We start from the raw sequence: 60,948 nt of genomic DNA, 5'->3' as shown, positions 1-60,948 counted from the left end.
TGCATATGTAGTCAGCAACATTCACTTGTTGTGAATTGAGCATAACTCGGTAAGATTCATTGTAAAGGAACCTGACATCGAGACGCCTATGGTGCTCATAGGGTAGGATTGTGTGCGTGTGTCCATACGGATAACTTTTTTTTAGATTACACGGTACAACTCAGATACTCACAACGCACGCACACTCACACCCCTATGAACACATATACGCAAACCCTACCCCTATGAGCATCTTAGAAGACCGAGCCAGTAAATCCTCGAGATTGACGAAGTCACAACTGGCGCCTCGCTGTCGATAGGAACACCACCTAGCACTGAATGCACAACACCATTAAATCCCAGAATATTCGCTCCCAAGTGGAGTCGAACCCAGGACCTCAGGTGCTACCGGGGCTCTTATAACCACTAGGCTACAGACCCTTTCGCCGGATAACTATGCGTGCGTGTATATGATGAGCATCTGTGCCTGTACTATGGTTTCGGAAAAAAAAATCAATAACATTCGCCGAGAATTTTAAATCATATATGGAATCTCTCCTAGCTAGCATCTAAGGGTCTGTTTGGATTTATGGGCTCATTGTTAGTTAGCTAAAATTTAGCTCTAGATAATACAAACAAGAAGACTAAACATGGGCTAAAATTAGCCAACTCCCCCACTAAAGTTTAGTCCATTAGCTCTCCAAATTTAGCTAATGACGGCTAATTTTTGATAGCGGATAGCAGCATACCAAAATACCCCGCCAAATTCTATCCTCTCGCGGCACGTGCTTAGTATAGTGTGGTCAGGTATAAATGACTTTTCACAATACAACCGGTAAAGTTTAGCCAAAATATCGAAATAGGACAGGATTAATTTTAACTAACTAAAGTTTAGACATCTAAATTTTATCTATGGAGTTTAGTTTTAGCCCATCCAAACAAGCCCTAACTCCATTTGAATACCGTACATAGAAAAAAAACAATCATGTCAACTACTCTCGTGGCTCAATAGGGTTAAGAAAATATGATCCCAATCCTAGCACGATGGAAGTCCTCCTTCCCTCCTCTTCCCCCCTGGACACTCAAAGAAGCATGTCACCACAAACAGCGACTTTGCACTGCTAGAAAACTTTACATTCGCCCAAGACTATTAGTACTGAGCTATCTTACAGCCAGTACTAACGCGCACATTTAGTATCGGGCGGTAGCAGTGCTCCGGTGATCCATTTAATAGCGGCTGGAACCACCGGTCAGCACTAAGGGGTTGTTTGTTTTCCCCAATTTTTTTAGCCCCTATCACATCAAAAAGAATCTTACCATTTAGGAGTATCTAATAAAATCTATTTATAAAATCTTTCTGACAATGGGTGCTAATTTGCGAGACGAATCTAATGAGCCTAATTAATTAATAATTTGATACAGTGATGCTACAGTAACCGTCCGCTAATTATGGATTAGTATACCTCATTAGGTTCGTCTCGCAATTTAGCCCCAAGGTTCTGCAGTTAGTTTTGTAATCAGACTTTATTTAATACTTTTAAATACTAAAATTCTTTTTAATGGGATATAGTCTAAAGTTTAGCCCCTGAAACCGAACAACCCCTAAAGTGCGCCACAATTAATTGGTACTAAATGGCTCAAGGATATTTAGTACCGGCTGGTGGATAGCCGGTACTAAGTGGAGAGATCTAGTTACCGGCTGGAGCCACTAGGCGGCACTCATGTGCCTTCTACATATCAGCACCTTCTTCCTCCCTGAGCTCGAGCCAACCATTTGACCGAGCTTGAGCTTCGTCTTCTCCAAGACATGTTAGAGAGGAGGTGCTTCCCATTTTTGTCACGATTTGCAGGGATTTCACACATCCAAGTGCTCCAAAGGTTAGCAACTTCATCCTCTCTTCTTTGATGGTCTTTATGCTTCATTTCATGCTTCATAGTTCGAGAAATTTGTGATCTTTACAAAGAGTGATTTTTTATTTATACATTAATTTGATAAATATAGAATCGATGACTTGAACTTGAGATAATGTCTATATTGGACAGTAAGAATATGGCTAATTTGTAGTGATTTTTAATTATTTTCATGTGATATGGTTAGTTTGGTAGTTGGTATGCTTTGTAGCTTGAGAAATTTACAACTTTTGGACTGAGGGAAAATGAATTTATTTTATATTTTGAATGGATTATTCAGACTAATATTGAAACCATTGAGTAGTTGAAAAAATCTTTGTTTCAGAATATGTATATATCATTAACCTTGAACCTACAGTGATGATACTGTCATTCGGTGCCAAACATTGATATCCATGGCATGGTATGGTATAAGAACGTGATGAAGGAGTACATCCTTGGTCCCAATGAGAAGAAATCTTCACCTTTGAGCGAGGTGAGAATGGCACCATTTGGGGTCTTGGATAAGCAGCATGTACATTCAATTTGATAATAAGTATTCAATTTGAAATCTTCACCTTTTGCCTTACAACTTCAAGTGAGTCCTTCTACTTGGCATGTCATTTTTCCTGTCATTAACTCATCTAATCTTGTCTAGGAAATGAAATAAAACAAAGCTAGAAGACCACATTATTAACATTATACCACATGAGAACAGCATATAGGAAAAAAAAAGTCATGACACATTGCAATCACCAAATAAAACGAGATTGTATTGAAGCTTCATAAGCATTCAGTAATTGTCATACAGAATTAATATCTCTCATCCATGCATGCATGGGAGCCTGAAAACATTCAAAGAAAGTTAAAAGAACAAAAAAAAATCAGCCGACCTCATAATGATACCACCCCACGCGAAGGGGAAAATGGCCTAGTGCATGGAAGGTGACATGCATATCGAGGAATTCAGGTAAATTCTAGTGTCTTGGTAGTAATAATTATGTTGTTGAGGCTTCTTGGCAGATGATCCCTGGGCCGATCGTTCTTCTTTTCTGAAGAACAATAATAGTGGATGGATGAATCAATCATAAGCAAGCCAGCTCCTTGAGGCAGCCCGTGGAGCTGCCCTTTGCATTGTTGCAGACCGCCATGGTCTTGTTGTTGGTGCCCTTGAACTCAACCTTGACGTTATCCAAGGTGACGCCGGTGCATGGCAGCTTGTCCGAGCAGAGGAGGCTGACAGCCTCCGGGGTCGACGAGGTGCCAGTGATGTTCTTGAAGGTAACGTCCTTGATGGTGACCTTGGAGGCGCCGTTTTTGGTACAGATCTTGTTGGGGCAGTACTTCATGTCGATGATGATAGGGTTGGCCACGTCCTCCATGGCGATGTTCTCGTAGTGGAGCTTGGAGGCGGTGAGCGTGGACGCGGCATCCTCGTAGGACTTGATGCGGACACCGTTGGTGGACTTCTTGCACGTGCAGTCCTTGACGTTGATGTCGGTCACATCCTTCTCGTCCTTGTACCTGCCCAGGCTGCCGACGCTGATGCCATGGCCGGGGCCGCAGGTGACGCCGGTGATGTTGATCTCGGTGCTTCCGGGGCCGATGGAGATGCAGTCGTCACCGACGCCGATGGTGGTTCCGGTGATGGTGACCTTGGACGAGTCTCCCATGTGGATGCCGTCAGTGTTGGGGCTGTCTCCCGGAGCGGTGACGGTCACGTCCTTGACCGTGATGCCCTTGCACTGGAAAATGTTCATGTGGAAGAACTTGGAGTTGAGCAGGGTGATCCCGGAGACGGTGCCGTTGTTTACGTAGTCCAGCACCAACGACTGCAATGCAGCATTCAGCGATCGAACACGTCATTTTAATACTTTACATAAATTCATTTGTTGGGCAGGATCTTGCAGTTGATCGAACGACGAGATTACTCACGTTGGGCAGGATCTTGCAGTCGTATTTCTGGGCACATTTGTTGTTGTCCCAGACTTGCTTGCCCTGGCCGTCGATGGTGCCCTTGCCATTGATGACGAGGTTGTCGACATGCTGGATCTCGATCCAGTTGGTCTTGTACGCTTTGAGATCGGTGGTGCCGAGCAGGTTGCCGTCGAGCTGGATGGTGACGCTGCCCTTGCACGGCCCGCTGAAGTTGAGGGGGCCCGTCAGGTAGTCACCCTTAGGGATCGTGAGCGTCTGCGCCCCCTCCTTGCCGCACGCCGCCGTCCACGCATCGTTCAGCGCCTTGGTGCAGTCCGTCTTGCCGTCACCCTTGGCTCCCAGCTCGGATATGTCGGAGGATCCGCCGCCACCGGAGGGTCCCGGCGCCGCAGCGGAATCGCCTTTCTTCGCATCCTTCCCCTTAGGGGCTTCCTTCGCCGCGTGCGCGGCGCACACCACCATCGCGAGGAAGAAGAATACCCTCATTGTATCTCCGCTCAAAGCCATTTTCGCTAGCTTCGTGTGTGGGCTAATAAGCTCCTTTATTTGAATCTGCCACTGTGATCTTGCTATGAGCTTGCGACGGGGATCGGAACTTATATATACCCGGGACAACGGGGAAAGGAGCTCCGATCCGTTTGCTATATTGAGACAGGTCGATTTTAGCGTTTGCTGTGTTTAAGCCATGGCTGATGACAACCCCTCGCAGGTCCTCATGTCCCGTTGTTGAACTAACGCAAATGCCGTTGACCACTAGGAAAATTTCTTCCCGGGTTTGCGCATGCATTCATTTCGAACCAACAATCCAAATGTGCCATTGCTAAATAGAGCAAGTACGGTTTGTTGTAACACTTGGCCACGGTAACAAGCACTACTTCGAGTATAGGACAATCCAAGGGTGGTTTTGTATATTTCCCAGTGACTTGTTTCAGATTTGTAGAATAAGTCCAGTCTCAATACATAGTTTTATTAAACTATTATCAAGACTGCAAACTTAGTAACACAGCCGGATCAGTGTCATCGGGTGAAACTTCTCTCACATCCCACATGAAACTCCCCCTCCTCTCTCCTTATAATGATCCTATCATATTAGCATTTTTAATGCTAATGTGACATAACATTTAATGTCTATGAAGACAACAAAAACCATACATATCTTGTCAAATTTATATTTTAAGAAAGAGGCAATCTCCATGTCAGTTTTGTTCATTCATAAATCATAAGGGCAGTCCCAACCCAGTGTTCATAAGTACGGTCTATGATGTCATATCAGCAAGAAACTATCACAAGAATGCTTCATACAACACAAGTATCTACCTATAGGCCCATAGTAAATGCTGTCCACGGCCACATACTTGTGTGGGTGGCGAGCTCTCCGGCGCAGGAAGCTGCTGGACCACCTTTCTAGGCAATGGGGTCCACAAAACCTGTAGGGAGGAAACTCCCGTCGCCTCCAACGCAGGATCTCCGGTTTCATGGTTCATTGATGCACGTGAAGAAACCGTTTTGTTCATGAGAAACCAGGTCTTCCTATTTTCTTCTCTCTCCTTATTAATTCATTTGCCATATTAGATTTTTTTCTTATATTGCAGTGCAATTAATTCTATGGACACCAGCTGAGGTGGAGGGTTGGGAGTGCCCTAAGTCAAGTCTCTGTTTTATGCACCACTCTCTACAGATCATGTCCGGATAATCATGTGAATCATGTTAGTCAGTTACTCAAAGGCTAAAACACCACAAAATGGTAGAAACTAGAAAGCATTCAATATGTTTTCATGCTCATATGTTTATACACCCTGTTTGGGCACTTGCGTTGCTTATTAATTTGTATAAGATAGGCAACATCTCAAGAAAAAAATCTCTAAATGTGTCAACATACGTTTTACGACTTCACACTTTGCTTCAAGGTCATAGAATTTGTGTCATCTAAGGAGTACATTTCATCTTCTAGAATGAAATGCTTATGATATGTGGCATGGTTAAGCATGTTGTGGAGCAGGCGCAAAGCCCAAAGTCGGTAAGCATTCCATGAGCGACACTCTTCTGCAGCTGCCATTGCATGTCACCCCACAACTGTGGCATATGCGCTTCCGGTTATTGACCACAAAACTGTGGCATGGCGTTTGGTCGATGCAAAAGAAAAATGGAGGTAAATGCCACCAATTCTTCTTTCTTTCTTTTTTCCAACTTACTTTTGTACAACTCTTTTGTATCAAGAAGATGTGTTACATTACATATTGTAGGACTAAAAAATTTATCACCTTTTCCTGCCTGTATCGCATCCTGCTGGCTGCTAACAAAGTTAAGAAATACGGCTATGCACAAACTACAAAAGAATCAATGACCGACCCTGCAAGCTGTGGGGGGCGCATCAGAACTCAGAAGTCGACGCTGCCGTCGCCGGCGGCCCTGCACATGCACCCCGGCGTCCTCGGCTGGCGGTAGACGCTCCGGCCCCTCGGCCGCGGGCTCACCCGCTTGTACTCCTCCACCATCTGCCTCACCCTCCTCTGGAACCCGCCCCACGCGATGCTCCCTTCCTCCGCCAGCACCTGCGCGTAGCGCTTCCGGTTCGGGTGCAGCGTCGGCGCGCGGCCCCTCCCGTGGTAGATGCGGAACCCGGACACCAGCGACGACAGCTGGCTGCCGGAGTCCGTCACCGCGAACACGTCCGCCGAGGCGCACGCGATGAAGTCCAGCGCCGCGAGCTGCCATGATCCACGGAATCACGACAATGGCATGGCACGGTTAACTTCTCGATCGGCGCCGGGAGCACATGAACAGTACTGTCTAATAATAGTTCAAATGAAGAATCGATGCTGTCTAATAACAGTTACCCGTGAGGAGAAATTATTGAAGGGAGCGAGCTCGTCGGCGGTGAGGATGTCCTCCTTGGTGACCAGGTTCGGGTACAGCCGCGTCAGGGGCCGCAGCCGTGGCGCGCCGCCGTATATCTGCGACCCGGCGACGTAGATGAACGTGCGGCGGTCGTAGCCGAGCGCGGAGAGGATGAGGCCCGACTCCTCCGGCGTCAGCGGGCACCTCCCCAGGCTGCGCTGCTCCTCCGGCGACACCGTGCTGCGGCACGCAACGCGACGACGACGGCGGTGTCAGACTCGAGCACGAACGTTCGAGACAATGCGGCAGGGACGAGAAGCTCCCGGCAAGAGGTTGCAGGCCAGCAATGGACGTACGCGTTCAGCAGGCGCGTCGCGAGCGCCGGGAAGTGGGTCTCCCGGTACGCCTGGAGCTCCCTCCTCTCCTCCTCGCCGCCACCGAACTCGCAGAGGGAGTAGGCCACCATGTCCTCCTCGAACCTCATGTGCAGGGCGAGGTACCTGCTCGGCCCGCCGGCGGCGTGGTCCTCGGCGAAGGCCGGGTCGACCATGTTGCTCCCGAACAGCTGCTTGTCCATCTCGGTCTGCATCGCGCTCGCCTTGCGCAGCCGCTGGACCAGCAGGGAGCCTGCTCGCTGGAGCTCGGGGACGAACTTGAGAGCGTGGAAGTTGCATCTGCACCTCAGCCTCTGCAGCAAACGTTCGTACGTCGTGATGACGAAACAGAGCGCCGTGATGATCATGTGGAATAGAGAGAGGCACGTTGTTACCTGCAGATGGACAGGTACTGAATCGAAGCCAAGACGGTTTCCGAACCCGAGGAAATGAACGACGCCATTTTGCTGAAGAATTGGAAGCACAGATTTGACGAGTTCAGATGGTTCAGCCTCTTTCGAGATGTCCATGTCAGTGACCTGAGACAAGGGCAAGACTGAAGTCTGAGCGAAGTGTATCTGATGACTGATATACTGGTATTTCTGAGGGTTGAAAAATAAGTGTCTGAAGTTTCTGAATATGGCTAAGACTCCCCAACCTGGCTTCCAATTGCTTCGAGATCTAGGGACTGAAGGTGTGGTGGCAATTCTTTCACAATGCGCACATCATTCTTCATGTAGTTCACGAAGTAGTCTTCCTGATAGATGTCACCGAATTGACTGGTTGAAAGAGAAGGCAAGTCAAGCGCAGGAAACAGAAGTTACGAGATATCAGAACCAGATCAATTGAAATCTGCAATCTACATTGTTTTCATGCCAAGGACTATTATTGCCAGCGAAAGAAAACTTCAGGTTAGTGTGACAATGCAATCTACATTCTTCCTCTTTCTGCAATGCAATCTGAACAGGTATGACAGCGTTGGCAGTCAAAGAAACAAAAAGTCGTCCACTTCAGATTCCAGAACGCGTATAAGCTTTGAACATTTTCATATCATTAAAGAATTTAGAAGAAAAATCTGATGCAATGCGGTACAAGAAGAAGAAACAAAAAGGTTGAGCGCATTCAGTACCTTGTGTCCCTCCAGACGCTGCTGTACAGGAATCGGGGGAGGACTAGTGTAGCATTGAGCAGAGCAGCAACGACAACAGCATTACATACCTGCAAGATGAAGACTCATTTAGGTACTGATGAATTTGAAAAATGAAGCATTCAGCTTGTGGGCTCTTTTAGCACTAAATCCTTACAGCAACACGCTGTTGGTTCAGACCACCGTTTGCGCTGATCAGTATGAAACCGTTGTTGATCTCGTCAGGCTCTGTGAGGACAGGTCTAGTGTCAAAACCCAAAGGCAATGTGAAAAGTTATGAAACCAGGACGACCCCACCACATCGATTAAACATTCAACCAGCAGAATGGTTCTTACGAATGTCTCATCTTGCTTGGCTGGCTATGAATTCAAAATACATCATGCAATCAACTAGCAGGGGACGAAGGCTCACCAGGATTACATGTATTAGTGTTTAAATATGAGTAGCTTATGTTGTTTGAACACAGTACATTACCTTCATCAGCCAAACTGTGCTTTGCAGCACAGGGCTTCCATTTCCGCGCTTGCTTGTAGGGCTCTTCCCATAGCGCGAAATCTTCAGATTCAGAGCCGTTCTGCCCTGGCGGCAAGGGGAACTTGCAGTATGAGTAAAAAGGTAAAGATGGCCCTTTTTTTTAGTGTTTGAGTTGTTGTAGAAAGTGGTTTGTGTGGTCATCACACCTTGCTGACAGCTGAAGTTGCCATTTGCAGAAGCCGCCCATGCATTATCTGCTCTGCTTGCTCCCTCCTCACAACGTTTTGCTTGAGCTCCTTCATTACCAAAGCCAATTCGTCATCGTCAATCGGAGTGACCAGACCGCAAACTCAGAACTGGGAATGGTAGGAAAGAACTCGAGAACTACGGACTTGTTTGATACGGTCGTCGTGGAATGGAAGAACGGAATCAGACGGGAAAGAACGAAAGGTACAGCCGCGGCGCAAGAGCAGGGACAGGAACCAACAACCAGGGCGATGAGGTGCATAGCCAAAGTAAGAAACCACCATGGCCACTCGAAATCCAAAGAACGGATCCGAAGCAAACGGAGGAGAGCTAGCGTGCGTACCTGGAGCCCCCGGACGTTCCTGGAGATGGCGGCGTTCCTGAACTGCACCTGGTGCAGCGCGGACATGGCGAGGGAGGCGGCGAGCAGGACGCAGCCCATGACCCCGACGGCGGCCGCGAACGCCCTGAGGTGCCACGACGTGACGCCGCCGCCCCTGGCGCCGTGCTGCGGCTGCTTCCCCTGCTGCTGCTGGTGCCGCCCCGGCGCCGCTGGCGCGCCGCGCAGCCGGCCGATATTGGTGGCGCCGACTCGGATCCCCACCTCCCCGCCCCGGCCCCCCTGCGCCGCCGCCGCCGACGAAGAAGACGAACAAGAAGAAGCTCCCTCCATTTCCGTTGCTCGATCGGTCAAGGCCGCATGGCCACGACGACCGGCCCCGCAGATGCTGCCGGCCGCCTGGCCCCGGGGCTAGCTTGGCGTCGGGGGATGCCTCAGCTCACCCAACACGGCACGAGGACCCCCATTTGGTACCGGTACGCGCGGCGCCTAGCTGTGGCAGGGCCGTCCTTGACGAGTTCGTGGCAGGGCCGGCGACGTGGCCGGCGGGCGCGTGGGGATCGGCTCGACTGACAGCTTGGGCTTCGACTATAGAAGGATGCGGGGGCAGGGGCAGGTCAAACGAGGCGGATCGCGACGATCTGCAGGCCTGGCGCAGCGGCAGCAGCTTCCATCCCCATCCCGTGGCGTCTCGATCGGTGCAACCAACCACCGTGGCGCCCGCGGGCGGTGGCGGCCTCGGCGCGATAAAGAAACCGGAAATGCTTGGGGGGTCAGGAGCAGGTGCGGGGGAGGGATCACCTAACGTGAGAGGGATGGATCATTCGTTACTTGTCACCACCTCGTCGCTCGCGGCGCGGAGTTGGATTGCGGCGGGGCTTTAGGTGATTATTAGGTGGGAGCGACGGAGGTGTTTCGGAGAAGCGAACGGGAGGGGAGGTGTCGTGCGGCGGCAGGGAGGAATGGTTCCGTTCGGGCGGGCGGGCGGGCGGTTTCCTTGGTTTGATTGATTGGTTGGGTGATGGACGGCGGAGGCGGCAGACCGGTTGGTTGGGTGAGGTGGGTAGGCTTGCCGGCTGGGCAGTTGGTGGCGAGGGTCTCCTGTGGCAGTGCAGCGCACGTACAAGTTTTCTTTTTTTTTTTTGGATCTGTCTCCTTGTCAGTTGATTGATATTTAAATATCTATCAATCACTTGTTTTGTTGGCTGTGGGCCTTGTGTTTTGTGCCTGTTGGCTGTGGATAGCAAAACAGGCTCGCAAGTGTTTCGTTGTACCCGTTATCAGTATAGGCCTTTTGTGCCTGTTTGTTGTGGGCCCAATTTTTTGTACCAGTTGGTTGTGGGCCGAATTTTTTGTACCTATTGGCTGTGGGCCTTGCGTTTTGTGCCTGTTGGCTGTGGGCCTTGTGTTTTTTGCCTGTTGGCTGTGGGCCCAGCTAAATAAAGCGCATAATTGACACCTGAAAAAACACAAGAAAAAGAAGATGGGTGGCGGGAAATATTTTCATGAAAGCCCGCCCAAAAAAAGGGCTTCTATGCTTGCTCCCCCATGACTGTCCATATAAGTCTCAAGTCAGATCGTTATCCTACATAAAACAAACAGAAAATAGGAGGAAAAAAAGAAAAAACAAGAAAGAGGGAACAGATCTGTTCGTCACCGCCCCTCCTCCCATCCCCAAACTCTTTCTTCCAAAACTCACGTGTGGGACATGGAGGACGAGGATCCCTTCCCTAAAAGCAAAAGAAGGCAAAGGATGGAGCGTATCTGGGCACAAGACAACAACATGAACCCTCACGCTGCAGGGGTGGAGGTAAAAAATGTTCTCCCTTAAGATCCACTTGTTTTTTGTTGCTTCTGGCTTCCAGATCCATTCCTAGATTGCACATGGAACAAGAAAAAAGAGATCCAATCAGAATCATGGAGAAAGGAATTTTTTAGATCTAAGAAAAAAGTTGTAGACAGGATAGCTCTTGAAAACAAGAAACATCTTATTAAAACACAGTGTAATTTCAAAAAAAAATATCTGAATTGACTAACCAGACACACAAAGAACGAGTAGATATATTTTGCAGAAATAGGCATATCAACAAAATAACTGAATTGCTATGTACGTGCTCATAAGTTTAGATGCTAACTGAAATAAGAAAAAACATGGAGAAGCAAATTTCTAGATTCTAAAAAAAACTTGACATGGTAACTCTTGAAACAAACTTCTAGTTTCAAAAGCACAGTGTAGTTGAAAAAACTCTTGACAAACTGGCTTGTTACAACTCTTGACAAATAGGCATATGCAAAAAATTCCAAAATTGTTATGTATGTATTGTTAAAGTTTTGTTCCTAACTAAATAAGAAATAATTTGTTTGCATGCAGGCCGGTGATGGGGCATTCAAACAAATTGAGCAGATAAAGGCGACAGAAATGTCAAGCAACTCTATGGACAACTCAAACAAGGTTATGATGGGTGGGTATACAGAACTAATGATGGAACATATTAGAAGTTCACAAGAATCGCCATGTCATCTATTTGGGCCTGAGGTATGCATTTGATTATAATAAAAATACAATGAAAAAACAAATACAAACAAGTCTAATTGTAAGTGTTTTGCATGAAGCTTGTATACCTCAGTAAATGATTGAAAAAATGCACTTGCAGGTATTGCTGAAGAGCATGGCCTGTGTGGATAAGAGGTTGACTTCTATACCTGCAGCAATAGTACAACTTCATGATCCTAGCTATAAACACGTCTATTCACCTCAGGTATGAAATCAAAATACCTTACATAACACATTAGTGCTAATTTTATAAAAGTCAACATTTAGTGGTGTGTGAAAAAAAGATTGGAAAATAGAAATGAAAGAAAACTTGTAAATGTTCATAGGTAGCACTAGGGGAAGGGGCACAGTCATTGACTGCTGAAGCTTATGATGAGAGTTTGATGGATATGGATAGATGGAATTCGATCCAATGCACACAGGTTTGCCATGTGTAAAAGAAATACAAGAAAAAGTGTATTGATGAAAAACTATAAAGCTATTAACACATAAATTTTTGTGGTTTTATTTTAGCTTATGCATAATGGTGGATGTTCAGAACAGGGTGTGCCTTTTGCTCAGAACGCTGATGCTATGTGTGGTGCAGATGTACATGGATTGTATGAGGTTAGGAAAACACATATTTTTTATTTTTCTGAAATTGTGATATAAAACTAGCATACTTACATATTTCTCTTGTTGATCATGAAGGCTCCTGTTGGTTCCCTTACGCATCTTCTAACAGCACAAGATGATTTTGATCCTCGATTTGATTACTCATTTGAGGTAAAAAAAATAGTATGAAAAATAAACAAAGCCAAAGAAAGTTAAAAGGGAAAAAATCACTGACCTTTTGTGTTCATGCAGAGTGGCTTGTATATAACAAGCAGGTGTGATGGTGCTACAACAATAACAAGCAATGATGGGGCATATCTGGAAAACAATTTATCTGCAAATACAGAAGGTTGTGATGTTGGTGTGAGGATTGGTACATCTAACAATGAAATAAACTCAAGCAATGATGGTTTGGAGTACCTCAGTATGTTGAATGAACAACTTGGGATCAATCAAGTGAAAGCTGCTGGTGGTGTAGCTGATAAAGCATCAGTTGAATCTTGCGGTGCTAATGGCCAACAACTTGACGATCTGCAAGCAAATGAAGAAACAGAAAATGCACAACAAATTAGTGGTGATGAGCAACCATACATATCAATCAATGATGTTGTTATTGCAGATGTTGAGCATAATACTGAAACAGCCACAATAGCAATGGAAGATGACATTACAGAAGAAGACATAGAGATTTTTAAACACAATGAGACTGTAGAAGCAGCAGCTATATCACTCAGCCAGGAAGGAGGTGAAGGTCTCCATGTGCCGAGGATTGATATGCAGTTTGAAACTGATGAGGAAGCACATGCCTTCTACAACAACTATGCCTTGATAGTGGGATTTTCAACAATAAAGTCAAGTACATACAACTCAAGGGAAAAGGGGGCAACAAGAGAAGTGACAAGAAGAATTTACAAGTGCAACCGCAGAGGGAATCTCAGTCTTGAGGATGTTGGAAAGAAAAACCAACATGAATCAGGTGTCCAGATAAGCAGTGATATAAAGAAAAGAAAGGTACTTCACATGAACAATGATGAAGCTGAGCCTGTACCAGCAGCAAGAAAGAGGCGGTGCAAAGTAATTGACAAGACAAAATGCCAAGTAGGCATGACAATAACAAAGAAGAATTGTGTTTGGACAGTTACTAGACTGAATCTTGAACACAACCACAACCTACTTGCTCCAGCACTAGCTAAGTTGCTGAGATCTCATAGATTCTTCACAGAGCAAGAGAAAGCTATGATCAGATCTTTCATAGATGTTAACGTGCCCAACAGGAAAATACTAGCATTCCTATCATTTCTAAGAGGAGGAATGAAAAACACAAATTTGGTGAAGACTGATATTAGCAACTATAGAACAAGAGTGATGAAGGAATGTGGTGAAAATGACATCTCATAGGTAGTAAATTTTTTGAAGCAGAAACAAGCGGAAGATCCTATGCCCTTTTTCACATTTGACACGGGAGAAGACTCAAAAGTGAGAAATATATTTTGGGCTTATGGAACAAGTAGAATATGCTATGAACATTATGGTGATGTCATAAGTTTCGATACAACATATGAAACAAACAGATATAACTTGAAATTCGCACCGTTTGTTGGTATAAATGGACATGGAGATAACCTTTTGCTTGCTGGTGCAATCTTGAGCGATGAAACAATTCCAACTTTTAGATGGTTGTTCAGCACCTTTCTTTCCTGCATGGGGGGTAAAGCACCAAAATCTATCATTACAGATCAAGATGCAGTGATGAATGCAGCTATTGCATTGGAATTCCCAGATACAATACACAGAAACTACTTATTTCATATCATGTCTAAGGCAGAAATCCTATTGGAGCAGTTTTAACAAAGAATCCAGAATTTGCAAGGGACTTGTACGATATCATATTTAATAGTTTGACGGAAGAAGAATTCGAAAGGTTGTGGGCATACATGCTAAATGAACACAAGGTGCATCACTTGAAGTATTTGAGAGTGATGTATGAAAATAGGAAAAAAATTGTGCCAGTTTACTTCAAGAACAACTTCTTCCCATTCATTTGTTCAACATCTCGCAGTGAAGGTATGTATGCTCGGTTCAAAGAGAATGTGGGGCCAACTAGTAGTTTGATTTTATTTGTGAAAGAATATGATAGAATTATAGCAAATATGGATGAAAAAGGAAACCTAAGAGACAAGAACAAGGCACAAGAAGTAGCATTGCTGCACTCAACATATACATTTGAAAAACAGGCCAGAGACTTCTACAATACAGAAATATTCTACAGGTTCCAACAATTAGTGAAGGCTATTGGAAGGTATGTAGCAGATGAGGTGGAAAAAGGCAAGGTGTATGTGATATATAAATCTGAGGAACACACAAAGGATGAGGTGAGGCCAAGAAAGTACCTGGTTCTGGTCGATATGGCACAAGAGAATTATGTATGTATCTGTGCACGATTTCAGAAAGATGGGTTGTTGTGTGTCCACGTGCTGAGAACTCTAATTCAGTTGAACAAGCACACATTGCCTGAAAAGTACTTCATAGATAGGTGGCGACCAGTTGAGAGGAAACAAGTTAGAAATGCAACAACATTTATACCAACAGAGCTGACAGGGAGAAACTGCACTCTCAGATATAACTTACTTTCAAAATGTTTTGTTGATGTTGCCTCAGAAGGTTGCCTGAATCTTGAAAGGACAAATTACATGGTGGCTGAACTTCGAAGAATCAAATCTGAATTGAGAAAGATTCCGGTCACAGAAGAAAATGAGAATATCATAAATGACTCGCGGTAGGAAATGAATACAAATCTCACAAGTGAGATTGACAGTTACACAAACAATGAAGATCCACGTCAAATAACTGACAGGCACACATCAACATCATTGATCTGTAATGGAACTAGAAGTACAGCAGACTATGAAGTGCCAACACTTATAGTGCAACAAAAGGATTTCCCAGACTCAGGCAAAGACACAGATTTATTTAAGAATCCAGATGTTGTACCTAGAAAAGGCAGACCAAAAACCATGCAGAAAAGTAGAAGGCTTGTTCCATATGGGGAGATTGTACGGACTAAAAAGCAAATAACATGTAGCACTTGTGGTTCTCATGAACATAATAGAGCAACATGCACTAAGGTACCAGGAGAAGGAGGAGCTGTGAAGAAGAAAGCATCAACAACAAAAAAAAACAGCCAATCCAACACAAACTACAAACAACACAGGTGATTACTATATAATCCATCAGTTTTTTATTTTGCGGAGTAGAAAAAATAATTTTTAATTTTTAAAAAACATGCTATGTTTTGTTTTGTGTAGATGGCAGGCAGCATGGAGAATCATAATTACTCGTGCTAGAAGACAGTACAGGAGGCAAAAGAAATGTGGTTACTCGTGCTGGATGGCAGTCGAGGAGGCAAGAGAGTGTGGAAAATAAGAAAAAAATTCTATTATTATCTATTGTATCATGGTAGTATGTTAATATGTATTAAAGACTGTCTGAAGAATATTATTGTATTTTATTTCTTGTGATTCCATGTAATGAAGAAACAATTAAAACTACAATTTTGTGTGCTATAGAACCAGTTGGGGATGTTTGTGTTTGGGAGGCATAATCAGATAACTCTGAGAAAAAAAAGTGATAGCAAACTTGATGAAAAAATGATGTGAAAAACTGAGTTGTATGGATAGCTGATGAAGAACCTGAGTTCTATGGATGACAAATGTTCCAGAAGTTACAATCACAAAATATTCCCAGCTTGTTTATCATATACTGAAGTATGGAAGATGGCCAAAAAGAAATATATATTGCGAGCAAAGAAATGACACATACCTGAACTTTACTGTATGAGAAATATATACTGAGTTGTCTTGAAACTTTTATGCCACTGAAACATATATTTTTCATGAAAAACTTGTATCGAGAACCACAGAAAACATTAGCACATAAAAAAGGGGGGATTAAGGACACAGTGTATACAGATAATGAGATTAAGATCCGTATCACAATATTCAGTACCAAAGACACGTGAAATGAAAAAAAATCAGTAGCAAAAGGAGAAAGGAAAAGGTTATACATTCGAACATAACAAAACAGTTCTGCATTTAGAAAACAAAATCAACGGTTGGGTACACTAGTCTTGACAGCCAGCAGGCCAAGCACCACTACACTAATCCACCAGCCCCCCCCCCACACACACATTGTACCCCAAAACATCATCCGCATTCTTAGAACTGCAAAGAACTAGATGGTTGGAATCCAGGTCTTCGCTTCAGCTCCAGCTGTATATGTTCAAAAGAATAAAAAAATACTGTTACAATAAAATAAATTTCAAAATAGAAAAGCAAACAAAAATTTTGAAAAGTGAGCTGACCATTGCTTTATGATTGCTGACCATATCCTTCGCATGACTATTGCTGTTGTGGTGGCTAAATACCATACTATTCATGTATTGCACCTGATATCTGGGATATTACTTGATGAAAATTTTTGTAACATGTCGACGTGTGGGTCCCACAACTCCAGAAACTTCATCACAAAAACTCCATCATCATACTTTGAAAAAAACTTCATATCATACTTCGGAACAGGTGCGTAGTGGATGACAAACTCATGAAAATTCCAATCTACACCAATGAATTCATCTCAGGCTCTCACAAAATTTGGTATCTAGATGGATATGAAAATCAATAAAGAGAAGAAAATCAGATGAGAATTAATAAAAGGGAGCACGAAACTTGCATGCAAATTTTTTTTAAAAAAAGACTCACAATAGTGCTTCTAACATTCTGTTGGTACAGTTCATCTTCACGGAAGAATGAGTCGAGGAAGATAAAGTAACCATCATGTAGAGCGACAATGAACAAGAACCAGTGGTCGTCATGTAGAATTGGGAAGAAAAGCTACATGCAGGATAGGAAAAAAGGAGATTGTTAAGAAAATTCCAAAAGGAAAATATCATATTCAAGAGAGATGTACAGATGTGCTGCTTACGTAATCTGATGCTATGAACTTGAAACATCCATTTGCAAGTGTGAAGCATCTCCGACAAGTGTCATGTAAGAAAGTCTGGTTCCATTCATGGTTCATAAGATAATCCTGGCCAAAATGCCGCATAAAACAAAACCAAAAAAAAAACAGAATGAAAAAAGGAAAATAAGAATTATAGTAGAATTAAATAGAAAATATTGGGAATTACAAGGATATGCACTTACACCAACTGTGGAGAAGAAGAAATGACAGCGAGAATCTTTAGGGTGCTTATCCTTGAACATCTTCCGGCAAAACGCATTGATGACAAACTTATCAACATATACTTTTTCAGAATGCCTCAATGTTGCTAGCTGCTGATAACTAACATGAACATTGTCATAATTGATTACTTCAGTGCTGCAAAAGATAGAAAGAAAATTAGAGACAACACTATTCAAACAAGACAGAGATAGAAAGAAAATTAGAGACACTACTATTCAAACAAGATAGAGAAAAAGAAATCAACAACATAAAGAATTTTGTGATGGAGTAACAATATAGTCTTGAGGTGAAACAATGAATCTTGTATTGCACTTATTGGTTTGAAAGTTTCTGTAATAAGAATTGGGTTGTATTATATGTCGGGGGCGCCTTGGCTGCTTTCCTGCTGAAGAACTACCAAGATTGAATCCAATCATTTCACATTTTTTGAAACATGAGATCCCTGGATCATTGTTTATATCATCAACCTCTTTGGTAACTTTGCTGCAAGAAGCATTGTAGATATCGTCAACTTCTTTGGCCATTGTGCTGCAGGAAGCATTGAAATTCTTGAATCCAGTAATTTGAACTTCAGGGTTGCAGGTGATTCTTGGGGGCTCTGCACAAGCAGAAAAATTTAAGAAAAAAATAAATAGAAACAATAAATTTCAATGTAGGGTAGCATCTGGTACTTGGGGGATGGGGTTCCATACAAACATTTAATTTTTTATGAAAATCAAATGTCAACACATGAACATCTAAAAAATTGACATATTTAAAAGAGCTGAAAATCTATCAATTTTAGTTAAAAAAGGTTATACATCACTTGTGTAGAAAAAATAAACCCAAAAATCCACTAAGATAAGTTTTACCGCCAACAAAAATCCACTAAGATAAGTTTTACCACCAGCAAAACCTGCAACTACTATGTGTTGCATAGAGTGATAGAGAGAGACACACACAAGCATTGAGAAAAAATGGATAACATTGTTACAAAAATAGTCAGCAGATCCTAACTTGTACTACACAAATTCAGGTACACAACTTCAACTAAGGGCGAAATGTATATTCTAGGCAGAGCTAATATCAAAAAATCAACTAGTGAAACTATGAAAAATATGGGGGTTATGAGATATGATATGACCACAACCATTTAGAAGTATAACAAGATATATTTTAAGTAGCATTAAAATAAAAAGGAACAAACATACTAGTAATATGAGACGGCCTTGAATGTCAACAGCTGCTAGTGGAATTGCTTCGCGTGACGAGTCATAATTTGCATCTGGTGTTCTATCGAAAACAGGGCTATCCTGATGATGATCAGCATTGATGCCGTCACCTGGTGGCTCATCGGCAATACTTGGGTTGTGTGCGGGCTTACAATGGCTTGTGCTGTGGGTGGGAGCTGGAATTTCAGAGTTTGGCACAATGTGCTCCTGCATAACAAAAAATATAAAAAATTAGAAAGAATACGTAAACTTGAAAAAGAAAAGAGTGAAAAAAAGGAAAAGGAAAAAATCTAAACCTCATCATGATATGGCACACATGTGGGATAATCATAGATTGTATTCCCATCGCAAGGTAAGCCAGCAGCTCTACGTTTGCGTGGATCGTCAATGAAATTATCATTGTCATCAAATTCTTCAAGCAGACGGAAGGATGGAGCAGGAGCGTCCATCATACTGATAGTTTTTGAAGATCTAATACCCGAGCTAACCTGTATGCAAAAAAGATAACTTACTGATTTCTTTAGCATATTAAAAAGTGCATCATCATCAAGTGAACTCAAATGGACAAAACCAGAACTATGACTGTGTGCATTGTCATTTGGAGCTCCCTCATAATTTTCATCATCAGTATCTCTCTCAGATGAGTCTAAATACTCATGATCATCTTGGACATCATCATAGAAATTACCACGTGCAAGTTGACTCATCTAGCAAAAGAAGCAGCAAGAAAAGGTAGTACAAACATACACCAATCTATATTAGTTTGGGGACACAAACATCAACATACTGTGATTCAAACCATTATGATGCAGAATGCATGCATAATCATAAAAAAAATAATTTGCTACAACAAACATGATATTGAAAAATAATTTGCTTGAATGTCAGAACATAAATATGACACATCCTGGAATAGTATAAATTTAGTTCTTCTAACTGACTAATTCTATGCACCTAACTGTGTGAAATTATGATTAAGCTCTAGGTGATCCACAAAGACACATACACAAAACTAGGGAGGGAGGGAGAGTTCAGTAATCTAGCAAAAAAATAGCACTACTCCCTAACCAGCCAAAAACTGCTACAAGTTTTAATTTTTTAATCATATACAAAAGCGTCTTGGCAAATCAAATCAAATATAAAGATATTATTTTCAAGAATCAACAGTTCAACACCCCTTAGAACAAACATATTAACTCTAGGATGATCACGCTAGTTCATGATATGCTCATACACCAGCAACACTAGGTCATAGTGCACAAAATAAAAAACTTATTCAATCATGGCTTACCTGTACAAGAAAAGGAATATAAACAGTTCTACAAAAAGTATTACATTACCGTTGTAAAGCAAATCAAAATATTACTGTCTCAAATATGGAGCTTTCAAAGCTGAAAAAGAAGCAAAAGAAGAACTTCCCCCCTGATCAAAACAAAAAGAGTCATACAGTTAGCATGTATAACAGTAAAAAAAGAACTGACAAGAATGGTAACCCACTAAAAAAAATTGACAAATGGTTTAATATGATAAGGCAAAAAACAAGGTCTACTAAAACACTAGACGATGGTAACCCACCAAACCAATGGGCTGAAATCAAAATAACCCAACTTTAGTAACCCCCTACTGGATATCAATCACAACCTACCTAAAAACAATCGCGTTTATTAGTACCAATAAAAATGTGTACACAGACATAAACATATAATAGACAATAAAAATCATGTGTGATTACGAAAGTCAGAACCACCAAGCAAACCGTATCAAAGTGAGTGGGTTGGAGGAAAATGGTGAGCCAACACAGATAGAACCTGACATCAACAATAAAATGAGCCATAATATTTTATTCTTTTAGTACCTATAAGCACCTAGATTACCATTTATCTATGACTTCAAATACTCTGAGTTCATGATCTGTAGCCTGTATTCCATACGAACAACCAAAAGATGGGAAAAGGTAGTTTTTCGGTGCTAGAAATGTATATGACTTCTGCAAAAAATGGAGCAAGCAAAAATGAACCAAAAACCCTAACACCTATATAGTAGATCCGCACACAACAGCCAACTTAAAAACTGTAATTGTGTGCCAAAACAAAGGGATCGACCACACCTGGTCTCACCACCAAAAAGTAAACAATCCCAACCCCCTCCCTTATACACGTTCACAAAACAACATCCCCTACCAAGCATGCTGGTGTCTCAATCCGTGGCTAACAGTTCCTGCATCTTGCCTGGCTAACGCCAGCTCCAAACACCCCCATCCGCGGGGGACCCGCGGCAGCGTGCTCGCCTGAGCTCTCACCGCCCGACACACCAGGCTCCGGGTCGGCACTTGCCCTCAGTGCGTGCAGCTACAATCCCTTCCCCCAATCTCGGAACAGAAACATGAAAATCCATCTCAAAGAGGTGGTCGTGTGAAGAAATCTAGACAAGCATGTGCTGATCCCCTCACCCCAGCCCTCTCACGCACACTGAGTTCCTTGTGCCCCCTCCAAATCCCTCCCCCTCCATCCATGAAATGGAATATAAATCAAACACACGCACAAATCATGGGGGATCTAGGTGGAAACCCTAACAAAATCGCAGAGGGCACACTCGCGGATGAGAAACTTACAGTCGAGGACGCCGCTGCCTCCTCCTCGCACTAGTTGCTGTCGCCGATGGGGGCTCCGGCGATCTGGGCACAGAATCACACAGGCGCCCAGGAACCATGGCCACCCCTTGGCTTCCTTCTATCAGACGCAAGAGTGGGTGGGGGTCTGAGCCTCTGACTGAGAAGTCGAAAGGGTAGGGTGGGTGGGGGAAATGATGAGAACATTGTAGCCCGGATAATTAATGCGGCATCCTTCACGGGTCTCACCTAGCACAAATTTGAACCCGCTAACAAAGTAACAGACACGAGGTAGCCTTTGGTGCGGGCCCGGAAAAGAAATAACACAGGATCCAGGATCAACGTCCACTTCATATCGTACGAGCCGCGTCGTCGATTGACGAATAACAAAATTTCAATCGGCTGACGCCGAGTAAATCTATTTTTTTTACGATGGGCACGGACTGTTGCCTCTTCCCGAACGATAGTTAAAAAAGAACGGAGAGAGTAGTTATTAATTAATGATTGTTCCAACACTTTCCAGATCGGACGTTGCTGTTATCGTGCTCCTAAAAATTTTGGAGGTGGCGAGTTACATTTCAAATTTTTCAGGACCAACAAAATAAATCTACGAAGAAATGGTCCCGGAAATTCAGCAGCTAGCGATGCATTGTACACACCGACGCGTTGAGAAAGGGTGCTTCTTCCATCGAGTCCACCCCGGACATCATCTGTGACCCCCCCCCACCCCATGTCACAATGTAACATTTGTTAGATCTCAGCCCTTCAAATCCAATCCAACTAGCAAGGTGGGCCACGCTAATAGTGCGGGTAGGTAGTTTTTTATTTAATTCTTTAAAAAATTTATATTGATAGTAGAGATGTATTTCATAATTTATTTATCTCTCGTTTGCTCTTTTTCAATACTACCTGTAGCATTCTATGCATAGTAGTTCATATCAATCATCAAATTTTATGTTGCTTTGTTCTATATTATAGTTGCATATTTTAGTACTTTAACCTGGAAAGTCTAAATTTGAGGATTCAATTTAATTTTGGGTTACCTTGAATACGGATGCCTACTGTACATATTTGTATTTCTCTAAAGTTTTTATAAATAGTTATGAAATATATTTATATGTATGTGTTAGTTATGTTTGCCAACAATCTGTATCTTAGATGTTAGAGTTCGATTTGTATCTTGCAATATTTTGATTATTATTTAGCGAAAATATATCTAGTGTAGTTTTTAGAGCACTTAAATAGCATCTAGCAGATCTAGATCTGACTCATCATGGGAGCAAAATAAAAATGTAAGTTGGGGCCTCCTGCTAACTTTGGTAAATAAATGTTATGCAAAACTTATATATATGTGAGCTATATTAATGCATATATATTGTAATTTTTTTATTTAATCAAACCTATTATTATTTTTCACACTTTGGTTACTGCACAATTTATTAGTTTTTAGCCCATATGACTGCACAAATTGGCCTACTTTAGAGTTTTGTCATCTCGGTGATAGATAGTTCCATATATATTTTTGTTATTGTTTCTAACTCTTTTCTTTATCTTCCATTTTCTCTAGCTATTTCTATTGATTTCTCTGTCTTCCATTTTGTTCCTCCGTATATTTGAAATTGATTAGTGTGTATCACGTCTGATGCATCTAATGGAGAAGTTCCCTATTTAGTATTGTGTCTCAGGGCTTTTGTTTTTTTCTGAGCGAAGAGGAGCAGCCGCAACAACGTACATTTGTTTGAATCATTTGTTTTGTACTGTAGGCAATTAACTTTGGTTTAGCGGGGCTCCAGACCTGTAGCTGTGGCTAAAATAACTCCGGTGGTGGTTTTTTGGATGGAGTAGCTTCTTTTATGGATATAGAACCGTTTTGAAAACCACTTGGTAGAAGCGCTTCTCCTATTTTTTTCATGAATATATGGAAGATGTCAAATGTCCAACATGCCATTGCTATAATTTAATATTTTTCTCATAATTTATATATGATTTCATAATAACATAACTTCATATGAAATAACATAGTAGTGACTAATGATATTATTTATAGACTAAATCAATAAATTCAGTTTTGTTCTTTTCTTTTGCCCTCATTTTATCATTTTTTCTGCCTTCTTTTTCTATTCTCCTTTTTCTACTATTCTTACCCATTCAACCTTGCTGCTTCTTTATCCTTTTCTCTTCTCTTTCTCTATACTTCTTTAGAGGTATAGATCACATTTGTGTTCCGTGCCTAGTATTTTTTCATGTACTTATAGAAGATTAGATGAGAATAATAATGTTAAGAATTATTTATGCTATTTGATTCCTCACACAACTAAGTCCTTGATTTTTCTCATACGTCTATTTAGATTGAGCTAATAAATAGTCACATTTATTTGTAGATTTCGGTGGTTTACTCTTTATCTCAGTGATTATTACTTGTTTGGAACTATTTGTATGCGCACAGAATCGTGAGTCTTTGTTGACCACCATCAGATTAGTTTGTATAAGTGAAGTTGTTCAGGAATATACAACATTTATGTCTGCCTTCCTTTTCTATTCTCATTTTTCTACTTTCCTTACCTATTCAACCTTGCTGGTTCTTTATCCTTTTCTATTCTCTTTCTCTATACTTCTTTAGAGGTATAGATCATATTTGTGTTCCGTGCCTAGTGTTTTTCATGTACTTATAGAAGATTAGACAGGAATAATAATATTAAGAATTATTTATGCTATTTGATTCCTCACACGACTAAATTCCTGATTTTCACATGCATCTATTTAGATTGAGCTAATAATAGTCATTATTTGTAGCTTTCAGTGCTTTACTCTTTATCCCCGCGATTATTACTTATATGGAACTATTTGTATACCCACAGAATCATGAATCTTTATTGACCACCATCAGATTAGTTTGTATAACTGAAGTTGTTCAGGAATATGCAATATTTATGACGATAATCCTTGGCATGGACTCTTTGTCATGTCCTAATTTTTCTTAATTTGTTAAATTCGAAATTATATATTTATTAATTGTATTTGATATGGATTCTTGAATAGTTTGAATCGTTAGATCTTGATAAAATCCAACAGTGCAAATTCTTCTCTTTTTTAGATTAACATAGGAATTTCTAGACCCTCTCGACGAATGTGATGACTTCTTTTAACACTCTCTTAATAATATAATATAATATAATATAATATAATATAATTTTGTACTTTTAATTTTAATTTAGCTATTCGGCTAATATTATTTTTTTGTCAAGTGCTAATGCAATTTTCTTAATTTTATAATTTCAAATTTGCCTATTTAGTAATTGTATTCAACATGATCTCTTTGGTTAAACCCTAATTTCTTTATTTTTTAATTCCGAATTAAGCTATGTACTAATCATATTCGGCGTGGACTCTTTATCATGTCCTAATTTTCCTTAATTTTTTTAATCCGAAATTAAGTATTTATTAATCGTATTTGATATGACCTCCTGAGTTAGTTTGAACCGTTAGATCTTCATAAAATCCAACGGTGCAAATTCTTCTATTTTTTAGATTAACGTGGGAATTTCTAAACCCTCTCGGCGAACGTGGTGGCTTTTTTTAACACTCCCTTAATAATATAATAAATAGATGGCTCTCGGCATTGGGCCCGCATGCAGGCAAAAACTAATCCCGTTTCAAAGCTACCATGCAACAGACGGAGTGGACCGAGCGGACGGCGCCCGGAATCTGCACAGCCCCGGCCGGCGTCCTCCTATGCTCGCCGGCGAGGGGCACGGCTGCCTATGCCCAGCCCGCCGAAGGAACGCCCGTCCGACCGCCTCGAGCACCTCCTCGCCGCGCTCCGCCCCTCCCCGTCCAAACCGGCTTCCCCACCTCCCTCGCCGACCTTATCGTCAAGAACCATGGCCGCCTCAAGAAGCAGCCTTCCCTATCCTCCAAGCGCGGGAAGCGCGGCGCTGCCGCTTCGCCATCGCCATCCCCTTCCGTTTCCCCCTCTCCGGCGCCATCCCCGCCGCCTACGTACCTCTCCGCCTCCCTCGCCGGACGCTGTCGACGTCTTGCCGTCGGATCAGCCGCCCCGGCCCGCTCGCCGTGGCAAAGGCAGCAGCTTTGGCCTCGGGCAGGGCTTCCTCGCCTTCAGCGGCATGGTGTCCCTCGCGCCCCTCATGATCTAGAGATAGAAGGTAGCCGCGGTCGTCATCGTGGCCTCCTTCTCGCTCTTCCTACTCGAGTACGTGAGGTCTTCCTTGCGTCCCCGGCATCGCACAAGGCAGGACTACCACGGCAGGGGCGGCGTCCCCACTCCTAGCGGCTTCACAGCGGCGGCGCGAGGGAAGCCCGGCGGTCTCCCGCAGCGGCGGCCCGGCGGCCCGGCGGCCAGGCGCCGCGTCTTCCCAGCCGGTGCGGGATTGGGGCGTGCTGTCCGTTCCGTCCCCGACTCCCGTCTCCCGTCTGTTAGCCGCTTTGGGGTATTTTTTTGCCTGCATGCGGGCCCAATGCCAAGAGTCATTGGATTGGATTTGGAGGGCTGAGCTCTAACAAATGTTACATTGTGACATTGCTACCCAATGTCACTGAAGCTAAGAACCACCCCCCCCCCCCGCCCCCCCCCCCCCCCCCCCCCGGCCGTATCTGCGACGTCGTTTCCTGCGTTCCACTACTTTGAACCCATAACTGTTTGTTCTCTTTACATACATGCATCACTACCAGTGCACGTGTCAGGTTTAAGCCTTTTTTTCTAGCGGCCGCCTTCTCCCGTACTAGAAGTTCTACACAACAAACATCGACAGCTCGTAAAGCGACGGGGCGACAAGTTTATTGCCTGAACAAAAAAAGAAAAAGTCGTCCTCGTCACGAGCCGTTCGTAGTTCGTGGCCGTGCGCCGCTCGGAAAGGTCTCGTGCCATGATAGCGAGCGCGGCCGCGGCAGCGACACGCGAACAAACCGCACGACCTGCTTGCTAGCTGCTCCTTGCCTAGCAATTTAGCATGAGCGAGCGAGCTGCCGACTGGCTAGTGGCTACTAGAAAAATGGCTAACGTCAGCAGCACCGGAAAAAAAAAGATCTTGGGCCCAATCAACTCACGATTCAGCCCAGCCTCTTCTTCAGTGCGCGATCGCAAAGCAGCGTGTCATTGGGCCGAGAAGATGGCCCACGTTTTCAGTAGGAGGCCGTTTCTCCATTTGCTTTCCCTGTAATGTTCCTTTTATGTCTTTAGGTTGAGCTCGCATGGTGTTGGAAAAAATTCTTAATTCTTCTTTAGTGAAATATGCTCTTTTGTGAAAAAGTCATCGCCAACCAATCCGGGTCAGTCGCCTCCGGCCAACAAGGCAGCACATCCGCATGTGGAGGGCGAGGGAACAAAGAAAAAAAACGCTCAGAGAGTTGACGTACTTCCAACGACTTTTCAATTATCAAAGTACTATATCCGTTTCAGAATATAACTATTTTCAATTTTTTTAAAGAAACTTTTTAAATTTTGATTGTGTAAACAAAACTATAAAATTAACAACATAAAAGTGATGCCAGTTAATTCATAATGAAACCAAGTATCAAATTCGTAATGAAACCAAGTATCATAGTATGTAATATTTTATATTTAAAAGTAATTAATTTTGAAGATATTATTAGTCAAAGTTGAAATAATTGATTTTGATCAAATCAAAAAATTATTATATTCTAGGATAGAGGTAGTATACGCGAAGGACTAGGATATAGCGCGACTAGTCACGCGGATGCAAAGTGCGCGACCCCCATCTCTTTTCCATTTTGCTTCCTACCTCACGTACAGCTGGTACGTGCAAGTCTTTTTAGTATAAACCTTCATCTAAAAAATATTTTATCTCCTTTGTATTGTCTCCATTTTGAATATTGATTGTACTGTTGTGTTCTACTCAATAAGACGAACAAAACTATATCGCACTTGCATATTTTTTTGAAGATATTCTGCATGGTAGCAAGTTGCTATTTGTTATATATTTTTGTTAATTTTTTTAATATATTATCATAAAAATAAAGTTCCCACAAAAATTACTCTGGTGAACATAAGTTTTCACAAACAAAATCTATCATATACATAAGTTTCCAAAAAAAACAAATATCACACATAAGTAGTAAAAAGGAATAAGTTATCATGCACATAAGTTTTTTTACAGTTTGTTATAAAAATAAAAGTTATCATATATGTAAAACAAATACACATGAGTTGCTATACATATAAGATATAAGATACTATAAATAAAATCTATCATACACTCATACATATAAGTTGATACAAAAGAAAAATTTGCTATTCACATAAGTACTCAGCACAATATGCCGATATACGCATAAAGAAGTACATAAAGAGAGCAAGTGTGGTCTAGTTTTGTCCATATCACATCAGACACAATGGTGTCATCGATTTTTGAAACGGAGATAATATAGGAGAGATAAAATATTTTTTGGATTAAAAAATATTAGAAAAGCATGCAAGGGAAGGAGAGGGCCGTTAGAAGATAGAAGGCATGGCGTGGACTTCCTTTCGATGCTGCTATAAAAAGGTTGGATGGACAGTAATAAAGACCATGGGTAACAAATCCGTAGGCCAACCCGACGTCGCGTGGGTCGCGTGTTACGGGGCCAACCCGACTCATTTGTTAGTTTTTTCATTGGGAACAACTTTTTGCTCTGTATATGGAATATTTCGCTACTGCAGTGCGATTTTTTGGGCCGACGTGGGATGCGGATAGTTTTGGGCCGGACCATGCGTGTTTTTGTCCACACTAAAAAGGGCCTCGAAAGGTACAGAGCAGCTAAGAGAATGGGCCGACCAATCAGGACACAATGAAACCGAGGAGGCCCAGCCCATCTGCAAATCCTATATGTCTTCCGAAAGATTTTTTCTTCCCCACATTCCAATGTTTGAGATTCGTGCAGATCACCTCAACCGTTAGATTTCCTCAACCCTAGCTTTCTCCTTCCTGCTGCTCCCTTTCTCAGGATGTGCCGCCGCCTCGCCGCGGGTTGCGAGCGCCGCGCTCGCCCGTCGTCTGCCGCCGCGCGCCTGCCCGTCGTGTGCAGCAGCGCGTTTCTATGCTACTGCTATGTGCTGGCGCTGCTGTGCTGCCCGCCGCCTCGCTGCTGCACTGCTGGCGCTGCTGTGCTGCTGTGTTGCGCGGCTGCCACCGCTACTGTGCTGCCCGCTGGGATGCTGCTGGCGGCACTGCGCGCTGCTGCAGCCGCTGCTGTGTCGCACGCTGCGCCCGCGCACTCCGCCGTCGAAGAAGCTCACCAGAAAAGAAACCTCCAACATTTTTGTTTTAGCATTTACAATATTTCGTGTTTCAATTTCAACATTTTGTCTTTACAGTTTCAATATTTTAAAAATTAAATATTGAATATGTTTAACGAAATATTAAGTTAATTTTATTAAAATATTTCAACATTTTGTCTTTACAGTTTTAATATTTTAAAAATTAAATGTTGAATATGTTTAACGAAATATTAAGTTAATTTTATTAAAATATTGAATATATTTACAGTAGATAAATAGACCAAAGTAGATTTTAAAAATAGATGTTTAGATAGGACCCCCTCGCCAGCCCATCTGCCTCTGTCCCCGTTTCCTTCCTTCTCCTCCCCCGACTAAAACCCGGAAACCCCAAGGCCTCGCCACTCGCCGCCGGCCGTCGCAACCACTCGCCTCCTGCGATGGCTCACCTCCGGCTCCTCCTCTCCCACTCGCGGCGCCACCCACAGCCCCACCGCCTGCTCCCTCTCTTCCACTTCTCCTCCGATGCCGACTCCGGCTCAGCCCCGCGGCGGCCGCCGCCGCCGTCCATCAAGCCCGTCTCCTACGTCCCGAAGCCGCGGCAGGAGGCCCCGCCGGAGGAGCCCGCCGCCCCGCCGCCGGCCCCGGAAGCTGCCCGGGGCCCCCAGTCCCCGCTGCCGCGGCGGCCGCAGCAGCAGATGCCGCCGCGGGAGTGGACGCGGCAGGACATGCGGTTCGTGAAGGACGCGGCGCCGGTGATCTCGCCCGTCTCGTACCCTTCCAAGGTCGCGCCGCTGCCGGAGGACCTCCCGGCCGGCGGGCAGGCGGAGGGGGCGCCGGAGGAGGGGCTGCGGGGGGAGGGGGAGCGGATCCGGATGGACGCGGCGCGGCCCACGAGGAGCATCTTCGGGGTGCCGGTCGAGGAGGAACAGGTGCCGTACCCGACGATCATACCCGTCGTCAAGCGGCCGCAGAAGGTCGCCATTGATCTCGTTGACGCCATCCGCTTACTCAAGGTCTGTTATGCTCCTGATTTTTTGAATCCATAATCCACATAGTCTCCGCAGTGTTCGCAATGAGACGAGTATATATCCTGTAAGGTTTTTTCATATTAGCGAGTTTTGAGCTGGAACTGGATAATGATTGATTGGGCGAGTTCTATAATGGAAGAAATCATCGCTATGCATGCACATGCTAGCTTTTATGTGCACACATTTTGTTTGATTCGCAGTCAAGTAGAAATGGTGTAGTGGTTTGCCATTACAGTAAAATTGTGAAACCTCAACTGTAATGTGTAGAGTCCTATGATAATGCTACAGAACTTATGTTAAAAAAAAGATAATGCTACAGAACAACCACAAGCAGTTGGATTGCAATGTCTCATGACTCCAGTATTACGCAGATGTATAACCTCCAAGTTCCAGAAGACAATGCTGTAGTGCTTGTGATGACAATGACCTTTTGTTTACTCAAAACATGAGCCAAAATTCAAAACTTACTTACCTCTTAGCCTCAAATATTATAACTTCCCCAACCTTGAATACCTTCAAATTTAAGTCGTGGATGGTGAGAGAAGTGTGGGTACAACACATGGGTTCTGCTAAATTATTAACCCTGGAAATTGTACAATATAGCTTGACTCATTTTTGTTTTCTATTATGTTCATGCTTATGATGCTCGACTTGAATGCAATGTACCATCTTTCAAGTTTCCTTCCTTTGAAGTTATCAAATCATAATTTGTTCTTCTTCTGCTTTCCAGGCCAGTACAAATGAGAAGAAGCGGAATTTTGTTGAAACGGTTGAAGCTCATGTGACGTTAGGTGTTGATCCACGTCGCGGTGACCAGGTATGCATTCTACTCTCTGTTCTTTTTTTACTTGATATTATTGATTTTGTTTTGCTCCCTCCAAGATCTCACTTTGGCTGTTACTTTTTAGAACCTTTTATTATTAAGTATTAATGAAACTACAGCATTATAAAATGTACAAGGATATACCCAGTGATGTTTTGTATGCCCTGTCATTGTAAATATTTTATAGTTCAATAAAATTTGACTGCATAAAAGCCTCACATAAGAACTATGTCTGGAAATCCTTGATGATGTTCTTGGCCTTGAACTACTTAGAGTGTGAAATCTTTGTGTTTTAGTTTTGCATGCCTTGTCCATGAATTTTCTTGTTAGGTCCAAATACAAGCTATTTGAATGATAGAAAAGGTGATGGCTCCATGAGCCAAGGGGCTTGGCATGTATAGGGGTTTAGCAATGCTCTATAGTGCCCCCACTTCGTTACTGAATGAAAATAGATGGCATGATTAATGTAACCTAAAATGCTAATGCATTGGAAGGGACACCCAAACAATTATGGTGACCTATGGGGCAGTTTTTTTTTCTTAAATAATTGTTTAAGATTTGCTTGAACTGCAGCTATTGTGGTGTCAGTGATATTCATTCATGCTCATCTGCTCACATCATCTTGATTACTTGTTCTGTTACTATGTTAGTTCAGCATAATCGATCAGTTATGACAACAAATATTAGGAATGCAAAGAGAACTATTGATTCAGATAATTTGAGTTGCAATTACAAAAATGGAGAATACCTCTTTCTGCTGATCAAGAGTCCTTAAAAGGAGGGCAGAAACCACATAAGTGAACAACAGTATTGCTAACATGATTTTGTGAACAATTTGGTATTTTTGTGTTGGCCATATAGTCAAATGCACAATAATTTTTGTCACAAATCCTATGGTAGGAGGTCCAGAAGCTTTATGAAATCCTAAGCAATTATGCTTAACTAGTGCCCCATCAATTCAGTAGCCAAGATGATGCACTGAACCAAATGGTCTGGTTGTGATTGATTGGTTTTTGGAAACTTATCATCTGACATACTGATCATACTTCTACCTGGGTTACAGATGGTTCGTGGTGCCTTAACATTACCTCATGGCACCGGCAAGGTATGATGGTATACTTTCTGAATACTTCTTAGTCTATCATGTGTATTTTGTACTGAGTTTTTTTGTTTATTTTTTAAGACTGTTAGGGTAGCGGTATTTGCTGAAGGTCCTGCAGCGGACGAAGCTAGAGCTGCTGGAGCAGATGTTGTAGGTGGTGATGAGTTGATTGAAGAGATCCGCAAAGGTACATTGATTCGCTCTGTTGCTGTACCATATCGTTCACTTTCCATCTACATGCATGCTTTCTTGTGTACTGTGTGTCATGTCTTTGAGGATGTCCATGAACTTGAAAGACTACTTTTTTTCTTCAGTTATCACTCAACATTTTTTGAATTATCAACTAAGCATTCATTCTTTTGTGAAAATCACAGTTACCATTCATTCATTTGTCTTTACCTCGTTCAGTGTCTTATTGTCTTGGTATCCTATAGTTATCTTTTAATCAGTGAACCCTTTTGTTTCCATCATCAATATATTTGATAATATTTGGATTTTTATTTCCGCCTATGATTATGTGTATAGGAGGAGGCAAACTAAGCTTTGATAAGTGCATAGCAACCCCGATGTTCATGCCCCGTCTTTCAAAGGTAACACCATAGCACTGTGAACTTATTAACGTTAGTTTATCTCTGATTGATGTATATTAACATCCTGGTTGCCTTCCCTTTTCAGGTTGCTAGGATATTGGGTCCACGTGGCTTGATGCCTAATCCTAAGGTAAGAATGTTCACCAGTTTTATTGAAGAATCATCCTCAACTTCCGCTGTTGGTGACACATGGTGCTTTGTAGCTAGGGTCTGTGACAAATGATGTTTCAGGTGCTGTCAAAGCGGCAAAATCAGGCCGTGTTGATTTCAAAATAGATAAAACTGCTATAGTGCATGTTGGCCTTGGAAAGGTATGGAAGCTCAGCACTAATCCCAACAGCCCTAGCGACACTACCAAGATATTGGGTTGCTGAGCATTTGTAAACTTTTTTGTTTACTGGCTCATCTTATTATGTTCATGTCATTTGCAGGTGAACTTCTCTGAGGAGAGTTTACGTGAAAATATTGGTGCTTTTGTGCATGCACTTTTACTTGCTAAGCCAGTGGGTCTAAAGAAAAGTAAGTGATGTGTTGACGCTACTTATACTGGCATGCTGTTGTACACTTGACCTTACAAGCAAATATTACCCATAATTTGTCAGTTCCCGACATGATTGCTAAACAGTTCTTGTGTGGTGTGTTCAGTGCAATGCTAACAAAATTGTCAATTTTCTTTTGATCCTCTGTCAGCTACTGTCTTGCTTCCTTCTTTAAAGTTCTTGTGTAGTTCCCCTGATAATTATGAAGCTATCAAATCTATCAACTCTGAGCATGATTGTTGTGTAGTTCTTGTGTACTATAATTTATAGCCCCTATATGGACTTTTTGAGTACCAATGCTATCAAAATGGTGTGAAATATGTTTTCATGCAGGCTCATTTTGACTCTGTGAAAAGCTATCTGATTATGTGATATGGATAGTAAACATGTCACCTTTTTTTTTTCTATAATTGTATATTTGCGTATTTTATATTTACGCATTCTAGTTGTTCACAGTTCCCCTGATAATTGTGATGAAGCTACAAGTCCAGGCTGTTAACATTCTCCCTTTCTTGCAGCTTCAAAATATGTAGGATATGTGAAGAAATTCACACTGAGTAGCACAGTAAGTTATCTTCTTGACTGTGATACTTGCTGCTGAATCCTTTTGTTGCATTTCCTAGGGATGCCATGGATTACTTACATCAAATAATAAAATTATTAGCAGTGTCAAAAAAAATAAAATTATTAAAACCAACTATAATTTTCATTCTGGTGGAGTGTAACCAGATGTTGTACCTGGTAGTTGCCATGTGGTTATAGTATCTACTTCGTGTGTGTGTGCTAACAAACCATGCTTTGTGTGTGTGCTAAACATACTTCCCTTTAGGCAGAACATATTCCGTTCTAAACTCAGTAGTAGCGAACTAGTGGTGCATATTTCTTCATTTGTCTATATAGTGGAATTTTGTTATGAACTTGTGATGGAATTTTTTTTGTTACAAATAATGGAGGTTTGTTGGGACATCCATGAAACAATAGGCCCTATCAAGTACTGTATTCTGTTCAGAATGAGATACATGTTTTTAAAACTATAATAATAAAGTTAATAATGGTGGATGGAATGGTGCAACCACTGAATACAGTATTGCTAATGGTTGGATAGCACCTTTACACTGTAGTGTACAGAGAGATGTCTTCTTAATGATTGCAAGCAAGCCTTACAGTATCTTTGCAGTGGATCAATCTATCAAGCAGTCTTTTGGCTTCTAGAGTTCTTTCGATCACTAGTTAATAGTTGCCAAGTGATTCTCGGGCTTAACAATCTGTGAGCAAAACTAAAAGTTGAGCATATTTTTGCATGTAAGCATGCCCAAGAGTAGCCATAAGAGGACTATGACGAGTTATTTGATTTGTCCTTTTACTGACATGCATACTTTTCTGTGTGATAAACTTCAAGGCCTGTTTGATGCATTTTCTCCGCAACTTGTTCTTCTATTTTTCTTTTCTTACTGGAGTAATGTCCTTGCAGATGGGACCTGGATTTCCTATTACCATACCATCATTATCTGTTGCTGCTGATCATTATAACAAGGTCCAAGCCAGCTAAGACAATACAATAAAAGGTGAATGGAATTTTTTTCTCCACTAACCATGGCTTGCAGATGGTAGCCTGTTTGCAGTGGAGCATAACTGATAACCAGGTTGAGAACATTTGGATGGTTTGCTGTTTTGCTACTCGGGATGATAATTTTGTGGATGAGAACATTCGACATGGGATGTTTAGTTTGTCCTTGGGTCATGCATTTTGTGATTGGTGTTGCTGGTCCACTTTTGTCATCCAAGGTTTTCACATGTATGAAATGTAATCACGAATTCCTTCCTAGAAAGATTGTAGTTTTAGGGTAGCTCTTATTTTTTATAATAAGAAATGAAGTATTGAACCATGCTTCTGAATACTTGTACTTGAATCAGACCTGGAATTTGCACCCACAAGGCCACAAGTGAGAATGAGCTAACTGGCACAGTGCCCTTGGGAGTTGCTATCAGTTCCGGTCGGTCTGCCCAAGCGTTCTATAACCCTAGAATGTTTGCTGCAGCTGTGGTGTTCAACTCGTTATCTTATCCTGCCGTTGCACGTGGGACAAACAACAAACTACATATCTCATGTCTGCTTGGCTCATCTGGAGTTGGTCAAAAGATTTTGACTGTTCTGTTGGCTGATGGTGCCGCCATTTCAAAGCAGATGGCTACAGGTGTATTTTGCTCGTCTTGTTGCGCCAATATCGGATGGCCTGGACTCGGTGCGGCTTAGGTTTATTACGGAATGTTTGGTGACAAAAGGGCTGCACAACTGATTAAACATGCTAAGCTACCATTTAGACGAACAATGGGTAGCATTTCCAAGATGATATGGAAAATCTTAGAGATATCATTGGTGTCCATTTTAAATAGCAGAAACACATAATTGAGAAGTATACGTCAATATGTTCTATCGCTCTTTCAATGCCATGAAGAAAAAGAAAGGATATGCAAATTCTTCTCGCTCCATATCAATGAAGCCGTTGACACACGAAATTGACATCCATGCTCCACATTTTCCATTCGATCCAAGTTAGGTCTCTTCACTTTTGCACAGGGGCGGATGCACAACCCGGGCCCGGGCCATGGCCCGGGGTTCGGCCTAATTTTTTTTCATTTTGCAGTAGTTTCTACTTCTGGACTTGGATCAATTGCTGAAGAAGGACTTGGATCAATTACTGAAGAAGAATAAATATATTACTTCGCGATGGCGCTTTTTGTATGTTATCTATCTTTCCGTTTATATTTTCATGTATCTTTTGAACTGTGAGTTTGTGGACGTCTATACTTAAAACTCGACCCGGGGTTCGACTCAATCCTGGTTCCGCCACTGCTTTTGCATATGTTTCATATGAAAGCAAATTCTTCTCGCAGACACAAAGATGCGATGTTTGGTGTTTGCGAGAATTTACGACATTTCCTTTCATCTACTCCCTCCATTCCATAAAAAGTGCAATTCTGTGTTTAAAAAACATTCCACAAAGAGTGCTATCATAGATATTGAGTTTCAACTAATAACTATCTAATTAAGTGGTTAGATTTAATTTGCATGCCAAAACTAACCGCATGTGACAAATAAATGAGGGCATAAAAGTCTTTTCACAGCACCACTAATCTGTCTGAAAAAACAAGAATTGCACTCTTCATGGCATTATCTGCTGCAAAACATTGTGAACGCTGCAAGGTTTACATAAACAGTAATTGAGTACTATACTAACGCTCCAAGATTTGGAGCGCTCCCGTTCGCTCTGGCCCCACGTGGGGCCCGGGGGTACTGTTCATGTGGGCCTGGTACTGTTCATGGGCCCACACGTACTGTTTAAGTGGGGCCCGCGTGGACCCCCGGGTACTGTTTTAAGTGGGGCCCACGCGTACTGTTTAAGTGGGCCCGCATACTATTCAAGTGGGGCCCGCGTATAAAATATATTTAATTTTTGGTACTGTTCATGGGCCCACACGTACTGTTTAAGTGGGGCCCGCATACTATTCAAGTGGGGCCCGCGTATAAAATATATTTAATTTTTTTATATAAAAAATAATATGATTTTATATACTGCGTTCACATGTAGTAGCTCTACTGTTTGTATACTACAAAGTGGGAGCCACACCATTTGCGACCCATGCACATTTAATGTGCCCCACTTAATGGACTCACGGTACTATTAGGTGCCTCTATCATTTGAAAAAAACATCAATGATGATTTCGTATACAAAATATAAAATAAATTTAACTTTTCCTATATATATGAAAATAATAACTTAGTACACCACGTTCACCTACGATAGCTCTAATACTTTTTATAATTTGTTTCCCATACATAAATTTAAAAAATAGGATCAATTATTCTTTCATCACTAATTTTATACGTTACTCTGTCAGCTATTTTTACTCACACCTAAAAGTCAACGGATTTCTAAAAAAAAGTTATACTGTGCTTAGATGACCATTATGATAGCATAAAATATCTAAATTTAATATTGGATTGAGTACAACAAAATATAAATTTATGTTTCATCATTCTTTTCAAGTTAATATCTTTCAAATAGACGCGCATCGCGCGTCAACCGGCCTAGTATTAATAATAGGACGTCCGGCGGACGATCCTTCTAGCACCCGCATGCTCCGATCTTGCTCCCCATATGTTCCTCGACAGCTCCGACCGACGAGAAGGGCGGCGGCCATGACCACCTGGTGGGCCTTTGTCATGTGCCCCGCGGGCAGCCCCTGAGCACGCTGCCCCTCGCCGCCAGTGAGGCCACGGCTGCTCCACGGCGCCACCAAATCCCACCCCTCCATTTCGCCGCCTTGCATGACCTCCCAGGCGATGAGCTCCACCGTGCCGTCGGTCATCCGCGGATCGTCCTCGTCACGGAGTCTCCCCACCCCGCGATCCCCCCTGGTGAGCCTCGCCACGTCTCCGCGTAGCCCCTGCGCGCACGCCCCTGCCGTTTCGCCGCCCCTCGCCGCCGGCGAGACCACGGCTGCCCATGCACGTCGCGTGCACTGGCTGGCCGCGTCCCGCATTGCAGTCATAGGGCACCGAGCTGAGTTGTTGCAATAATTTTTTTTGGATGTTCCAAAAGATGATGTATACTGTTTCAACAGGTGGTCAGTTTTTATTCGATGTCTCCAATTTGTGATTTCTGATGTTTCAACATATAATTTTGGATGTTCCAAAAGGTAAGCGTCATTGTTGCTAACATTGTTTCTGCATGTTACCATTTTTGAATGGGCGTTGCATGAAACAGAGCTATGGTGTGGCAGTGGGAATTTTGCTAAATGCGTGTATTTTGATGTTGCAAACATTAATTTGTTATGTTGCAAGCGTACAATTTTGATGTTCCAACGGAGCCTCCGATAAAAAGAATTTATCGACTTGCGAACGCTAGCAACGGCGTTACATAAATATGGGATGCTGCTGCCTGCCTAATGTGAGGAACTGCCGGGTTTTTTATTTGGTCGGCACTGGCGTGTGGGCTGTGGCTTCCTGATGACTCCGGGTTCGTTACAGCCGCCATCACGCTCGTGCATGCCTACAATGGAATGGAAGGCCGCAGCAACAGCACTCTCCGGCCGGCCGGCCTGTCTCAGTGGACTCCGCCGCCGCTGCGCATGCCCGCAGCTGGCTACCAGCTAACGCGCACACGCACGCATCCCCCATGAACCAAATGATGGGATGGAGTTGCTGAGCCAGACCATTCTGTGATGACGACGACGACCGAAGAAAGACACGTCCAACCAAACACTACTGGCCATAGCTGTAGACCTAGCACTACGGGCCAGCGCTGCTACAGGCTCAGCACGTCAGCGTCAACATGTATTGCGAGTTGCGACTGTTGCATCATTGCTTGTAGAGGCGTAGGGAGTCACCACCAATGGAGATAAGCTTTGGAGGGCATATACGGGGTTAATTTGGAAGTCCACACTTCGAGACATGGCCTAGCTTAAATGAGTGATGTGATGCATATATAGGAGCACCTGTTATTTCAAAAAAGAAAATGAAAGATGCGTATGGGACAAAAGGTGCTAGTGGAGTGCCCACGCACATTATTATTTTCCCTTGTGTCTCTCCTCAAAAAAAAAAACCCCCTTGTGTCATCAATTGACTCCAGTGGACGGGATTGCAGCCGACCGGCTACCAGTAAGTCAGTCATTTGGTTCCTCACTCTCATCCAATTAAATAAGATTAAGTAATCAAAGTTTAGCGAGCTAATTTTATCTTAAATATGTCATTTGTATGCGCACAGGCCACGTACAGCATTTGTTAGAAATCTAGGCAATTTTCGGTATATTTTAATTCCAAAATTAAATGTATAAACTAGCAATATTTCTATGACTTTAAGGAGTAAAATAAAACATGTGAATATGTTTATACTTATCACACATATAAGCATAAACAATATAAATAACCAAAGTTTCAGGGAGTACCCTAAAGCGGGGCCGTTGCCGGAGGCATTGGCTGCGCTGTTACCAACTGGAGTAGACATCTACTCGGTTGGCCTCAGTCGAAGTAGTCGAACTAAATCGGTGCAGGAAGAAGTTCGCAGTGCAGTCCCACGAACGGTCACCAAGATGTAGTCGACGTAGTCGTTCGGCCACCAGAATGTAGTCGACGTAGTCGTTCGGCTCGTCCACCAGGAAGTAGTCGTACAATCGGGCAAAGCCTTAGTATTTTTGAGCAGTCACGCCAAAGCGTTACCCAAAAACCTGATTGCCCGCCTATCCCGTGCAGGATCTCAAGGCGAGCAAGGTTTCGGAGGCCTGCTCACGCTAATTCTGTGCGCGCAGAAATTAGCGTTGGGGAACTCAGTTGTTGCAACTGGAGAGGGAGAAGAGAGGAGCCGAGTTGCCTCAGTGCTCTGGTGCAGGATGGATGAGGGGAATGGCACTCCTTATTTAGTGACTCAGGTGCTCAGGTTCGTTGAACCTGGACACCATCAGAGTCATTTAGGTGATGCGGTTATGGCCATTAATTACAGATTTAATTGCACGTTTAATCGCACGATTAATTGCTGTCAACGGCAAAATAGCCATCACATCACACCGCGCCGCGCCGCGCCGCGCCGCACCGCCCGTCCGGCCGGCCGCGCCGCGCCGCGCCGCGCCTCGCCTCGGCCTCGGCCCGGCCCGGCCCGGCCCGGCCCGGCCCGGCCCGGCTCGGCGAGGCGAGCGAGCGCGCGCGCGTGTGGTTCACCGTCCTCCTCTTACCGGCTTCACAAGTGGTGTACAAGAAGTCCACCTTTTAAGTCGGTTGAGATCATCCTCAATTCCCGGTACGGAATTAAACATTGATTCCCTAGCATTAATAGTGGGCTTTAAATTCTTTTAATGCTTTAGAATAAATGGGCCAAGCCCATTACTCCAACAATCCCCACCAAGAAATTCAAGCCACACTAGAAATACCCTCATTCTCTCATTGATATACCAGTATTCGATAGAGACTGTTAAGTTGAACTTCCATCTAGGACAAAGGCTACACTTATTCACAACTGTGCAATGGACTATGCCTTGAATTGCCAGTTTTGTGCAAACAAGTTTGACCAGAGCCCTACACTGGTACTAGGCTGCAAAAGCATCCCCGCGGTTTGGAGCTTATAAGTCATACTCCAGGCCCTTCATGAGTTTCTAGAGAATACCCAATTCTCATAGACCATGACCAGTGGTCAAACTCATATAGGTGTGTTCCTTTCAGATGTTCTGTAGGACAACATCTTTGTTTCAAGAAAACAACTCATTTGTTTAAAAGAAACCACCTGGCACACATTAAGGTATAGACCAACCTGCCATACAGATTAGAAGAGAAATGCACCTTATACACGGAATGAGCCCTTTTCACAAAGGTTCTCTTTTCACAGTCAGACTTTAGTTTGTTTCACCATCCTAATTCACGGGATCTCCGATCACATAGGACAGGTTTCCACTATAGAATGACTCACGTGGGTCTCAAGCCCAATTCCATAGATGCATTGTCTATCACATTTCGTGAAAGACCCTTTGTAAACTGATCTGCCAGATTTTTAGCCGTCTGAACATAGTCCAGGGCTATAACTCCGGAGTTTCTCAATTTTCTGACAGATTTCAACCGCCTTTTCACATGTCTAGATGACTTCATGTTATCCTTTGAACTATTCACCTTGACAATTACCGTTTGATTGTCACAGTTCATTAGGATTGCCGGTAACGGTTTTTCAACTATCGGCAAGTCCATAAGGAGCTCACGAAGCCACTCAGCCTCAACAGTGGCGGTATCTAATGCTGTGAGTTCTGCTTCCATAGTTGACCTCGTTAAGATGGTCTGCTTGCAAGACTTCCAGGAAACAGCTCCACCACCAAGTGTAAACACATATCCACTTGTGGCCTTTATCTCATCAGCATCAGAAATCCAATTTGAATCACTATACCCTTCTAGTACCCTTGGGTACCCGGTGTAGTGAATTCCATAGTTCATTGTCCCCTTCAGATAGCGCATTACTCTTTCAAGACCCTTCCAATGATCATCTCCCGGGTTTAAAACAAACCGGCTCAGTTTGCTTACAGCAAACGAGATATCAGGTCTTGTAGCGCTCGCTAAATACATTAATGAACCAATGATCTGAGAATATCTCAGCTGATCTCGCATTATCCTTTTGTTCTTTCTAAGAATTAAACTGGCATCATATGGTGTTGAGACAGGTTTATAGTCACTATAACCAAAGTGACTTAACACCTTCTCCACATAGTGAGACTGTGTAAGAATCACCCCACTATTGATCTCTTTTACCAGCTTTATATTAAGGATAACATCAGCTTCTCCCAGATCCTTCATCTCAAAATTTTGAGATAAAAACTCTTTGACTTCCTTAATCACATTAAGGCTAGTGCCAAAGATCAGTATGTCATCCACATACAAGCACAAAATCACTCCTTCAGCCCCACCATCGCGATAGTACACACATCTGTCAGCTTCGTTCACAACAAAGCCGGCAGAGGTCAAAGTTCTATCAAACTTTTCATGCCACTGCTTAGGCGCTTGCTTGAGACCATATAAAGATTTTAACAACTTACAAACCATTCCTTCTTGACCCTTTGATACAAACCCATCCGGCTGATCCATATAGATCTCCTCTTCTAACTCTCCATTGAGGAAAGCCGTCTTAACGTCCATCTGATGAACGAGAAGACCATAAGAGGCTGCCAAGGAAAGTAACACTCGAATTGTGGTCAATCGGGCAACTGGTGAATAAGTGTCAAAGAAATCTTCTCCTTCTTTTTGTGTATAACCCTTGGCCACAAGCCTAGCCTTGTACTTTTCAATAGTACCATCTGGCCTAAGCTTTTTCTTGAACACCCACTTGCATCCAACCGGTTTACATCCATAAGGACGTTCAACGACCTCCCAGGTTCCATTAGACATAATAGAATCCATCTCACTCCTTACTGCTTCCTTCCAATAGTCAGCATCAGGAGATGAATATGCCTCTTCAATGGTTCTGGGTGTATCATCTATGAGGTATACAATGAAATCATCACCAAAAGACTTTACAGTCCTTTGTCTCTTGGTCTTTCTCGGAGCATCATTGTTATCCTCCTCAGAATTTTCTACAAGTGTATGTTCATTGTGTTCTATCGGCTCAGCAGAGCCATCATCCTTGATGAACTCTTGCCTAGATGAACTTGTTTCATCTCTCATGGGAAAAATGTTTTCAAAAAATGTAGCATCTCTGGACTCCATTATAGTACCAACATGCATGTCAGGTACTCCAGATTTCACTATTAAAAATCTATATCCAACGCTGTGAATAGCATAACCTAGAAAGATACAATCCACAGTTTTAGGTCCAAGCTTACGTTTCTTGGTTATTGGCACACTCACTTTTGCCAAACAACCCCATGTACGTAAGTATGACAGTGTTGGCCTTTTCTTCTCCCATTCCTCGAAAGGAGTTATCTCTTTATTCTTTGTAGGAACACGGTTTAGGACATGACATGCAGTCAATATAGCCTCACCCCACCATTCCTTGGAAAGTCCCGCTGTATCTAACATGGCGTTAACCAAATCCGTTAGAGTGCGGTTCTTTCTTTCGGCAACCCCATTTGACTGAGGTGAATAGGGAGGCGTCCTCTCATGAATAATACCATGTTCCTCGCAGAATAAAGTAAATAAATTTGAGAAATACTCGCCACCACGATCTGACCTAACTCTTTTGATCTTTCTCTCAAGTTGGTTTTCTACTTCAGCTTTATAGATTTTAAAGTAGTGTAAAGCTTCATCTTTTGACTTCAACAAATAGATGTAACAAAATCTAGTACTATCATCAATCAAAGTCATGAAATATTTTTTACCACCTTTTGTCAACACTCCATTCATTTCGCACAAATCGGAATGAATTAATTCTAAGGGTGCCAAGCTCCTTGCCTCCGCGATCTTATGAGGCTTACGAGTTTGTTTTGATTCAACACATACATGACACTTAGAATTTTTGACAAAAGTGAACTTTGGAATTAAGCTCAAATTAGCTAAGCGCATCATACAACCAAAATTAACGTGACAAAGCCTCGAATGCCAAACATTTGTTTCATCAACGTTAATAACATTGTATGCAATTTTATTACAAACATCTGACAAAGAAAGACGGAACAAACCTCCGCTTTCATAACCTTTTCCAACAAAAGTACCAAACTTAGACAAGATACATTTATTGGACTCAAAGACTAATTTGAAACCATCTCTACACAGTAGAGAGCCGCTGACTAAATTCTTCTTGATGGTGGGGACATGCTGCACGTTCTTCAGCTGCACGGTCTTTCCCGAAGTAAACTTCAGATTTACCGTACCAACACCAAGAACACGCGCATGTGATCCGTTCCCCATCAGCAAGGAGGAAGTCCCGCCGGTCTGGTAAGAAGAGAACAAAGAAGCATCAGCACAAACATGAATATTAGCACCAGTATCAACCCACCACTCGGGTGAACCAAAGACTGAAAGAACAGTAGGTAATAAATTACCGTACCCCGAAGTTCCTCCAGGCTCGCTAATAACCATGTTGGCGGAGTTGTTGCCTTTGCGGTTCGGACACTTTGCAGCAAAGTGATCCGTACTAGCGCACACATAGCAAGCTCCCGTCTTCTTCTTCTTCTTAAAAGTGGTTGTCTTCTTAGTCTTTGGTTGGTTCTGCGGTGGCTTTTTCTTGTTCTTGTTGGAGTTGTTCTTCTGAACAAGATTGGCACTTGAAGCACCAACAACTCCTTTCCCACGTATGTCCTTTGCTCTCGCCTTCTCCTCAACATCAAGAGTCCCTATGAGTCCATCTATTGTGAACTCCTGTCTCTTATGTTTTAGAGAAGTAGCAAAGTCCCTCCAAGAAGGTGGCAGCTTAGAGATTATACCTCCAGCCACAAACTTATTGGGTAACACACATGGGGACTCTTTGCTGCAATTTTTGAGATCTTTTGCCAGAGTATGTATTTCATGAGCCTGTTCCACTACAGAACGGTCTTCGACCATCCTGTACTCAAGGAACTGCTCCATGATATACAACTTACTCCCGGCGTCAGATACTCCATATTGAGCCTCAAGAGCATCCCACAAAGCTTTGCCAGTTGGCAGCCGGATATAAGAATCCACCAGGTTATCACCGAGAACACTAATGATCAAGCCTCGAAAGAGGATATCAGCCTCATCGAACGCACTCCCTTCCTCTGGAGAGAATTGTTCAGGCTTACCCTCTTTCACATGGATCACTCTCGATAGTGTTAACCACAGTATAAGCCGCTCTTGCCAACGTTTGTAATTTGAACCATCAAAAGGTGATGGTTTGATTGATGCAGCAAAGCTAGATACCGAAAGCCTATTAACATAATCAGGTTTTTGGATTGTTAGAAATCTAGGCAATTTTCGGTATATTTTAATTCCAAAATTAAATGTATAAACTAGCAATATTTCTATGACTTTAAGGAGTAAAATAAAACATGTGAATATGTTTATACTTATCACACATATAAGCATAAACAATATAAATAACCAAAGTTTCAGGGAGTACCCTAAAGCGGGGCCGTTGCCGGAGGCATTGGCTGCGCTGTTACCAACTGGAGTAGACATCTACTCGGTTGGCCTCAGTCGAAGTAGTCGAACTAAATCGGTGCAGGAAGAAGTTCGCAGTGCAGTCCCACGAACGGTCACCAAGATGTAGTCGACGTAGTCGTTCGGCCACCAGAATGTAGTCGACGTAGTCGTTCGGCTCGTCCACCAGGAAGTAGTCGTACAATCGGGCAAAGCCTTAGTATTTTTGAGCAGTCACGCCAAAGCGTTACCCAAAAACCTGATTGCCCGCCTATCCCGTGCAGGATCTCAAGGCGAGCAAGGTTTCGGAGGCCTGCTCACGCTAATTCTGTGCGCGCAGAAATTAGCGTTGGGGAACTCAGTTGTTGCAACTGGAGAGGGAGAAGAGAGGAGCCGAGTTGCCTCAGTGCTCTGGTTCAGGATGGATGAGGGGAATGGCACTCCTTATTTAGTGACTCAGGTGCTCAGGTTCGTTGAACCTGGACACCATCAGAGTCATTTAGGTGATGCGGTTATGGCCATTAATTACAGATTTAATTGCACGTTTAATCGCACAATTAATTGCTGTCAACGGCAAAATAGCCATCACACCGCGCCGCGCCGCGCCGCGCCGCCCGTCCGGCCGGCCGCGCCGCGCCTCGCCTCGCCTCGGCCTCGGCCACGGCCACGGCCACGGCCACGGCCCGGCCCGGCCCGGCCCGGCCCGGCCCGGCTCGGCGAGGCGAGCGAGCGCGCGCGCGCGTGTGGTTCACCGTCCTCCTCTTACCGGCTTCACAAGTGGTGTACAAGAAGTCCACCTTTTAAGTCGGTTGAGATCCTCCTCAATTCCCGGTACGGAATTAAACATTGATTCCCTAGCATTAATAGTGGGCTTTAAATTCTTTTAATGCTTTAGAATAAATGGGCCAAGCCCATTACTCCAACAGCATTCCCTATATATGGGAAATTTGAGGGTACATGAGGTGGTGGAAAAGAAATGTTCCCAACAGAAGTTATCCTATCCGTAGTGTCTTACCAAGATGATCAGGACACGTGGTCTCGTGGATCATTGTGAAGAAACTGAGACCCAGGTACAAATGATGGCTGAAAAATAATCGCTACTACAGAACATGCCTTTGTTCCAGGCCATTTGTCCCGACAGCCTTTGGGCTTGGGACAAAAGGTGGCTTTTGTTCTGGGTCCAACGGCTAGCCGGGCCAGCGGGGAGACATGGGCTTTTTGTCCCGGTTGGAGGCACCAACCGGGACAAAAGGGTAGTCTTTTATCTCGGTTGGTGGCTCCATCCAGGACAAAATGCTGCGATAAAAGGCCCCCCTCTCCAACCGGGACAAAACTTCATCGCCCCCTTACCCCCTTCCCTCTCCCCCCGCCCGAGCCATTCAGCTAACTTGTTCTTGCTGTTCTTGGCTCGGGAGAGAGGAAGTTCTTGCTCATTTCTTCACCATATTTGTGAAGATCTTTGATTCCCCGCCCATCCATCGGCGCTGAAGGTTTGGGGCTTGTTTTTCCCTTCTTCATTGGCTTGTATAACTCATTTCATGCTTTAGAAATAGAGAAAATGTGTAGCTAGCTCATTTCTTGGACATTTAGATTGCATATGTAGGTGTGATTTTCTTTTAGATTTAGATGAGTATGTGGATAGTAGAAATTTTTAGAATGAGTGTAGACACTTCATGTGATGTACTTTTATATATGACCATATTGTGGATAGTTGATTTTTGTATTCATGAATGAATTAATGAAATGAGTATATTAGAATTTTTTGTATTATGAATGGATTATTTTGACACTCTAGTGATGTATTTATTCAGGCTCACATTGAAACCATCTAGAAGCTAAAAACATCTTTATTTCGAAACAAGCATACGTCGTTATCTCCATCCAATGGTGATGGCACTACCTTTCGGGGATACACGATGCGCTATAAGGACGTTGCGAATTGGTTGGTCGCATCACCAGCACTTCCGATTGATAAGAAGACAGTATTTGACGCTGTCAGCATGGCCGTTGTTGTACTGAGAGCATATCAACGAGCACGCTGCCTGTGCCAAGTGTTGTGCCTATTAATCGTAAATGTTGGTGCTGCGACTGACCGATTGGTGACATCCTTGTACCGCACCGTGTCCCCCCGAAAGGCAGTGTCATCACCGCAGGGTTGAGGTTACTGACATATACATTTTCAGAAATAAAGGTTTTTTTTTCTTCTACAGGATTTCTAGATATTGAAAAGAGTGTACTCCTGGAACTGAAGGGTGTCAAAGTAATTAGAAGTTATAGAGATTTCTTTCAATTAATGATACATTTCGTCTTTTTATATGATTTCATTGTTATTTGCAAGAGTTATTAATCTGATCATTGTAATTGTAATAGTAAATAATATTTGCATTGTAATGGTAAGAATTTATAATTTTGTGGAAAATAAAGGTATTTTTCAGTAAAATATGGCTTCAGCAGCTGGAGGGAGTGGCGCCGGTGGGGGTGATCGTTGTCCTTCTGGAGAGAAGGGCACAACTCGAGTAGGTCGTCGGTCCAAAAAAACCTAGTGCTTTTCATAGGGCAGCGCTCCGTTATTTGGAAAAAGAATATAGAGAATGTATGGCAAGGGGCGAGGAACCTCCGTTTGATCTTTAGGATTTATTACGGCATTACGGTTCGTCACCACCAAACTCGGAGATTTCAGCTCCGCCATCTTCTTCTGCGCCAGCAAGAAATCCGTTAGAGCATTCTGCGTTCCAACGCAAGGACGGTTGAAAACCTATGTGTTGTTGTCCGAATTTTTAAGTTTCATGTATAGTACTCCTTTGTTAAGTTCTGTAATAGATTAAGTATTCCTTTTAATTAATCAAGATGTATGATGGATATTACAGATCTTTTAATTATTCATGTTATGTTACATTTAGTTTAATTTAGGTTTGATATATTTTATTTATTCGATACATGTAAAGAATTCAAATTGATTTATTTAAATGCAGATGGACCGCAATGGATGTACAATGCTGACCAACGTTCGAAAGAATTCATTGATGGCCTGCATTATTTTTTGTCTGTGGCTGAGGCAAACAAGCAAAATGGTTTTATGTGCTGCCCATTGCAACAATAAGCAAAATGGTTTTATGTGCTGCCCATTGCAACAATAATAAGGATTATTCATCTTCAAGAATCCTACACAGCCACATTTTCGCAAATGGTTTCATGGAGAAGTATGTTTGTTTGACGAAGCACGGAGAACAGGAGGTTACCATGGAAGACAATGAAGAAGAAGACTTTGACGACCACTTTCCTGGGAATGCTGGAATCGGTGCATTCGATGACGATATTCCCATGGAAGAGCCCGAAGTAGATGTAGCAGAAAATGATCCCAGCGACGATCTGGGGCAGGCATTGCACAATGTGCAGGCAGACTGTGAGAGTGAAACGGAGAGGTTGAAGTTCCAGAAGTTGTTAGAGGACCACCGTAAGTTGTTGTACCCAGATTGTCAAAATTGATTGAAGAAACTTGGCACCACCTTGGAGTTGCTGCAATGGAAGGCGCCAAATGGTGTATCCGACAAGGGATTTGGTGAATTACTCAAACTTGTTAAAAAAAATACTTCCTAAGGACAACGAATTGCCTACCACAACGTATGAAGCCGAACAACTTGTTTGCCCTTTAGGATTGGAAGTGCAAAAGATACATGCATGCTCCAACGACTGCATCCTCTACCGAGGCGAGTACGAGAATTTGGATGCATGTCCCGTATGTAGTGCATTGCGTTACAGGATTAGAAAAGATGATCCTGGTGATGTCGAGGGGGAGCCTCCCCGGAAGAGAGTTCCTGCGAAGGTCATGTGGTATTCGCCTATAATACCACGTTTGAAGCGTATGTTTAGAAATAAAGATAATGCTAAGTTGATGCGATGGCACAAAGAGGAATGCAAGAAAGACTCGATGTTGAGACACCCCGCTGATGGGTCGCAGTGGAGAAAAATAGATAGAACGTACCCTGAATTTGATTTGGATGCGAGAAACATAAGGTTCGATTTGAGTACTGATGACATGAATCCTTTGGGTGAGATGAGCAGTGGTTATAGCACTTGACATGTGACTCTTTGTATGTACAATCTTCCACCTTGGCTTTGCATGAAACGAAAGTTCCTCATGATGCCAGTGCTTATCCCGGGTCCAAAGTAGCCCGAAAATGATATTGATGTGTACCTAAGACCATTGGTCGAAGAACTCTTATTGCTCTGGGGCGATGAAGGTGTACGGATGTGGGATGAATACAAACAAGAAAACTTCAACCTACGAGCATTGTTGTTCGTAACGATCAATGACTGGTCTGCTTTTAGTAACTTGTCAGGACATTCGAACAAGGGATACAAAGCATGCACACACTGTTTAGTTGTTACCGATAATATATGGTTGACTCACTGTAAGAAGGTTGTATACATGGGTCATCGTCTGTTTCTTTCCATCAGACATGCGGTATGAAAGAAGGGCAAGCATTTCAAAGGCCAAGCGGACCACCGAACAAAACCGATGCACCGTAGTGGTAAAGACGTCTTCAACATGAGAAAAGATCTAGAAGTTAGATATTTTGTTGACCCAATCACTTGAATGAAAATTAATTATTTTTGTTGCGTGTATCAAGTTTATATAGAGATAAGAAATTTTGTTCCATAATTTTTGGAATCATAATTTTATTAACTGAATTAACAAATGAAAGCCAATTTTAAAAGAGAAGTAAAAAGAAACAAAAACAAACATAAGATTTGGCGGGAACGAGGGAAAACGGGCCCCTTTGTCCCGGGTGGTAGATCCACCCGGGACTAAAGGTGGGCCGCGGGTTGATAATTTTCCCGGCCCGCCCAAAAACACCTTTTGTCCCGGGTCGCGGCTTCACCCGGGACAAAAGCCCCCCCTTTTGCCTTTTGTCCCGGGTGAAGCCACGACCCGGGACAAAAGGGCCTTTTGTCCCGGGTCGTGGCTCCACCGGGACAAAAGGGGGGCCATCTATATATGTCCCTTCTTCCTCCGCCATCCTCCAACACTTGGGCACAGTTCTTGATCTGCTCCGCCGCCGTCCCCGAGCGCCGCTCGAGCTCCGCCGCCTCCACGCCCCGGCCGCCTTGGACGACGACCCGCCAGGCCGCTCACCGGTGCGCCGCCATCCTTCCCCCGTGCCACGTCGTCTTCGCCGCCCCGGCCTCCACTCCGCCGTGGAATTTCCTCGCCGCCGGTGTCCCCCCCCAGCCGCGCTGACCACCTCCATGGCTTCGCATCGCGACGCAGAACCCGCTCGTGGGGATCAGAAGCCCGGAGCCGTCCTGCAACGACCTCGCCCACGAGTTCTGTCGAGCGCTGCCGCCAGATCTCGACGCCGGCCATCCTGCATTGCAGCATCCTCCACTTCAGGCCCTCGGTGAGCACCACCACGTTGCCTCCCTGATCCGCTTCAGAGATTTTTTTCGCTTCTCTGATAATCCGCTTCAGAGATTTGAACACCGAGAAGCAAGAATTGAGAAGCGAGAAAATTTTCGCTTCTCTCGGCCACACTTAGGGCTCGTTTGGCGCAGCTTAGGCTTCATCGACTTCGTCCACTGTAGCATACTGTAGTGCGAAGCCGGCAAAACCACGGCAAAGCCACGATTCCTAGCTTCGCCAGCTTCTCCACCTGTGTTGTTGGATGTAGCTCCTCGAACTTCGGTTTAGCTTCGTGCTACAGTAGCACACAGTGCAGCAATACTGTAGCGCGAAGTTGAAGCACCTCGGAGTGGAACGGTGCCAAATGAGCCCTTAGATTATAAACTAACCAAAAAACAAACAGGGCCCTAGTCAAGTCAGTGGTCACCGGGGCGGGGCGTACCGTGACAGGGCACTGTTTTTTCGACATTTCTGCCGACCGCTGCCGTGCAGGAGCTCACCGTGGACTGATTCGGGCATGCATACATGAGGCGCTGGCCACTTGGCCAGTGGTGGACACCTGCTCGTGCTCGGGGTGGAGACCTAGACAGCCGGGCTGCCGGGAGCCCGAGACGCTCCACCACTAGCCTACCGAGGCCCTGTTTAATTGCCTTCAAAATTTCAAAACTTTATAAGATTTTCTATCACATCGAATGTTTCAACGCATGCATGAAGTATTAAATGTGGCTAAATAAAATAACTAATTACACAGTTTGTCTATAATTTGCGAGACGAATCTTTTGAGCCTAATTAACTCATGACAGAATAATAATTATCAAATACAAACGAAAGTGCTACAGTACTTTGCACCTAAAAATTTAGCCATCTAAACAAGCCCGAATGACCACAGATACAAGGAACTTCCGTCATTCCACGAGAGAGAATGGCGATGAAAATTCAACGCACGTTACGCTGTCGCCTTGCATCATTGCGTGGAGCTGCGACTGTTTCCAAGTTCCAGCAGTGCTGTCACTCTCGGACGATCGAAGAAGGTTCCGATGTTGAAGGGCCAAATATCTTGACAGCAAAATTCTCCTAGATTATTTTGTACACGCACTACTAAAAAAAGTTTTTTAAGAGTGGATGCGATATCCGCTCCTAATTCTCACAGCTAAAAATCAATTTGTACGGATGTGTAACATTCCATTCCTACAAATCGATTTATAGTAACGAGTGAGGGTCCAACTAGGGCCGGATGCCAAGCTAGAAACTCGCGAGCTGGCTCGGCTTGATGGGATTTTTTAACGAGCTGGACAACTATTTTACTCGTTTCGTTAACGAGCTGGCTCGAGCCACTTCGCGAGCTGCTCACAAGCTAACCGAGCTTTAGTGAACTGGAGGTAGAATTCTTGATGATTATCGTAGTTCTTTGCATCTAGAGATGGTCCAAGCATTAGTATGTTCTTCAAGCTGGATTAAAGGTGCTGCCAATGACATGAATCCTCCAATATTTTAGGTATGAATTCTTGCATCATTTTCTATACCTGTAGCTGTCTTCTTTTCAAATCTTTATTTCATAAAAATTGTGTCAGTTTCTATACCTGTAGCTATCCTTCACAACATTTTTATCCACCACAAAGATCAATTAGTTTGAAAGCCAGCTATGTTGCTATCTGGTGGTTTGCTCTCGCTGATCTGAGTACCTGCAGAGGGAATAAATGCAGACAGCAGACCCTTGCCAACGTCAAAGTCTCAAGACTTGTTGGCAAGACTCCGTCTCTGCTGCTATGTCTTGACTCGCTCTCGACGACCCGTACAGTAATGCGGATGTGGTCTTCCTATATACTCCCAAGTCTCCAACGCACATATAGGGGTGTCTGCTTTGTTAGAATAAATAACTGAAGCAATCTCCCGAGATTCAGTTGATCAGTTCCTCGGTGGCTCGGCGTTCCGGGGAAGATAAGACTCATAATAACCTCTCAAGAATATGATTGACGAAGGTCAAGGAGATGTCCCTGAACAAGCTGATGAAGGCAGCAATACCGACATATATTTGAATATGTCCGGTGATGGAATTGAGCCACCATCTATTCAGGATGACGCTGCTGCTGAACAAAGTGCTAATGTACATATCACAACTATACTTATTTGTAGTGACAATCATATTTTCATCTGAATCTATATGAATACTATGAATGTTTTTTTATAGCTGTCTGGATTATCGTCGCAGCAGAAAAAGATGAAGCGAGGCCTAACAAAAAAAACTGGAAGGGCGGTTCATTATAACGGAAGTTGGTCCAGATGGCGAACCGATCGCAACCGAAGCTGCCGCCAAAAAATCCATAAGACAATCCGGATGTATTGTCAGGGACCACATCCCGATCAGCTTCAGGCTCTGGAAAGCTTCCAATCCAAGCGAGGAACGGGATGCGGTATCCGAAAGAGAAAAACAATGGTGCTGGCGGGAGCTTAAGAAAAACTTCACGGTTCCAGCTGAATCCGAAGAGATATGCAAGCGCTGGACCCTGAGTAAGATGGCCGAACAGCTGCAATCATTCAAGAAAATTTTGAAGTTTTTCATGCTTTAGAAATAGAGACAATGTGTAGCTAGCTCATTTCTTGAAATTTAGCTAGATTGCATATGTAGGTGTTATTTTCTTTTAGATTGAGATGAGTATGTGGATAGTAGAAATTTTTAGAATGAGTGTAGACACTTCATGTGATGTACTTTTATATATGACTATATTGTTGATAGTTGATTTTTGTATTCATGAATGAATTAATGAAATGAGTATATTAGAATTTTTTGTATTATGAATGGATTATTTTGACACTCTAGTGATTTATTTATTCAGGCTCACATTGAAACCATCTAGAAGCTAAAAATATCTTTATTTTGAAACAAGTATACGTCTAATCTCCATCCAACGGTGATGACACTACCTTTCGGGGATACACGATGCGCTATAAGGACGTCGCGAATTGGTTGGTCACATCACCAGCACTTCCGATTGATAAAAAGATAGCATTTGACGCAGTCAGCATTGCCGTTGTTGTACTGAGAGCATATCAACAAGCACGCTGCTTATGCCAAGTGCTGTGCCTATTAATCGTAAATGTTGGTGCTGCGACTGGCCGATTGGTGACATCCTTGTACCGCACCGTGTCCCCCCCGAAAGGCATTGTCATCACCACAGGGTTGAGGTTACTGACATATACATTTTCAGAAATAAAGGTTTTTTTTTCTTTTAGAGGGTTTCTGGATATTGAAAAGAGTGTACTCCTGGAACTGAAGGGTGTCAAAGTAATTATAAGTTATAGAGATTTCTTTCAATTAATTAGAGATTTCTTTCAATTAATGATACATTTCGTCTTTTTTTATATGATTTCATTGTTATTTGCAAGAATTATTAATCTGATTATTGTAATTGTAATAGTAAATAATATTTGCATTGTAGTGGTAAGGATTTATAATTTTGTGGAAAATAAAGGTATTTTTCAGTAAAATATGGCTTCAGCAGCTGGAGGGAGTAGCGCCGGTGGGGGTGATCGTTGTCCTTCTGGAGAGAAGGGCACAACTCGAGTAGGTCGTCGGTCCAAAAAACCTAGTGCTTTTCATAGGGCAGCGCTCCGTTATTTGGAAAAAGAATATAGAGAATGCATGGCAAGGGGCGAAGAACCTCCGTTTGATCTTGAGGATTTATTGCGGCGTTACGGTTCGTCACCACCAAACTCGGAGGTTTCAGCTCCGCCATCTTCTTCTGCGCCAGCAAGAAATCCGTTAAAGCATTCTGCGTTCCAACGCAAGGACGGTTGAAAACCTATGTGTTGTTGTCCGAATTTTTAAGTTTCATGTATAGTAATCCTTTGCTAAGTTCTGTAATAGATTAAGTAATCCTTTTAATTAATCAAGATGTATGATGGATATTACAGATCTTTTAATTATTCATGTTATGTTACATTTAGTTTAATTTAGGTTTGATATATTTTATTTATTCGATACGTGTAAAGAATTCAAATCGATTTATTTAAAATGCAGATGGACCGGCAATGGATGTACAATGCTGACCGACGTTCGAAAGAATTCATTGATGGCCTGCATTATTTTTTGTCTGTGGCTGAGGCAAACAAGCAAAATAGTTTTATGTGCTGCCCATTGCAACAATAATAAGGATTATTCATATTCAAGAATCCTACACAGCCACATTTTCGCAAATGGTTTCATGGAGAAGTATGTTTGTTTGACGAAGCACGGAGAACAGGGGGTTACCATTGAAAACAATGAAGAAGAAGATTTTGACGACCACTTTCCCGGGAATGCTGGAATCGGTGCATTCGATGACGATATTCCCATGGAAGAGCCCGAAGTAGATGTAGCAGAAAATGATCCCAGCGACGATCTGGGGCAGGCATTGCACAATGTGCAGGCAGACTGTGAGAGTGAAATGGAGAGGTTGAAGTTCCAGAAGTTGTTAGAGGACTACCGTAAGTTGTTGTACCCAGATTGTCAAAATTGATTGAAGAAACATGACACCACCTTGGAGTTACTGCAATGGAAGACGCCAAATGGTGTATTCGACAAGGGATTTGGTGAATTACTCAAACTTATTAAAAAATACTTCCTAAGGACAACGAATTGCCTACCACAACGTATGAAGCCGAACAACTTATTTGCCCTTTAGGATTGGAAGTGCAAAAGATACATGCATGCCCCAACGACTGCATCCTCTACCGAGGCGAGTACGAGAATTTGGATGCATGTCCCGTATGTAGTGCATTGCGTTACAAGATTAGAAAAGATGATCCTGGTGATGTTGAGGGGGAGCCTCCCCGGAAGAGAGTTCCTGCGAAGGTCATGTGGTATTCGTCTATAACACCATGTTTGAAGCATCTGTTTAGAAATAAAGATAATGCTAAGTTGATGCGATGGCACAAAGAGGAACGCAAGAAAGACTCGATGTTGAGACACCCCGTTGATGGGTCGCAGTGGAGAAAAATAGATAGAACATACCCTGAATTTGATTTGGATGCGAGAAACATAAGGTTCGATTTGAGTACGGATGGCATGAATCCTTTTGGTGAGATGAGCAGTGGTCATAGTACTTGGCCTGTGACTCTTTGTATGTACAATCTTCCACCTTGGCTTTGCATGAAACGAAAGTTCCTCACGATGCCAGTGCTTATCCCGGGTCCAAAACAGCCCGGAAATGATATTGATGTGTACCTAAGACCATTGGTCGAAGAACTCTTATTGCTCTGGGGCGATGAAGGTGTACGGATGTGGGATGAATACAAACATGAAAACTTCAACCTACGAGCATTGCTGTTCGTAACGATCAATGACTAGCCTGCTTTTAGTAAATTGTCAGGACATTCGAACAAGGGATACAAAGCATGCACACACTGTTTTGTTGATACCGATAATATATGGTTGACTCACTATAAGAAGGTTGTATACATGGGTCATCGTCTGTTTCTTCCCATCAGACATGCGGTATGAAAGAAGGGTAAACATTTCAAAGGCCAAGCGGACCACCGATCAAAACCGATGCACCGTAGTGGTAAAGACGTCTTCAACATGATAAAAGATCTAGAAGTTAGATATTTCGTTGACCCAATCACTTGAATGAAAATTAATTATTTTTGTTGCGTGTATCAAGTTTATATAGAGATAAGAAATTTTGTTCCATAATTTTTGGAATCATAATTTTATTAACTGAATTAACAAATGAAAGCCTATTTTAAAAGAGAAGTAAAAAGAAACAAAAACAAACATAAGATTTGGCGGGAACGAGGGAAAACGGGCCCCTTTTGTCCCGGGTGGTAGATCCACCCGGGACTAAAGGTGGGCCGCGGGCTGGCAATTTTCCCGGCCCGCCCAAAAACACCTTTTGTCCCGGGTGGAGCCACGACTCGGGACAAAATGCCCTTTTGTCCTGGGTCGTGGCTTCACCCGGGACAAAAGGGGGGCCATCTATATATGTCCCTTCTTCCTCTGCCATCCTCCAACACTTGGGCACAGTTCTTGATCTGCTCCGCCGCCGTCCCCGAGCACCGTCGATATCCCCCACCACCCCGAGCGCCGCCCGAGTTCCGCCGCCTCCATGTCCCGGCCGCCTTGCACGACGACCCCGCCAGGCCGCTCACCGGTGCGCCGCCGTCCTTCCCCCGTGCCACCTCGTCTTCGCCGCCCCGTCCTCCACTCCGCCGTGGAATTTCCTCGCCGCCGGTGTCCCCCCCCCCAGCCGCACTGACCACCTCCATGGCTTCGCATCGCGACGCAGAACCCGCTCGTGGGGATCAGAAGCCCGGAGCCATCCTGCAACGACCTCGCCCATGAGTTTTGTCGAGCGCTGCTGTCGGATCTCGACGCCGGCCATCCTGCATTGCAGCATCCTCCACTTCAGGCCCTCGGTGAGCACCACGTTGCCTCCCTGATCCGCTTCAGAGATTTTTTCGCTTCTCTGATAATCCGCTTCAGAGATTTGAACTACGAGAAGCAAGAATTGAGAAGCGAGAAAATTTTCGTTTCTCTCGGCCACACTTAGGGCTCGTTTGGCGCAGCTTAGGCTTCATCGACTTCGTCCACTGTAGCATACTGTAGCGCGAAGCCGGCAAAACCACGGCAAAGCCACGATTCCTAGCTTCGCCAGCTTCTCCACCTGTGTTGTTGGATGTAGCTCCTCGGGCTTCGGTCTAGCTTCGTGCTACAGTAGCACACAATGCAGCAATACTGTAGCGCGAAGCTGAAGCACCTCGGAGTGGAACGGTGCCAAATGAGCCCTTAGATTATAAACTAACCAAAAAAACAAACAGGGCCCTAGTCAAAGCTCACCGTGGACTGATTCGGGCATGCATACATGAGGCGCTGGCCACTTGGCCAGTGGTGGACACCTGCTCGTGCTCGGGGTGGAGACCTAGACAGCCGGGCTGCCGGGAGCCCGAGACGCTCCACCACTAGCCTACCGAGGCCCTGTTTAATTGCCTTCAAAATTTCAAAATTTTATAAGATTTTCTATCACATCGAATGTTTCAACGCATGCATGAAGTATTAAATGTGGCTAAATAAAATAACTAATTACACAGTTTGTCTATAATTTGCGAGACGAATCTTTTAAGCCTAATTAACTCATGACGGAATAATAATTATCAAATACAAACGAAAGTGCTACAGTACTTTACACCTAAAATTTTAGGCATCTAAACAAGCCCGAATGACGACAGATACAAGGAAACTTCCGTCATTCCACGAGAGAGAACGGCGATGAAAATTCAACGCACGTTACGCTGTCGCCTTGCATCATTGCGTGGAGCTGCGACTGTTTCCAAGTTCCAGCAGCGCTGTCACTCTCGGATGATCGAAGAAGGTTTCGATGTTGACATTTCAAGGTTGCAACTTCTTCCCGTGGATTCTGAGGGCCAGATATCTTGACAGCAAAATACTCCTAGATTATTTTGTACAAGCACTACTAAAAAAAGTTTTTTAGGAGTGCGTGCGATATCCGCTCCTAATTCTCACAGCTAAAAATCAATTTGTACGGATGTGTAACATTCCATTCCTACAAATCGATTTATAGTAACGAGTGAGGGTCCAACTAGGGCCGGATGCCAAGCTAGAAACTCCCGAGCTAGCTCGGCTTGATGGGATTTTTTAACGAGCTGGACAACTATTTTACTTGTTTCATTAACGAGCTGGCTCGAGCCACTTCGCGAGCTGCTCACAAGCTAACCGAGCTTTAGTGAACTGGAGGTAGAATTCTTGATGATTATCGTAGTTCTTTGCATCTAGAGATGGTCCAAGCATTAGTATGTTCTTCAAGCTGGATTAAAGGTGCTGCCAATGACATGAATCCTCCAATATTTTAGGTATGAACTCTCGCATCATTTTCTATACCTGTAGCTGTCTTCTTTTCAAATCTTTATTTCATAAAAATTGTGTCAGTTTCTATACCTGTAGCTATCCTTCACAACATTTTTATCCACCACAAAGATCAATTAGTTTGAAAGCCAGCTATGTTGCTATCTGGTGGTTTGCTCTCGCTGATGTGAGTACCTGCAGAGGGAATAATTGCAGACAGCAGACCCTTGCCAACGTCTAAGTCTCAAGACTTGTTGGCAAGACTCCGTCTCTGCTGCTATGTCTTGACTCGCTCTCGACGACCGGTACAGTAATGCGGATGTGGTCTTCCTATATACTCCCAAGTCTCCAACGCACATATAGGGGTGTCTGCTTTGTTAGAACAAATAACTGAAGCAATCTCCAGAGATTCAGTTGATCAGTTCTCTCGGTGGCTCGGCGTTCCGGGGAAGATAAGACTCATAATAACCTCTCAAGAATATGATTGCCGAAGGTCAAGGAGATGTCCCTGAACAAGCTGATGTAGATAGTAATACCGACATATATTTAAATATGTCCGGTGATGGAATTGAGCCACCATTTATTCAGAATGACGCTGCTGCTGAACCAAGTGCTAATTTACATATCACAACTATACTTATTTGTAGTGACAATCATATTTTCATCTGAATCTATATGAATACTATGGATGTTTTTTTATAGCCGTCTGGATCATCGTCGCAGCAGAAAAAGATGAAGCGAGGCCCAACAAAAAAACTGGAAGGGCGGTTCATTATAACTGAAGTTGGTCCAGATGACGAATCTATCGCTCCAGAAGCTGCCGCCAAAAAATTCATAAGACAATCCGGATGTATTGTCATGGACCACATCCCGATCAGCTTAAGAAAAAGAGAAAAGAATGGTGCTGGTGGGAACTTAAGAAAAACTTCACAGTTCCAGCTGAATCCGAAGAGATATGCAAGCGCTGGACCCTGAGTAAGATGGCCGAACAGCTGCAATCATTCAAATAAATTTTGACGAAGAAATATATTAAGACCGGGACCACACCCGTATTTACCGGCGAGCTCGAAAAGCTCAGGGGTCACTGGGATGCATTTGTGGAATACAAGTCTTCAGAGCTTGGGCTTCAGAAGGTGCAGAAGGCCAAAGACAACGCCTCGAAGAAAGTGTACCATCACACTATAGGCCAAGGAGGCTACAAGCTTGCAATACCCAAATGGGAGAAGATGGAGCAGGATCTGCATGACAGAGGCATCCAACCTGCGACCATGAACTGACCTGAAAGGTCAATGACCTGGTTTTATGGTCACGGGGAAGCTTGGACCCATTGACTGGTGACTGCATCTATGGGCCAAACATCCAGCGAGCAGCCCAGAGACTACAGGAGGCCATACAAGCAGTGGCCGAGGGAACATTCCAGCCAGATAGAGAGAGGGACGAACTGACTTATGCCCTTGGGAATCCAGAGCATCCGGGCCGCACAAGAGGCAAAGGCGTGGTTCCGTGGAAGTATGGGTTCAGGGATTATATTGAATCATATAGAAGCCGGCAAAGAAGAAAGAATGGTGAGCGGGAGCACTTGCGAAGGGTAGAGGAACGGCTCATGTCACACGATCAAAGACTGGAGGAAGGGGTTCAATGCCAAGTGGCAATAGCAATGAGCCAGCAACAGTAAGCGTAAACGGTGCCTCCAGAGCCTAATGTCGCAGCCGATCATCTGTCTCAGCGGAAAAGCAGTTGCGCTTCCACAGACGTCGCCGTCGTCGAGCCAACGAAGATCCATGCCGCAGTTGAAGCGACGGCCCCGCAGCGATTTCCAGTGGATGAGATCACCCAGTGGACACCTTGTGACCTACAGATTGTCATTAAGAACTTAATGTTCACTGTTGCGTACGGTACCGCCATGCCAACCCAACCAGACGACGTGTACCACGGGCAGCAAATTCCGCCAGGATACACAAGAGTTGGCGTGGAGCAGGTGTGCCAGGGTTGGGAGATGCTCGAGCTTGATATTCCTGGAGGCGATGGGGAGAGGACACTAGCAGAATCCATTCATGGCTATATCCTATGGGATAAGAGCTACATTGTCCTAAAGTCGGATGATCAAACACCAAGACCGGCATCTCAGCATGCCTCGCCAAGGCCGGCATCTCCGCAAAACTCCCCAAGGGCAGCACTGTCTCGGCAAGGTTCACCGGCACATTCTCCATCACCATCATCTCATGCGCCGATGAACACTCAAGCGTCACCATCGCCTCCATGGTCACCCCCTCCGTCGCTGGCAAAGAAGCAGAAACAGCCGCTGGCAAAGAAGGTAGCTGCACCGGCTAAGGAGCCTCCAAAGAAGAAGGAAAAGGAGAAGAAAACTAAGGAGGCTCCTATTAAACCCTGGGACATGAGCCTTGAAGAATGCGATCGGATAACTCAAGAAAGAGTTAAAGAGCACTCCAAGCCGAAGCCGGAGCCCGAGAAAGTGATAAATCCGATAGATTTGAAATTTTTTAAGGGAATGTGCGAAGCAAATAAGAGAAAATTCATTCCGAGAGATCCCCCTTCAGACTACGAACGCACAATTATCAAAACTACTAAGAAAAAGAAGAGACAATCAAAGTCGTCGTCGTCCGACGTTCCACAGCTCGGAGCCCAAAAGAAACAATCAATAGAGCCTCTCGTAGTGGGACAGATGATGCAACAACAAGACTTTGTTATATTTTTGAAAGAATCAAACCTGACGGCGGCTCAGATTGCAGGGGGAGAAGATATTCCGAAGGCCGATGTGGTCGTCAAATGGACGTATGAGCTAGGCAAATCTCTTGTACCCCCCGAAGTAGTGTCCGTACTTCCAACGCAAATGTATAAGCTGCACCAGCACTACATGCGTGCGATGGCTGATTGCATCTTCATGCAGGGCGCAAAGATTAAAGATGGTGATTTCTTACGGGGGGAGGCCATTATATGGATAAACTGGGAAGAAATTTACCAACTATTCCATCAGGAGGACCTCGACATCTCTATGGTCGGCTTGTGGGTTCTGTAAGTATTTTACTCTCCTTACATATTGTTTTGCATGATCTCAACATATTGATCCGTTGATTTATTCGGTATCATGTGGAATGGAGATACAAACTTGCAGGAGAAAGGGATACTCTCACCTTGGCTTCATCGACCCAATTACTTGTAATTGGAGGATTCTACGCGACACTTCTGATGAGCTATTCCAAAACTTGTTCAAGTACATAAGCGTTCATCACAACAAGCAAATGATATTGTTTCCTTACAACTTTGCGTGAGTGATTCCTTCCGTCTAACTCTTTCTATTCTGTAATCGAATTGTTTAAACCTTAACTACCAAGAACTGCCTCCGTATAATCTTGCAATGAACACTGGGTTCTAAT

At 43.5% G+C, this 60,948-nt stretch overlaps 4 protein-coding genes and 1 long non-coding RNA gene across 10 annotated transcripts; 1 reads left to right on the top strand and 4 right to left on the bottom strand.

The window, feature by feature from the left end:
* Positions 1 to 2,623: 2,623 nt before the first annotated feature.
* LOC120670375 (exopolygalacturonase-like) lies at positions 2,624 to 4,314 on the bottom strand. Its single transcript, XM_039950458.1, has 2 exons — positions 3,805 to 4,314; positions 2,624 to 3,701 (listed from the first exon to the last, which is right to left on the bottom strand). Exons 1-2 carry the CDS (start codon positions 4,312 to 4,314, stop codon positions 2,955 to 2,957), a joined length of 1,257 nt encoding a protein of 418 aa, XP_039806392.1. The 3' UTR covers positions 2,624 to 2,954.
* Positions 4,315 to 5,951: 1,637 nt separating this feature from the next.
* On the bottom strand, positions 5,952 to 9,986 carry LOC120670827 (O-fucosyltransferase 8-like). Of its 4 annotated transcripts, XM_039950992.1 has the most exons (11): positions 9,231 to 9,986; positions 9,018 to 9,032; positions 8,848 to 8,937; positions 8,642 to 8,741; positions 8,324 to 8,394; positions 8,149 to 8,237; positions 7,678 to 7,798; positions 7,415 to 7,558; positions 7,002 to 7,333; positions 6,645 to 6,885; positions 5,952 to 6,515 (listed from the first exon to the last, which is right to left on the bottom strand). In XM_039950992.1, the coding sequence occupies exons 1-11, from the start codon at positions 9,558 to 9,560 to the stop codon at positions 6,186 to 6,188; spliced, it is 1,863 nt and encodes a 620-aa protein (XP_039806926.1). In that variant the 5' UTR covers positions 9,561 to 9,986; the 3' UTR covers positions 5,952 to 6,185. The 4 variants fall into 4 exon arrangements, with proteins under 4 accessions (XP_039806926.1, XP_039806927.1, XP_039806928.1 ...); XM_039950993.1 differs by lacking the exon at positions 9,018 to 9,032 and having other exon boundaries at positions 5,958 to 6,515; positions 9,231 to 9,982; XM_039950994.1 differs by lacking the exon at positions 9,231 to 9,986 and having other exon boundaries at positions 5,958 to 6,515; positions 8,642 to 8,746; positions 9,018 to 9,221.
* Positions 9,987 to 10,872: 886 nt separating this feature from the next.
* Positions 10,873 to 12,629, bottom strand: LOC120669539. Its single transcript, XR_005672686.1, has 3 exons — positions 12,448 to 12,629; positions 11,850 to 11,930; positions 10,873 to 11,100 (listed from the first exon to the last, which is right to left on the bottom strand). It is a non-coding gene; the product is annotated as an uncharacterized LOC120669539 (long non-coding RNA).
* Positions 12,630 to 16,383: 3,754 nt separating this feature from the next.
* On the bottom strand, positions 16,384 to 21,603 carry LOC120668974. 3 transcript variants are annotated; one of them, XM_039948800.1, is made up of 9 exons: positions 21,439 to 21,603; positions 19,124 to 20,249; positions 18,807 to 19,034; positions 18,084 to 18,214; positions 17,577 to 17,751; positions 17,341 to 17,460; positions 17,133 to 17,264; positions 16,736 to 17,031; positions 16,384 to 16,643 (listed from the first exon to the last, which is right to left on the bottom strand). In XM_039948800.1, exons 2-8 carry the CDS (start codon positions 19,532 to 19,534, stop codon positions 17,008 to 17,010), a joined length of 1,221 nt encoding a protein of 406 aa, XP_039804734.1. In that variant the 5' UTR covers positions 19,535 to 20,249; positions 21,439 to 21,603; the 3' UTR covers positions 16,384 to 16,643; positions 16,736 to 17,007. The 3 variants fall into 3 exon arrangements, with proteins under 3 accessions (XP_039804734.1, XP_039804732.1, XP_039804733.1); XM_039948798.1 differs by having other exon boundaries at positions 16,736 to 16,988; XM_039948799.1 differs by having other exon boundaries at positions 16,385 to 16,643; positions 16,736 to 16,988; positions 17,356 to 17,460.
* Positions 21,604 to 29,000: 7,397 nt separating this feature from the next.
* LOC120670818 (50S ribosomal protein L1-like) lies at positions 29,001 to 34,734 on the top strand. The gene is made up of 10 exons (XM_039950984.1): positions 29,001 to 29,682; positions 30,428 to 30,514; positions 31,584 to 31,625; positions 31,704 to 31,809; positions 32,148 to 32,212; positions 32,298 to 32,342; positions 32,416 to 32,523; positions 32,644 to 32,731; positions 33,270 to 33,316; positions 34,223 to 34,734. The coding sequence occupies exons 1-10, from the start codon at positions 29,107 to 29,109 to the stop codon at positions 34,298 to 34,300; spliced, it is 1,242 nt and encodes a 413-aa protein (XP_039806918.1). The 5' UTR covers positions 29,001 to 29,106; the 3' UTR covers positions 34,301 to 34,734.
* The last annotated feature ends 26,214 nt before the right edge of the window (positions 34,735 to 60,948 follow it).

The sequence above is a fragment of the Panicum virgatum genome, chromosome 4N (genome assembly GCF_016808335.1).
Source record: "Panicum virgatum strain AP13 chromosome 4N, P.virgatum_v5, whole genome shotgun sequence".
NCBI classification, from domain to species: domain Eukaryota; kingdom Viridiplantae; phylum Streptophyta; class Magnoliopsida; order Poales; family Poaceae; genus Panicum; species Panicum virgatum.
This window is presented reverse-complemented; position numbering and strand designations above follow the sequence as displayed.

What these genes read in the sequence shown, in the direction of transcription:
- LOC120670375 (XM_039950458.1), bottom strand. Translation starts at nt 4,314, where the DNA reads ATGGCTTTGAGCGGAGATACAATGAGGGTATTCTTCTTCCTCGCGATG. An exon ending in ACTGCAAGATCCTGCCCAAC is followed by an intron (nt 3,702 to 3,804) that starts GTGAGTAATCTC and finishes GCTGCATTGCAG; the next exon opens with TCGTTGGTGCTGGACTACGT.
- LOC120670827 (XM_039950992.1), bottom strand. Translation starts at nt 9,560, where the DNA reads ATGGAGGGAGCTTCTTCTTGTTCGTCTTCTTCGTCGGCGGCGGCGGCG. An exon ending in TGAACCAACAGCGTGTTGCT is followed by an intron (nt 8,238 to 8,323) that starts GTAAGGATTTAG and finishes TTCATCTTGCAG; the next exon opens with GTATGTAATGCTGTTGTCGT. An exon ending in GCGACGCGCCTGCTGAACGC is followed by an intron (nt 6,886 to 7,001) that starts GTACGTCCATTG and finishes TGCGTGCCGCAG; the next exon opens with CACGGTGTCGCCGGAGGAGC.
- LOC120668974 (XM_039948798.1), bottom strand. Translation starts at nt 19,534, where the DNA reads ATGAGTCAACTTGCACGTGGTAATTTCTATGATGATGTCCAAGATGAT. An exon ending in TCTTCTTCTCCACAGTTGGT is followed by an intron (nt 17,461 to 17,576) that starts GTAAGTGCATAT and finishes CATTTTGGCCAG; the next exon opens with GATTATCTTATGAACCATGA. An exon ending in ATTACGTAAGCAGCACATCT is followed by an intron (nt 17,265 to 17,340) that starts GTACATCTCTCT and finishes TCCTGCATGTAG; the next exon opens with CTTTTCTTCCCAATTCTACA.
- LOC120670818 (XM_039950984.1), top strand. Translation starts at nt 29,107, where the DNA reads ATGGCTCACCTCCGGCTCCTCCTCTCCCACTCGCGGCGCCACCCACAG. An exon ending in ATCCACGTCGCGGTGACCAG is followed by an intron (nt 30,515 to 31,583) that starts GTATGCATTCTA and finishes CCTGGGTTACAG; the next exon opens with ATGGTTCGTGGTGCCTTAAC. An exon ending in TGCATGTTGGCCTTGGAAAG is followed by an intron (nt 32,524 to 32,643) that starts GTATGGAAGCTC and finishes TGTCATTTGCAG; the next exon opens with GTGAACTTCTCTGAGGAGAG.